We start from the raw sequence: 72,089 nt of genomic DNA, 5'->3' as shown, positions 1-72,089 counted from the left end.
TTCATCAAACACTTGGAAGGCATAAAAGAAAAGCAAAGTAAATTGATAACAAAAATAGAATCTAACAACAATTATGGCAATGAATTAATAACAACAATCAAAAGGAACACAATTATTATGAATTACCTCTAATTGAATTGAAAGAAAATAGAATGAGCAAAAGTAGATCTACAACAAAACATAAGAATAACATAAAGGAAATTACAACAAAAGAATAGAAGAAGAATGAATGTAACAACAAGGAATTGAAAGGTAGAAGGAGATGAAAGCATGAATTAAAATCTAGATCTAAGGTTATTGAACTAAACCTAATCCTAATTCTAGAGAGAAGTGAGAGCTTCTCTCTCTAGAACTAATTCTCAAAACTAAACTAAACTAAAACTAAACTAATGGTAACTAACTTCTAAAGTATGAAAGTATGTAAAAGTATGTTGATTCCCTTTCAATCCTTGGCTTAAATAGCATCAGAAATGAGTTGGATTGCTTCATACCAACAATCTCTGTGGATTCGACCCTTACTCACGTAAGGTTTATTACTTGGACGACCCAGTACACTTGCTGGTTAGTTGAACGGAGTTGTGATCACACGTGCCATTACCAGGGATTATTAAGATCCCAATTCATTACACCATGATCTCTTTGGGGTATTTTTGATTTCATACAAATACAAAGAGACTAACTTTGAGGATCCCAATTTCGTCCACCAAGTTTTTGGCGCCGTTGCCGGGGATTGTTTGTGTATGGACAACTAACGGTTCATCTTGTTGCTCAGATTAGGTAATTTTCTTTTTATTTTATTTTCAAAAATCTTTCAAAAATCTTTCAAAAATTCTTCTTTGTTTTCGAAAAAAAAAAAGGTTTTCAAAAAAAAGAAAAAAAAAATTTTTTTTTTCAAAAATAAATTATTCTGTGGCTTCAAAATTTTTTAAGAATGAATTCTAGTGTTTCATAAAGCATGTTGAAGCATGGCTGGCTGTAAAGCCATGTCTATTCCTTTGGTAATGAGTATGTTAGGCTTGTTATGTCTGAATTACACTCATATTTTGATTAAAGCTTGGCTGGCTATTAAGCCATGCCTGACCCTTTGATTGGAGCTTTAAGACTAACATGGCAAGATTCCTGGAATTCATATTAAAAATTTTGGAATCCTTATTTTTATTTTTTCACAATAATTTTCGAAAAAATTAAAAGAAAATACAAAAAAATTAGAAAATCATAAAAATCAAAAATATTTTGTGTTTCTTGTTTGAGTCTTGAGTCATATCATAAGTTTGGTGTCACTTGCATATGCATCTAGCATTTTTTCGAAAATTCATGCATTCATAGTGTTCTTCATGATCTTCAAGTTGTTCTTGGTAAGTCTTCTTGTTTGATCTTGATGATTTTTTGTTTTGTGTCTTTTCATGTTTCTCATATGCATTCTTGAATTCTTGATGTCTAAGCATTAAAGAATTCTAAGTTTGGTGTCTTGCATGTTTTCTTTGCATTAAAAATTTTTCAAAAATATGTTCTTGATGTTCATCATGACATTCATAGTGTTCTTGGTGTTCATCTTGACATTCATAGCATTCTTGCATGCATTCATTGTTTTGATCTAAAAATTTCATGCATTGCATAATTTTCATGTTTTTCATAAAAATTTCAAAAAAAAATCAAAAAATATCTTTCCCTTTTTCTCTCATCAAATTCGAAAATTGAGTTGACTTTTTCAAAAAATTTTAAAATCAAGTTATTTCTTATGAGTCAAATCAAATTTTCAAATTTGAAAATCTTATCTTTTTCAAAATCTTTTTCAAAAATCAAATCTTTTTCGAAATTCTTAGTTACTTTCGAAAATTCCAAAAATATTTTTCAAAAAGCTTTTTCTCATTTTAAATCATAATTTTCGAAAATAACTTAAACAATTAATGTTTTGATTCAAAAATTTGAAGTTTGTTACTTGCTTGTTAAGAAAGATTCAAACTTTGAGTTCTGGAATCATATCTTGTGATTTCTTATGAATCAAGTCATTAATTGAGATTTTAAAAATCAAATCTTTTTCAAAACTAATTTCAATCATATCTTTTAAAAAATATCTTCTTATCTTATCTTTTTCAAAAATATCTTTTCAAAATATCTTTTCTAACTTCCTAACTTCTTATCTTTTCAAAATTTGTTTCAACTAACTAACTAACTTTTTGTTTGTTTCTTAACTTTTTCAAAACCACCTAACTAACTCTTTCTCTCTCATTTTTCGAAAATATCTCCCCCCTTTTTCAAAATTTCTTTTTAATTTATTAATTATTTTAATTTTTAAATCTTAATTTTCGAAAATTACTAACTAATTTTCAAAAACCAATTTTCAAAAATCACTAACTCTTTTTCAAAATAATTTTCGAAAATTATTCCTCCCCCATCTCATTCTATTTATTCATTCATATCCTAACATGTCATCTCACATCTCTTCCATTGGTACAATTGTGTTTCTTCCTTTACATCACATCCTTTATCTCCCCCTCTTCTTCTACTTACAAAGGGATCCCTATACTGTGGTATAAAGGATCTCTATTATTATTATCATTTTTCTGGCCATTCTTCCTTGTATATGAGCAGGAGCAAGGATAAGAACATTCTTGTGGAAGCAGATCCAGAACCTGAAAGGACTCTGAAGAGAAAATTAAGAGAAGCTAAAATACAACAATCCAGAGATAACCTTTCAGAAATTTTCGAACAGGCAGAGGAGATGGCAGCCGAAAATAATAATAATGAAAGGAGGATGCTTGGTGACTTTACTGCACCTAATTCCAATTTACATGGAAGAAGCATCTCCATTCCTGCCATTGGAGCAAACAACTTTGAGCTGAAACCTCAATTAGTTTCTCTGATGCAGCAGAACTGCAAGTTTCATGGACTTCCATCTGAAGATCCTTTTCAGTTCTTAACTGAATTCTTGCAGATATGTGATACTGTTAAGACTAATGGAATAGATCCTGAAGTCTACAGGCTCATGCTTTTCCCTTTTGCTGTAAGAGACAGAGCTAGATTATGGTTGGATTCTCAACCCAAAGACAGCCTGAACTCTTGGGATAAGCTGGTCACGGCTTTCTTAGCCAAGTACTTTCCTCCTCAAAAGCTGAGCAAGCTTAGAGCTGATGTTCAAACCTTTAGACAGAAAGAAGGTGAATCCCTCTATGAAGCTTGGGAAAGATACAAACAGTTGACCAAAAAGTGTCCTTCTGACATGCTTTCAGAATGGACCATCCTGGATATATTCTATGATGGTTTATCTGAGCTATCAAAGATGTCACTGGACACTTCTGCAGGTGGATCCATTCACCTAAAGAAAACGCCTGCAGAAGCTCAAGAACTCATTGACATGGTTGCTAATAACCAGTTCATGTACACTTCTGAAAGGAATCCTGTAATCAATGGGACGCCTATGAAGAAGGGAGTTCTTGAAGTTGATACTCTGAATGCCATATTGGCTCAGAATAAAATATTGACTCAGCAAGTCAATATGATCTCTCAGAGTCTGCATGGAATGCAAGCTGCATCCAACAGTACTCAAGAGGCATCTTCTGAAGAAGAAGCCTATGATCCTGAGAACCCTGCAATAGCAGAGGTAAATTACTTAGGTGAACCTTATGGAAACACCTATAACTCAACATGGAGAAATCATCCAAATTTCTCATGGAAGGATCAAAAAAGCCCCAACAAGGCTTTAATAATGGTGGAAGAAACAGGTTTAGCAATAGCAAACCTTTTCCATCATCAACTCAGCAACAGACAGAGAACTCTGAACAAAATGCTTCTAATTTAGCAAATCTAGTCTCTGATCTATCTAAGGCCACTGTAAGTTTCATGAATGAAACAAGGTCTTCCATTAGAAATCTGGAAGCACAAGTGGGCCAGCTGAGTAAAAGGATCACTGAAATCCCTCCTAGTACTCTCCCAAGCAATACAGAAGAGAACCCAAAAGGAGAGTGCAAGGCCATTGACATAAGTGCCCTGGCCGAACCTGTGAGGAGAGGAGAGGACGTGAATCCCAAGGAGGAAGACCTCCTGGGACGTCCAGTGACCAATAAGGAGCTTCCCTCTGGGGAACCAAAGGACTCTGAGGCTCATCTAGAGACCATAGAGATTCCATTGAACCTCCTTATGCCCTTCATGAGCTCTGATGAGTATTCTTCTTCTGAAGAGAATGAGGATGTTACTGAAGAGCAAACTGCCAAGTTTTCTTGGTGCAATCATGAAGCTGAATGCCAAATTGTTTGGCATTGATGCTTGGGAAGTTGAACCTCCCTTGTTCATCAATGAACTAAGTGATTTGGATCAACTGACATTGCCTCAGAAGAGACAGGATCCTGGAAAGTTCATATTACCTTGTACCATAGGCACCATGATCTTTAAAGCTCTGTGTGACCTTGGTTCAGGTATAAACCTCATGCCCCTCTCTGTAATAGAGAAACTGGGAATCTATGGGGTGCAAGCTGCTAAAATCTCACTAGAGATGGCAGACAGCTCAAGAAGACAGGCTTATGGACACGTAGAAGATGTATTGGTAAAAGTTGAGGGCCTTTACATCCCTGCTGATTTCATAGTCCTGGATACTGGAAAGGAAGAGGATGAATCCATCATCCTAGGAAGACCTTTCCTGGCCACAGCAAGAGCTGTGATTGATGTTGACAGAGGTGAAATAGTCCTTCAATGGAATAAGAACTCCCTTGTATTCAAAACTCAAGGATCTCCCTCTGCAACCATGGAGAGGAAGCAGGAAAAGCTTCTCTCCCAGCAGAGTCAACTAGAGCCCCCACAGTCAAACTCTAAGTTTGGTGTTGGGAGGCCACAACCAAACTCTAAGTTTGGTGTTGAACTCCCATATCCAAACTCTAAGTTTGGTGTTGGAGAGTATCAACAAAGCTCTGCACATCTGTGAGGCTCCATGAGAGCCCACTGTCAAGCTATTGACATTAAAGAAGCGCTTGTTGGGAGGCAACCCAATGCTTATCTAATTCTTATTTTTCATGTTTTCTTAGGTTCATGATCATGTGGAGTCACAAAATAAAAATAAAAATTGAAAACGGAATCAAAAACAGCAGAACAAAAATCACACCCTGGAGGAGCATCTGTCTGGCGTTCAAACGCCAGAACAGAGCATAGTTTTGGCGCTGAACACCCAGAATGGGAGCATCCTGGCGCTGAACGCCCAGAACAAGCATGGTTCTGGTGTTCAACGCCAGAAATGGCAGCAAAGGGGCGTTGAACGCCCAAAATGGGCACCAACCTGGCGCTGAACGCCCAGAGTTGTGTGCAAGGGCATTTTGCATGCCTAAATTGGTGCAGGGATGTAAATGCCTTGACACCTCAGGATCTGTGGACACCACAGGATCATCTCAGGATCTGTGGACCCCACAGGATCCCCACCTTACCTCCTCATAATCCTAGTTTTTATTTCCACATCTTCTTCTTCATCTATCCCTTCTTCTTTTGCTCGAGGGCGAGCAACATTCTAAGTTTGGTGTGGTAAAACAATTATGTAAAGGATCTATAGCTCAGTGGTAGAACATTTGACTGCAAATCAAGAGATCCCTGAGATACCTCAGGGGATACATTTTTCTCCACACAATTATTGGAAGCAACTAAGGGTGGAACATCAAGAGCACTCCATCATCCTTCATGAAATCAGAGAAGATCTAAAAGCAATGAAGGAGGAGCAGCAAAGACAAGGAAGAGACATAGAAGAGCTCAAGGACATCACTAAGGTGGACTCATTCCTTGTTCTTACTTTCTCTGTTTTTTTGTTTTATATGTTATGTGCTTATCTGTGTTTGTGTCTTCATTACATGATCATTAGTAGTTAGTAACTTTGTCTTAAAGTTATAAATGTCCTATGAATCCATCACTTCTCTTAAATGAAAAATGTTTTAAATTCAAAAGAACAAGAAGTACATGAGTTTCGAATTTATCCTTGAACTTAGCTTAATTATATTGATGTGGTGACAATGCTTCTTGTTTTCTGAATGAATGCTTGAACAGTGCATATGTCTTTTGAAGTTGTTGTTTAAGAATGTTAAATATGTTGGCTCTTGAAAGAATGATGACTAGGAGACATGTTATTTGATAATCTGAAAAATCATAAAAATGATTCTTGAAGCAAGAAAAAGCAGCAAAGAACAAAGCTTGCAGAAAAAAAAAAAATAGGCGAAAAAAAATAGAAAGAAAAAGAAAAAGCAAGCAGAAAAAGCCAATAACCCTTAAAACCAAAAGGCAAGGGCAACTAAAAAGGATCCCAAGGCTTTGAGCATCAGTGGATAGGAGGGCCTAAAGGAATAAAATCCTGGTCTAAGCGGCTAAACCAAGCTGTCCCTAACCATGTGCTTGTGGCGTGTAGGTGTCAAGTGAAAACTTGAGACTGAGCGGTTAAAGTCAAGGTCCAAAGCAAAAACAAAGAGTGTGCTTAAGAACCCTGGACACCTCTAATTGGGGACTCTAAGCAAAGCTGAGTCACAATCTGAAAAGGTTCACCCAATTATGTGTCTGTGGCATTTATGTATCCGGTGGTAATACTGGAAAACAAAGTGCTTAGGGCCACGGCCAAGACTCATAAAGAAGCTGTGTTCAATAATCATCATACTGAACTAGGAGAGTCAATAACACTATCTGAAATCTGAGTTCCTATAGATGCCAATCATTCTGAACCTCAATGGATAAAGTGAGATGCCAAAACTATTCAAGAGGCAAAAAGCTATAAGTCCCGCTCATATGATTGAAGCTCTGTTTCATTGATAGTTTGGAATTTATAGTATATTCTATTCTTTTTATCCTATTTTGATTTTTAGTTGCTTGAGGACAAGCAACAATTTAAGTTTGGTGTTGTGATGAGCGGATAATTTATACGCTTTTTGACATTGTTTTTAGTATGTTTTTAGTAGGATCTAGTTACTTTTAGGGATGTTTTTAATAGATTTTGTGTTAAATTCACATTTCTGGACTTTACTATGAGTTTGTGTGTTTTTCTGTGATTTCAGGTATTTTCTGGCTGAAATTGAGGGACTTGAGCAGAAATCAGATTCAGAGGTTGAAAAAGGACTGCTGATGCTGTTGGATTCTGACCTCCCTGCACTCAAAGTGGATTTTCTGGAGCTACAGAACTCGAAATGGCGCGCTTCTAATTACGTTGGAAAGTAGACATCCAGGGCTTTCCAGCAATATATAATAGTCCATACTTTGGCCAAGAATTGACGATGTAAACTGGCGTTCAACGCCAGCCTTCTGCCCAAATCTGGCGTCCAGCGCCAGAAAAGGATCCAAAACCAGAGTTGAACGCCCAAACTGGCACAGAAACTGGCGTTCAACTCCACAAATGGCCTCTGCACGTGTAACACTCAAGCCCAAGCCCAAGCACGCACCAAGTGGGCCCCGGAAGTGGATTTGTACATCAATTACTTACTCATGTAAACCCTAGTAGCTAGTTTATTATAAATAGGACCTCTTACTATTGTATTTGACATCTTTGAACGCATTGTTCTTAGACCATGGGGGCTGGCCACACGGCCATGCTCGGACCTTTCACTTGTGTATTTTCAACGGTAGAGTTTCTACACTCCATAGATTAAGGTGTGGAGCTCTGCTGTTCCTCAAAAATTAATGCAAGTACTACTGTTTTCTATTCAATTCTTCTTATTTCGCTTCTAAGATATCCATTCGCACCCAAGAACGTGATGAAGGTGATGATTATGTGTGACGCTCATCATCCTTCCCCCTTATGAATACGTGCCTGACAAACACTTCTGTTCTACATGAATTAAGCTAGAATGAGTATCTCTTAGATCTCCTAACCAGAATCTTCGTGGCGAAAGCTAGAATGATGGCGGCATTCAAGAGAATCCGGAAGGTCTAAACCTTGTCTGTGGTATTCTGAGTAGGATTCAATGATTGAATGACTGTGACGAGCTTCAAACTCGCGAGTGCTGGGCGTTAGTGACAGACGCAAAAGGAGGGTGAATCCTATTCCAGCATGATCGAGAACCGACAGATGAATAACCGTGCCGTGACAGGGTGCGTGAGCATATGATTCACTGAGAGGAGGGGATGTAGCCACTGACAACGGTGATGCCCTTGCATACAGCCAGCCATGGAAAGGAGTAAGACTGATTGGATGAAGATAGCAGGAAAGCAGAGGTTCAGAGGAACGAAAAGCATCTCCATTCGCTTATCTGAAATCCCTGCCAATGAATCTACATAAGTATCTCTATCCCTATTCTTTTATTGTTTATTTTAATCTAATCAAGTATCATGTTTAAATCCGCCTGACTGAGATTTACAAGGTGACCATAGCTTGCTTCATACCAACAATCTCTGTGGATTCGACCCTTACTCACGTAAGGTTTATTACTTGGACGACCCAGTACACTTGCTGGTTAGTTGAACGGAGTTGTGATCACACGTGCCATTACCAGGGATTATTAAGATCCCAATTCATTACACCATGATCTCTTTGGGGTATTTTTGATTTCATACAAATACAAAGAGACTAACTTTGAGGATCACAATTTCGTCCACCAGTAAACAAAGGCAATACTCCAACACTTATGATGAAACGAGAGAAAATAAAATGAAAACTAAACTAAAACTAACTAATCAACTAACTAACTAACTAATTTGTTAACTAAAATAAATGGTTGTCAATGGTGTTTGGAAGTGTTGGATGAGGGGTAGGAGGAGGGAAGAAGAAAGGAAAAAAGGGGAAATGGAAGGAGGAGAAGAAAAGAAATGGATGGAAGAAAGGGCATCCACGCGCACGCACGCATGGCGCGCGCGTGTCGTTGGCTTATTTCGAGAGTGGCGCGTACGCGTCATGTGCGCGTACGCGCGAGTTGGTTTGTGCGAAAGGCACAACGTTGGCGCGGCGCAGGCACAACTCTCTGGAAAATGTATGGAGGTTGGAACTTCTCAATCCATGCGTACGCACGCATGGCGCGCGCGCGTGGATGGTCGGAAATGCTGTAAGTGCGCGTACGCGCCATGTACGCGTACGCGTGGATGGTGCTCTGTTTTTCAAAAAAAATTTTCTATGTTTTTGCACCAATCCAAGCATTCCAAACCTCCAAACAACTACCAAAACACCATAAAACCTTATTTAACATACTTAATACTACCAAACATACTCAACTAACTAAACAAAACATGAAATTAAGCTAATTCTACCAATATATACAAAAGAGAAAATGAAAGGATTTTACCATGGTGGGTTGTCTCCCACCTAGCACTTTTGTTTATTGTCCTTAAGTTGGACTTATGGGGAGCTCCTCATCAAGGTGGCTTGTGCTTGTATTCATCTTGGAACTCCCACCAATGCTTGGTTCTCCATTGTGCCCCAAGATTCTTCATGGATTGAGCCAAGTCTTGATGGAGTTCTTCACAAGCTTGGGGCTCCCAAAGTTGATCCTCTTCTTGTAATCCGGGATCCCACACTTTGTTTTCATACCCGTCTTGAGGTTGATCATCATTATTAGTCCAACCGGGTGGTGAGTAAGGTGAATTCTCTATATAGTGGCCAACAATCCTCCTAGACCCATCTATTTGAGCACTACTCCAACCTTTATATCTCATGTTTGATGCATCAACCATAATGAGCCTTGATTTGCAACGCCAACCACAAAACCTTTTTCGTTTACGCTTCATCCCACAAAGCTCCCTAAGTTGGCCATCCGTTTCAAGCAAACCATATTCAAGTGGGATAATAAAGCTAATAGAAATAAATTTCACCCACTCAAATGAAGGAGTAGATGGCAACCTAGGCAAAGACAACTCCAAGAGTTTTGATAAAGCGTATTCAATTCCCATCCTCCTTTTTCTAAGGATTTCCACCTCTTCACAAGACTTCTCAATTATAATCCTTTGTTCAACAATTTTATATAAACCTTTTCTCCTACTCAAGTCATGAATGGGAGGGTAAGAAAAATTTACCTCCACATTGCTTTCCATCTTGTTGGGAGAAGGTTCTTCATGCTCAAAGGATTCTTCACCACTAAGGTTGGATGCTTGATCTTCATCACCAAGGGAACTCACTTCTTGCTCTATCCCATCCAAATCTTCATATGGAATATGTCTTGGAAGGTGTGCACTTTCCTTCCTAGCATCAATTTCAATCATCTTGGAGGGGTTTTCTTCAATTCTAGATTCCCATGGAGGCTCCGCATCTCCTAAGTCTTCAACCAATTCTTCCCTTTCTTCAATAATCATAGCTTCCTCCAATTGTTCCAATACAAAGCAACTTCCCTCATTCTCCACCAATCTCTCTTTTATGTTATGCTCTTCATTTGATTCCCCACATGTAGCCATGGGAGTTCCTTGAGAGTTCAAGCATTGGGATGCTAACCGGTTTACCACCTCATCCAAGGCGGCCGTGAATTGTTGCACATCCCTTTTCATTTCCTCTTGTCCTTGAACAAGAACATCAAGGATGTCATCCATTGGAGGTTGGGGTGGATGGAAGGGTTCATCAATTTGGGGGAAGGGTTCATAGTAGGAAGGTGGTTCTTCTTGGTAGAGTTGTGGTGGTTCAATAATTTCCACTCTTTCCACTTGTTGCACAACACGCTCCATGGTTGCTTGAAGTTGATCCAATGTTTCCTTGAGATGATCCCTTGACTCTTGTTCCTCTTGGATAATATGATTAGGATCATATGGCTCTTGGATTGATGGACATGAATATTCTTCCATGGGAGGTTGTGGTGGAAAGTGGTATTCATCTTGTGGTTGAAAATTTTCATACATTTGTGGTTGAAAATTTTCATACAATTGAGGTGGTTCATCTTGGTAATAACATGGAGGGGGTGGCTCTTGGAAGTGGTGATGTTGAGATGGTGGTGGCTCTATATGTGGTTCATATGGCTCATACGGTTGTTGTAATGGTGGATATGGATGGGGGTCATATGAAGGTGGTTGGTGAAAAGTGGCTTTTGAGTATGGTTGAGGGTTATGTTGAGGGTATGGCTCATAGGCATATGGTGGTGGTTCTTGAAAGTCACAAGGGAGTTCACCATAGCCATTAGATTGATATGCATCAAAGAATGGCTCTTCTTCATAGTGTATTAGTGGAGGTTGTTGCCATGAAGATTGATCATGTGCATGTGGCTCTTCCCACCTTTGGTTATCCCATTCTTGATACACATCTTCATTGTAGCCCCCATTACCTACAACATAGTTGTAATCACACTCATAGCCAAAGTGAGAATTCATGATAGCAAGAGAAAATAAAAATAAAATCAAATAAGAAGCAAGAAAATTAAATCCTAAAAACTAGTAAGAACTAACAAAGAAGCAAAAGGCAAACATATTCACAATATTCACATATATACAATAACCAATAACATAACACCATTGCAAATCCCCGGCAACGGCGCCATTTTGATGATTGGATTTTTGACGGTTTAGAAATTCACTAATAAAATCTCGTTGTAAAGTATAGCTTCTAAACCAACAATAATCCTTTCATACAAAAATTTGTTTGTCACAAGTAACAAACCCCTAAATTCTATAAACCGAAGTATTTAAACCTCGGGTCGTTCTCCCTAGGAATTACAATGAAGTGTCTTGTTATTGGTTATGGATTGTATTTTGGGGTTTTGGGATAAGAGACATGAAATGTAAATGACAATGAAAATAAACTAACAACTAAAAAGCACTTGGCAAGGTTGTGAGAATTAGAAGTCCTATCCTAGTTATCCTCCTCAATTGTGACCACAATTGTCCATTGCTACCACTTAGTTAACCTCTAATAATGGAGAAAAGTCAAGTGGATGAATCAACTTGATTCCACAAGTCCTAGCCAACTCCCAAGGGAAAGACTAGCTTTAGTGGTATCTAAATCAATTAGCAACTTCTAATTATCAATCAACAAAGACATTAGATAACTCAAGCGTCACTAATTACTCTACCATAGCCAAGAGGAACAAAATCTATACTAAAATCCAACCAAGCATTTCATCAAACACTTGGAAGGCATAAAAGAAAAGCAAAGTAAATTGATAACAAAAATAGAATCTAACAACAATTATGGCAATGAATTAATAACAACAATCAAAAGGAACACAATTATTATGAATTACCTCTAATTAAATTGAAAGAAAATAGAAGGAGCAAAAGTAGATCTACAACAAAACATAAGAATAACATAAAGGAAATTACAACAAAAGAATAGAAGAAGAATGAATGTAACAACAAGGAATTGAAAGGTAGAAGGAGATGAAAGCATGAATTAAAATCTAGATCTAAGGTTATTGAACTAAACCTAATCCTAATTCTAGAGAGAAGTGAGAGCTTCTCTCTCTAGAACTAATTCTCAAAACTAAACTAAACTAAAACTAAACTAATGGTAACTAACTTCTAAAGTATGAAAGTATGTAAAAGTATGTTGATTCCCTTTCAATCCTTGGCTTAAATAGCATCAGAAATGAGTTGGATTGGGCCCACAAGGCTTCTAAAATCGCTGGCCACGTTTGCATTAAGTGGGTCATGTGCCACCATCGGCGCGTCCGCGTACCGTGCGCGTGCGCGCCCCTATACGCGATGCAACTATGGCAAATCTTATATCGTTTCGAAGCCCCGGATGTTAGCTTTCCAACCCAACTGGAACCGCATCAATTGGACCTCTGTAGCTCAAGTTATGGTCGTTTAAGTGCAAAGAGGTCGGCTTGACAGCTTTCCGGTTCTTTCATTTCTTCATGAGTTCTCCAACTTTTCATGCTTTCTTTCTTCATTCCCTTGATCCAATCTTTGCCTCCTAAACCTTAAATCACTTAACAAACATATCAAGGCATCTAATAGAATCAAGGTGAATTAAATTTAGCTATTTTGAGTCCTAAAAAGCATGTTTTCACATTCAAGCACAATTAAAGGAGAATATACAAAACCATGCTATTTCTTGAATAAATATGGGTAAAAGGTGATAAAATCCCCAAAAATCAATACAAGATAAATCCTACAAATGGGGTTTGTCAGTGATATTTTCTGACTGTATGTGTGATTTAGGAGCGTGCGTGAGTATTATGCCCTTGTCTATATATAATGCTTTAAGGCTCCCTCCCTTAAAAAGGTCGGCAGCTCGTTTTGTGTTAGCAGATAAAAGCATTATTACAGTGGCTGGAATTACTGAAGATGTGTTAGTGAGCATTAAGGGGCTCACGTTTCCCATTGACTTCTATATCTTGGAGATGCCCCAAAATGACTCAGGAAAGCCTTTGTCAATCCTGCTTGGAAGACCATTTTTGAAGACTTCGAAGTTCAAGCTGGATGCCTTTTCGGGAACCTATTCTTTTGAGGTAGATGGCAGAACAATGAGCTTCAACCTGGATGAAGCTATGAAGCATCCTCCAGAAGATCACTCCATATTCCAGTGCGACATTATTGATGAAACTGTAGCTGAAGTTCACCAGGAAGAATTAGAAGAGAAGTATATAGGGTAAGGTCCAAGTGTGGGGACACTTTCTGAAGACAATGAGAGCACTTTGCCATTATCACCAGCTCCGGATGATCCAGAGCCTGGCTATGAGCAGAAATTAGAATTAAAGCCCCCCCTCCACACCTCAAGTATGTTCACCTTGAAGACAAGCAGAAGTTTTCAGTTATCATTGCAAGGGAACTCACTTCTCAGCGAGAAGAACAGCTACTCAGTATGCTGAGAAAACACAAGAAAGCAATTGGATGGAGCCTAGCAGATATAGTAGGCATCAACCCTCAGGTTTGTGAGCACAGAATATTCTTAGAAGAGGGAGCAAAGCCTGTCCGTCAACCTCAAAGAAGATTGAATCCCACCATCTTAGAAGTTGTCAAGAAAGAAGTGACCAGGCTACTTGAAGTAGATATAATTTACCCCATCTCAGATAGCGAATAGGTCAGTCCAGTACAAGTGGTGCCCAAGAAGTCTGGAATCACAACAGTGAGAAATGAGCATGGAGAGCTTCTGACAACTAGAGTACAGAATTCATGGAGAGTTTGCATTGACTATAGGCATCTCAACCAAGCCACTCGCAAGGATCATTACCCCTTGCCATTCATTGATCAGATGCTTGATCGCCTGTCAGGTAAATCCCATTATTGCTTTTTAGATGGTTATACAGGCTATTTTCAAATTCATATAGCTCCTGAAGATCAGGAAAAGACTACTTTTACATGTCCTTTTGGAACTTATGCTTATAAGAGAATGCCCTTTGGCTTATGCAATGCACCAGCTACTTTCCAAAGGTGCATGATGAGTCTTTTCTCTGACCTTATTGAGAACTGTATGGAGGTTTTTATGGATGATTTTAGCATTTATGGTGATTCATTTAGCCTTTGCTTGGATAGTTTATCTAGAGTGTTAGATAGATGTGTTAGTACGAACCTTGTATTAAATTTTGAAAAATGTCACTTTATGGTCAAACAAGGGACTGTACTACGACATGTTGTGTCTAATACTGGCATTTCTGTAGACCCAGCAAAGGTGGATGTTATTTCTAGTTTACCTTACCCCTCCTCCGTGAGGAAAGTTCGTTCGTTCCTTGGCCATGCAGGTTTTTACAGGAGATTTATTAAGGACTTCAGTAAGGTCGCATTGCCTTTATCCAGATTACTGCAGAAAGATATTGAGTTCGAGTTCAGTGAGGATTACACGCAAGCGTTTGATAAGTTGAAGACCGCCCTGACTCAAGCTCCAATTGTGAGAGGACCAGATTGGAGCCAGCCTTTTAAGATTATGTGTGAGGCCTCCAACCATGCAGTAGGAGCGGCGCTGGCTCAGCGTGAAGGTAAGGATCCTTTTGTAATTGCTTATGCGTCTAAGACTTTAGACGCTGCTCAGTCTAATTACACTACTACTGAAAAAGAGCTTCTTGCTATTGTTTTTGCTTTGGATAAATTCCGAGCCTATTTACTTGGTGCTAAAGTAGTAGTGTACTCAGACCATGCAGCTCTAAAATATTTATTGGCTAAAAAGGAATCCAAACCAAGGCTAATACGTTGGATACTGCTACTACAAGAATTTGATTTAGAAATAAAAGATAGGAGTGGTAACCAGAATCTAGTGACAGACCACTTGAGTCGCCTTGAGCACATTAGGGATGACTCCACTCCTATAGATGATAATTTCCCATTTGATAACCTGGAAGCAGTATCTGAAGTAGTCCCTTGGTATGCACCTGTAGCTAATTATCTAGTTAGCCACACTTTTTCTCCAAATTTTACCAAGCATCAACGAGACAAGCTGAAAAGCGAGTCCAAATATTATATATGGGATGATCCGTATTTATGGAGGTGTGGCGCTAACCAGGTAATTAGACGGTGTGTGCCTCAATCAGAATTCCAGTCGATTTTAGAGGCTTGCCACTCATCTGAGAGTGGAGGACATTTTGGCCCTCAAAGAACAGCTAGAAAAATTCTAGACTGTGGATTCTGGTGACCTACTCTTTTTAAAGACGCTGCTGAATTTTGTAAATCCTGTTCCCCTTGCCAAAGGTTTGGTAATATATCCAAGAGGGATGAGATGCCTCAACAGATTATGCTTTTCTGTGAAATTTTGTATGTTTGGGCATTGACTTCATGGGTCCATTTCCAAATTCTAATGGTTATTTTTATATATTGTTAGCTGTAGATTATGTTTCTAAATGGGTAGAAGCAATTCCTACCCGCACTGATGATGCTAACACTATTGTTTCCTTTGTTAGAAACCATATTATTTGTCGCTTTGGATCACCACGAGCAATCGTGAGCGATCAAGGCACCCACTTTTATAACAGGAGACTAACAGGATTACTGAAAAAGCATGGGATAATTCATAAAGTAGCAACAGCCTACCATCCCCAGACTAATGGGCAAGCTAAGGTGTCTAACAGAGAAATAAAGCGTATATTACAAAAGATAGTCAAACCTTATAGAAGAGACTGGAGTACCAGGCTACAAGATGCACTCTGAGCATACAGAACAGCATTCAAGACTCCCATTGGGATGAGTCCCTTCCGCTTAGTTTATGGAAAGGCCTATCACCTCCCAGTTGAGGTAGAGCACAAAGCCTTTTGGGCAGTGAAGGAGTGCAACATGGGATTTGAGAAGGCCGGAGCTGAAAGGAAGTTGCAACTGCAAGAATTAGAAAGCCTTTGCCTAGAAGCTTATGAGAACTCAAGGCTGTACAAGGAAAAGATGAAGGTTGTGCATGATTGATGAACGGATAATTTATACGCTCTTTGGCATTATTTTTAGTATGTTTTTAGTAGGATCTAGTTACTTTTAGGGATGTTTTCATTAGTTTTTATGTTAAATTCACATTTCTGGACTTTACTATGAGTTTGTGTGTTTTTCTGTGATTTCAGGTATTTTCTGGCTGAAATTGAGGGACTTGAGCAGAAATCAGATTCAGAGGTTGAAAAAGGACTGCTGATGCTGTTGGATTCTGACCTCTCTGCACTCAAAGTGGATTTTCTGGAGCTACAGAACTCGAAATGGCGCGCTTCTAATTGCGTTGGAAAGTAGACATCCAGGGCTTTCCAGAAATATATAATAGTCCATACTTTGGCCAAGAATTGACGACGTAAACTGGCGTTCAACGCCAGCCTTCTACCCAAATCTGGCGTCCAGCGCCAGAAAAGGATCCAAAGCCAGAGTTGAACGCCCAAACTGGCACAGAAACTGGCGTTCAACTCCACAAATGGCCTCTGCACGTGCAACACTCAGGATCAGCCCAAACATACACCAAGTGGGCCCCGGAAGTGGATTTATGCATCAATTACTTACTCATGTAAACCCTAGTGACTAGTTTATTATAAATAGGACCTTTTACTAGTCTTTTTGACCATCTTTGGACGTCTGGTTCTTAGATCAGAGGGGCTGGCCATCTCGGCCATGCCTGGACATTCACTTATGTATTTTCACGGTAGAGTTTCTACACTCCATAGATTAAGGTGTGGAGCTCTGCTGTTCCTCAAAGATTAATGAAAGTACTTCTGTTTTCTATTCAATTCTTCTTATTTCTCTTCTAAGATATCCATTCGCACCCAAGAACGTGATGAAGGTGATGATTATGTGTGACGCTCATCATCCTTCTCCCTTATGAACGCGTGCCTGACAAACACTTCCGTTCTACATGAAATAAGCTAGAATGAGTGTCTCTTAGATCTCCTAACCGGAATCTTCGTGGCGTAAGCTAGAATGATGGCGGCATTCAAGAGAATCCGGAAGGTCTAAACCTTGTCTGTGGTATTCCGAGTAGGATTCAATGATTGAATGACTGTGACGAGCTCCTAACTCGCGATTGCAGGGCGTTAGTGACAGACGCAAAAGGATAGTAAATCTTATTCCAGCATGATCGAGAACCGACAGATGAATAGCCGTGCCGTGACAGGGTGCGTGAGCATATTATTCACTGAGAGGATAAGATGAAGCCATTGACAAGGGTGATGCCTCCAGACGATTAGCCGTGCCGTGACAGGGCATTGGATCATTTTCCCGTGAGATGACCGAAAGTAGCCATTGACAGTGGTGATGTATCACATAAAGCCAGCCATGGAAAGGAATGAGACTGATTGGATGAAGATAGCAGGAAAGCAGAGGTTCAGAGGAACGAAAAGCATCTCCATTCGCTTATCTGAAATTCCTGCCAAGGAATCTACATAAGTATCTCTATCCCTTTTGTTGTTTATTTTAATCTAATAAAGTATCATGTTTAAATCCGCCTGACTGAGATTTGCAAGGTGACCATAGCTTGCTTCATACCAACAATCTCCGTGGGATTCGACCCTTACTCACGTAAGGTATTACTTGGACGACCCAGTGCACTTGCTGGTTAGTTGTATCGAAGTTGTGACAATTATGAATTAAGATCAGAGCACCAAGCTTTGGAGCCATTACCAGGGATTATTTGAACCTGGAGATCACAATTTTGTGCACCAAGTTTTTGGCGCCGTTGCCGGGGATTGTTCGAGTTTGGACAACTGACGGTTCATCTTGTTGCTCAGATTAGGTAATTTTCTTTTTATTTTATTTTCAAAAATTTTTCAAAAAAATATTTCTAAAATTTTCTCACATGTTTTCGAAAAAAAAAATGTTTTCAAAAATTTTTATTCAAAATTTTTAAGAATGAATTCTAGTGTTTCATGAAGCATGTTGAAGCCTGGCTGGCTGTAAAGCCATGTCCTATTCCTTTGGGAATGAGTATGTCAGGCGTGTCATGTCTGAATTACATGTGAAGCCTGGCTGGCTGTAAAGCCATGTCTAATTTTTGGACTGGGGTTTCAACTTACCATCACAAATGAAGAGATTCTCACACACTTAGTTGTTCTATACATGAAAAGTATCCATATCTGCTGAAGCTTGGCTGGCCATTGGCCATGTCTAGTGTTTTGGACTGGAGCTTTCTTTGAAAGCTTGGCTGGCTAGTGAGCCATGTCTAATTCCTGGACTGAAGCTTTAGACTAACATGGCAAGATTCCTGGAATTCATATTAAAAATTTTGGAATCCTTATTTTTCCTTTTAATTTTCGAAAAAATTAAAATAAAAATCCAAAAAAAATTTGAAAATCAAAAAAATCAAAAATATTTTCTGTTTCTTGTTTGAGTCTTGAGTCATATTATAAGTTTGGTGTCACATGCATATGCATCTAGCATTTTTCGAAAATATCATGCATTCATAGTGTTCTTCATGATCTTCAAGTTGTTCTTGGTAAGTCTTCTTGTTTGATCTTGATGATTTTTTGTTTTGTGTCTTTTCATGTTTATCATATGCATTCTTGAATTCTTAATGTCTAAGCATTAAAGAATTCTAAGTTTGGTGTCCTGCATGTTTTCTTTGCATTAAAAATTTTTCAAAAATATGTTCTTGATGTTCATCATGTTCTTCATAGCGTTCTTGGTGTTCATCTTGACATTCATAGCATTCTTGCATGCATCACATGTTTTGATCTAAAAATTTCATGCATTGCATCTTTTTAGTGTTTTTCTCTCTTGCATCATAAAAATTCAAAAATCAAAAAAATATCTTTCCTTTTTTCTCTCATCAAATTCGAAAATTTGAGTTGACTTTTTCAAAAAATTTTAAAATCAAATTGTTTCTCATGAGTCAAATCAAATTTTCAATTTGAGAATCTTATCTTTTTCAAAATCTTTTTCAAAAATCAAATCTTTTTCAAAATTATTAGTTATTTTCGAAAATTTCAAAAATATTTTTCAAAAATATTTTTCTTATTTTTATCACAAATTTTCGAAAATAACATAATCAATTAATGTTTTGATTCAAAAATTTGAAGTTTGTTACTTGCTTGTTAAGAAAGATTCAAACTTTAAGTTCTAGAATCATATCTTGTGATTTCTTATGAATCAAGTCATTAATTGAAATTTTAAAAATCAAATCTTTTTCAAAAACTAATTTCTATCATATCTTTTCAAAAATATCTTCTTATCTTATCTTTTTCAAAAATATCTTTTCAAAATATCTTTTCTAACTTCCTAACTTCTTATCTTTTCAAAATTTGTTTCAACTAACTAACTAACTTTTTGTTTGTTTCTTAACTTTTTCAAAACTAACTCTCTCTCTCTCATTTTTCGAAAATATTTCCCCCCTTTTTTCAAAATTTCTTTTTAATTTATTAATTATTTTAATTTTTAAATCTTAATTTTCGAAAATTACTAACACATTTTCAAAAACCAATTTTCAAAAATCACTAACTCCTTTTCAAAAATAATTTTCGAAAATTCCCTCTCTCTCTCTCATCCTATTCTATTTATTCATTCATATCCTAACATCTCATCTCACATCTCTTCCATTCGTACAGTTGCACTTCTTCCTTTACATCACATTCTTTGTCTCCCCCTTCTCTTCCACTCACAAAGGGATCCCTATACTGTGGTATAAAGGATCTCTATTATTATTATCATTTTTCTGGCCATTCTTCCTTGTCATATGAGCAGGAGCAAGGATAAGAACATTCTTGTGGAAGCAGATCCAGAACCTGAAAGGACTCTGAAGAAAAAATTAAGAGAAGCTAAAATACAACAATCCAGAGATAACCTTTCAGAAATTTTTGAACAGGCAGAGGAGATGGCAGCCGAAAATAATAATAATGTAAGGAAGATGCTTGGTGACTTTACTGCACCTAATTCCAATTTACATGGAAGAAGCATCTCCATTCCTGCCATTGGAGCAAACAACTTTGAGCTTAAACCTCAATTAGTTTCTCTAATGCAGCAGAACTGCAAGTTTCATGGACTTCCATCTGAAGATCCTTTTCAGTTCTTAACTGAATTCTTGCAGATATGTGATACTGTTAAGACTAATGGAATAGATCCTGAAGTCTACAGGCTCATGCTTTTCCCTTTTGCTGTAAGAGACAGAGCTAGATTATGGTTGGATTCTCAACCTAAAGACAGCCTGAACTGTTGGGATAAGCTGGTCACGGCTTTCTTAGCCAAGTACTTTCCTCCTCAAAAGCTGAGCAAGCTTAGAGCTGATGTTCAAACCTTCAGACAGAAAGAAGGTGAATCCCTCTATGAAGCTTGGGAAAGATACAAACAGTTGACCAAAAAGTGTCCTTCTGACATGCTTTCAGAATGGACCATCCTGGATATATTCTATGATGGTCTGTCTGAGTTATCTAAGATGTCATTGGATACTTCTGCAGGTGGATCCATTCACCTAAAGAAAACGCCTGCAGAAGCTCAAGAACTCATTGACATGGTTGCTAATAACCAGTTCATGTACACTTCTGAAAGGAATCCTGTGAGTAATGGGACGCCTATGAAGAAGGGAGTTCTTGAGGTTGATACTCTGAATGCCATATTGGCTCAGAATAAAATATTGACTCAACAAGTCAATATGATTTCTCAGAGTCTGTATGGAATGCAAGCTGCATCCAACAGTACTCAAGAGGCATCTTCTGAAGAAGAAGCTTATGATCCTGAGAACCCTGCAATAGCAGAGGTAAATTACTTAGGTGAACCTTATGGAAACACCTATAACTCAACATGGAGAAATCATCCAAATTTCTCATGGAAGGATCAAAAGCCTCAACAAGGCTTTAATAATGGTGGAAGAAACAGGTTTAGCAATAGCAAGCCTTTTCCATCATCAACTCAGCAACAGACAGAGAACTCTGAACAAAATGCTTCTAATTTAGCAAATCTAGTCTCTGATCTATCTAAGGCCACTGTAAGTTTCATGAATGAAATAAGGTCTTCCATTAGAAATCTGGAAGCACAAGTGGGCCAGCTGAGTAAAAGGATCACTGAAATCCCTCCTAGTACTCTCCCAAGTAATACAGAAGAGAACCCAAAAGGAGAGTGCAAGGCCATTGACATAAGTGCCCTGGCCGAACCTGTGAGGAGAGGAGAGGACGTGAATCCCAAGGAGGAAGACCTCCAGGGACATCCAGTGATCAATAAGGAGCTTCCCTCTGGAGAACCAAAGGACTCTGAGGCTCATCTAGAGACCATAGAGATCCCATTGAACCTCCTTATTGCCCTTCATGAGCTCTGATGAGTATTCCTCTTCTGAAGAGAATGAGGATGTCACTGAAGAGCAAACTGCCAAGTTTCTTGGTGCAATCATGAAGCTGAATGCCAAATTATTTGGCATTGATGCTTGGGAAGTTGAACTTCCCTTGTTCATCAATGAACTAAGTGATCTGGATCAACTGATATTACCTCAGAAGAGACAGGATCCTGGAAAGTTCATAATACCCTGTACCATAGGCACCATGGTCTTTAAGGCTCTGTGTGACCTTGGTTCAGGAATAAACCTCATGCCCCTCTCTGTAATAGAGAAACTGGGAATCTATGGGGTGCAAGCTGCTAAAATCTCACTGGAGATGGCAGACAGCTCAAGAAGACAGGCTTATGGACAAGTAGAAGATGTATTAGTAAAGGTTGAAGGCCTTTACATACCTACTGATTTCATAGTCCGGGATACTGGAAAGGAAGAGGATGAACCATCATCCTAGGAAGACCTTTCCTGGCCACAGCAAGAGCTGTGATTGATGTTGACAGAGGTGAAATATTCCTTCAATGGAATGAGAACTCCCTTGTGTTTAAAACTCAAGGATCTCCCTCTGCAACCATGGAGAGGAAGCAGAAAAAGCTTCTCTCCAAGCAGAGTCAACCAGAGCCCCCACAATCAAACTTTAAGTTTGGTGTTGGGAGGCCACAACCAAACTCTAAGTTTGGTGTTGAACTCCCATATCCAAACTCTAAGTTTGGTGTTGGAGAGTATCAACAAAGCTCTGCACATCTGTGAGGCTCCATGAGAGCCCACTGTCAAGCTATTGACATTAAAGAAGCGCTTGTTGGGAGGCAACCCAATGCTTATCTAATTCTTATTTTTCATGTTTTCTTAGGTTCATGATCATGTGGAGTCACAAAATAAAAATAAAAATTGAAAACGGAATCAAAAACAGCAGAAGAAAAATCACACCCTGGAGGAGCATCTGTCTGGCGTTCAAACGCCAGAACAGAGCATAGTTCTGGCGCTGAACGCCCAGAATGGGAGCATCCTGGCGCTGAACGCCCAGAACAAGCATGGTTCTGGCGTTCAACGCCAGAAATGGCAGCAAATGGGCGTTGAACGCCCAAAATGGGCACCAACCTGGCGCTGAACGCCCAGAGTTGTGTGCAAGGGCATTTTGCATGCCTAAATTGGTGCAGGGATGTAAATGCCTTGACACCTCAAGATCTGTGGACCTCATAGGATCACCTCAGGATCTGTGGACCCCACAGGATCCCCACCTACCTCCACTCACTCTCTTCTCTCTTCTCAATCATCCTCTATTCCCAATAAACACTCTTCCCTATTAACTCTTTACCACTCACATCCAAACACCCACTTTCCTTCAAAATTCAACATCTCTTTCCCACCCAATCCCACCCATATGGCCGAATACACATCTCCCTCCATCTCCTCCATATCTTCTTCTTATTCTTCTATTCTTTCTTCTTTTGCTCGAGGGCGAGCAACATTCTAAGTTTGGCGTGGTAAAAAGCATAGCTTTTTTGTTTTTTCCATAACCATTGATGGCACCTAAGGCCAGAGAAGCCTCTAGAAAGAGGAAAGGGAAGACAAAAGCTTCCATCAAGGGTCTATAGCTCAGCGGTAGAACATTTGACTGCAAATCAAGAGATCCCTGAGATACCTCAGGGGATACATTTTCTTCCACACAATTATTGGAAGCAACTAAGGGTGGAACATCAAGAGCACTCCATCATCCTTCATGAAATCAGAGAAGATCTAAAAGCAATGAAGGAGGAGCAGCAAAGACAAGGAAGAGACATAGAAGAGCTCAAGGACATCACTAAGGTGGACTCATTCCTTGTTCTTATTTCTTCTGTTTTTCGTTTTCTATGTTATGTGCTTATCTATGTTTGTGTCTTCATTACATGATCATTAGTAGTTAGTAACTATGCCTTAAAGTTATGAATATCCTATGAATCCATCACCTCTCTTAAATGAAAAATGTTTTAATTCAAAAGAACAAGAAGTACATGAGTTTCGAATTTATCCTTGAACTTAGTTTAATTATATTGATGTGGTGACAATGTTTCTTGTTTTCTGAATGTATGCTTGAACAGTGCATATGTCTTTTGAAGTTATTGTTTAAGAATGTTAAATATGTTGGCTCTTGAAAGAATGATGACTAGGAGACATGTTATTTGATAATCTGAAAAATCATAAAAATGATTCTTGAAGCAAGAAAAAGCAGCAAAGAACAAAGCTTGCAGAAAAAAAAGAGAAAAAAAAAATAGCGAAAAAAAAAATAGAAAGAAAAAGAAAAAAAAAGCAAGCAGAAAAAGCCAATAACCCTTAAAACCAAAAGGCAAGGGCAAATGAAAAGGATCCCAAGGCTTTGAGCATCAGTGGATAGGAGGGCCTAAAGGAATAAAAATCCTGGTCTAAGCGGCTAAACCAAGCTGTCCCTAACCATGTGCTTGTGGCGTGTAGGTGTCAAGTGAAAACTTGAGACTGAGCGGTTAAAGTCAAGGTCCAAAGCAAAAAAAAGAGTGTGCTTAAGAACCCTGGACACCTCTAATTGGGGACTTTAGCAAAGCTGAGTCACAATCTGAAAAGGTTCACCCAATTATGTGTCTGTGGCATTTATGTATCCGGTGGTAATACTGGAAAACAAAGTGCTTAGGGCCACGGCCAAGACTCATAAAGAAGCTGTGTTCAAGAATCATCATACTGAACTAGGAGAATCAATAACACTATTCGAAATCTGAAGTTCCTATAGATGCCAATCATTCTGAACTTCAATGGATAAAGTGAGATGCCAAAACTATTCAAGAGGCAAAAAGCTATAAGTCCCGCTCATATGATTGAAGCTCTGTTTTATTGATAGTTTGGAATTTATAGTATATTCTCTTCTTTTTATCCTAATTGATTTTCAGTTGCTTGGGGACAAGCAACAATTTAAGTTTGGTGTTGTGATGAGCGGATAATTTATACGCTCTTTGGCATTATTTTTAGTATGTTTTTAGTAGGATCTAGTTACTTTTAGGGATGTTTTCATTAGTTTTTATGTTAAATTCACATTTCTGGACTTTACTATGAGTTTGTGTGTTTTTCTGTGATTTCAGGTATTTTCTGGCTGAAATTGAGGGACTTGAGCAGAAATCAGATTTAGAGGTTGAAAAAGGACTGCTGATGCTGTTGGATTCTGACCTCCCTGCACTCAAAGTGGATTTTCTGGAGCTACAGAACTCGAAATGGCGCGCTTCCAATTGCGTTGGAAAGTAGACATCCAGGGCTTTCCAGCAATATATAATAGTCCATACTTTGGCCAAGAATTGACGACGTAAACTGGCGTTCAACGCCAGCCTTCTACCCAAATCTGGCATCCAGCGCCAGAAAAGGATCCAAAGCCAGAGTTGAACGCCCAAACTGGCACAGAAACTGGCGTTCAACTCCACAAATGGCCTCTGCACGTGCAACACTCAGGCTCAGCCCAAACATACACCAAGTGGGCCCCGGAAGTGGATTTATGCATCAATTACTTACTCATGTAAACCCTAGTGACTAGTTTATTATAAATAGGACATTTTACTAGTCTTTTTGACCATCTTTGGACGTCTGGTTCTTAGATCAGAGGGGCTGGCCATCTCGGCCATGCCTGGACATTCACTTATGTATTTTCACGGTAGAGTTTCTACACTCCATAGATTAAGGTGTGGAGCTCTGCTGTTCCTCAAAGATTAATGAAAGTACTTCTGTTTTCTATTCAATTCTTCTTATTTCTCTTCTAAGATATCCATTCGCACCCAAGAACGTGATGAAGGTGATGATTATGTGTGACGCTCATCATCCTTCTCCCTTATGAACGCGTGCCTGACAAACACTTCCGTTCTACATGAAATAAGCTAGAATGAGTGTCTCTTAGATCTCCTAACCGGAATCTTCGTGGCGTAAGCTAGAATGATGGCGGCATTCAAGAGAATCCGGAAGGTCTAAACCTTGTCTGTGGTATTCCGAGTAGAATTCAATGATTGAATGACTGTGACGAGCTCCTAACTCGCGATTGCAGGGCGTTAGTGACAGACGCAAAAGGATAGTAAATCCTATTCCAGCATGATCGAGAACCGACAGATGAATAGCCGTGCCGTGACAGGGTGCGTGAGCATATTATTCACTGAGAGGATAAGATGAAGCCATTGACAAGGGTGATGCCTCCAGACGATTAGCCGTGCCGTGACAGGGCATTGGATCATTTTCCCGTGAGATGACCGAAAGTAGCCATTGACAGTGGTGATGTATCACATAAAGCCAGCCATGGAAAGGAATGAGACTGATTGGATGAAGATAGCAGGAAAGCAGAGGTTCAAAGGAACGAAAAGCATCTCCATTCGCTTATCTGAAATTCCTGCCAAGGAATCTACATAAGTATCTCTATCCCTTTTGTTGTTTATTTTAATCTAATAAAGTATCATGTTTAAATCCGCCTGACTGAGATTTGCAAGGTGACCATAGCTTGCTTCATACCAACAATCTCCATGGGATTCGACCCTTACTCACGTAAGGTATTACTTGGACGACCCAGTGCACTTGCTGGTTAGTTGTATCGAAGTTGTGACAATTATGAATTAAGATCAGAGCACCAAGCTTTGGAGCCATTACCAGGGATTATTTGAACCTGGAGATCACAATTTTGTGCACCAATGATAAGCACATCAAGAGGAGAGAGTTCCAACCTGGCGACTTAGTCTTCCTTTACAACTCTAGACTGAGGCTCATGCCAGGCAAGTTGAGATCAAGATGGGAAGGTCCATATAGAGTAGAGAAGGCTGAGCCATACGGAGTTTTCCACCTAAGTCATCCTTCAAGCTCTGATTTCCTCAAAGTTAATGGACATCGCTTAAAGCTATATCATGGTGAGAAGATGAAGAAAAACAAAGAGCTAGAGATCTTCTTCTTGGAGGATCCACCAACAGCAGAGGACTGAGCTAGTGGAGCGTCCAACTTAAGGACGTTAAAGCAAAGTGCTGGGTGGGAGACAACCCACCATGGTATGATCGTTCCTTTCTTTTTTCTTAGTTTTCTTTTTCAATAACTCTTCTCATTATTAGCACATATAGTTTGCATCTTCATTTTCATATTGCATTAAAAAAATAAATAAATAAAAATAAAAAATAAAAAAATATTTAGCACGCGACGCGACAGCGTCGACGACGCGTCCACGTCATATGTGCCTCAAGGAAGAAAAGAGATTTTACAGAGAGTCACGCGAAAGCGTGGCTAGAGGCGTGCCTTTGGCACAGGTTGAGCCACGCGTCCGAGTCACCCACGCGAACACGTGACCTGAAAATCGACGTAAAAAAGGGTGTCAGGCAGTAAGTTGGGCTGGAATGAGGCTGGACCCGTGCTGAAAGCACAAGCCCACTTACGCGAACGCGTGCCCCACGCGTACGCGTCATTTTTCAAAATATAGCCTTTCATGTGATCGCGTCGGGCACGCGAGCGCGTCACCCTAAATTTTGGCAAAAAGAGTTTCGAACAGAGAGTTGCGCAAACGCGAGGCTGTTCTCGCGCCAATCGCACCAATCAACTCACGCGATCGCGTAACCCACGCGTCCGCGTCCTTTAGCAATCGCGCAATCCGTGCGAACGCGTGACCTACGCATCCGCGTCGCATACGGCGCACAGCTTATCCAGCTCAGCCAAATATCATATCTTTTCTTCCCCAGATCCTAATTTTTCTTTTTCCCTTCTTCTTTCTTTCTTCTTCCTTCATTCCTTCTTCATCCTTCTTCACTTTTTACTTACTCTTCCCCCTCTTCCTTCTTCTTCCCAATCATCATCCAGGTTATTTTCTTTTCTTCTTCCCTCCTTACTTTTCTATTCTTCTTCTTATTCTTTTATTTTCTTCTTCTTTTCTTATCCATGTTTTCTTTTTCTTTCCTTTTCTTTTTATTGGTGTTGGAAATTTATTTGGGTCATTGTTTCTTATGATTTGCTTGTGGATTGTTAAGGAATTGTTTGACAATTATATCTTACTTTTTTAAGGGTGCTTGCATGTTCAATCCAATACTTTTAATACCTTAGTTAACATGCATGCTATGTGTTTGTGAAAACGCCCGTATGGCATTGTACACTATTTTTAGATTTCTTTTAATCTACTACTCTAAATACCTGCTTTTCATAAAACCCCTTTTTCATATTTTATTCATTGATTATAATTGTCAATACAAACAGATTGTTAGTTTAAGAGACTTGATAATCAAATTGGGCATTTAATGCTTGATCTATGCTACTCATGCCCTTGCCGGCATGCCAATAAACATCTTGCATTTAATTGCCATCACATGCACTTGCTATATTTCCATTGATGAACTTTTCACATGTAGTCATGACCATGTGTTAACGACATCCTTCCTTACCGTGCATTGATTATCACCTATACCATCCTCTTCCTTGCTCTATCCCTATGAATTCAAGTTACTTTCTTTTTCCCTTTTCAGGATGGCCACCAAGAAAGGAAAAGAGAAAGCTACTCCCAAACCACCAGCAAGGAGAAGAACAAAAAGAGCATTAGTGGCAGAGCCATCTTCAACTGCAGTTAAGCCCTCAACAAAAAGAATTAAGAGGATTATAAAGGTCGATGAAAAAGAGAAAGCCTTCCCAGCAAAGGACACTGCGCGATTTTCCAACCGCTACTATGAGCAGATGTTCCCCATCCTGGCAGAAAGGACTTACAACAACGAGTACCTTCTTATCCTCCCAACCCGTATTGCTGAATTTGTTGAGCCGCGAATTGAGCGATGACAATGGGGATTCCTACAGAGACAGCCACGGCAGGTTAATCTTTCATGGGTAGTCGAGTTCTACTCTAATTTTCACTTGCCAACCCTGCAGTCTCTCTATGTCCGTCAGAAGCAAGTCCCCATTACAGAAGAGGTCATTCAACGAGCTCTAGATCTTCCCCCTGCCCCAGAAGGACTGGACGCATTCGAAGAAGCTTCACTCAAGCGCCAGAAGTACCAATTTGACTGGGATGTTGTTCTCAGAGTTATCGCACAACCTGACAGCAGATGGATTTATGGATACCATCGTTCCCGACCTAAGGGAATATTGGCTTTCGCACTTACCTTGGAAGCTCGAGTATGGGCACAGATCATGTCCCATTATGTCTTTTTGAGCACCCACGAGTCCTCTTTCACTGCAGACATGGCTGTTTTACTCTAGTGTATCCTTACAGACCAGCACCTAAACTTACCAAGACACATCCGGAATGCAATGGGACACGTACAAATTGCGGGAAACTTACTTTTTCCCGCCTTAGTTTCAGATCTCGTCTCAGCAGCTGGAGTCTCCTACAGAGCTGGGGACACCAAAGCCATGCTTCCACGGGATGATCAATACATCCCTAACGGAAAATATATCAGACCTCCAGCAGCCACTACAAGCCAGCCTACTGAACCGGCTGAAGACATTCCTCCTTCAACACCACAAGCACCTACAACAACCCAACTGCTCCATCAGATACTTGAAAGGTTGGACCGGCAGGTACACAAAGCAAAGCTAAGAGAGCGCCGTAACCAACGCCATTTCACATTCCTCAAGGAGCTGCTTATAGGAAACCACAGACCTGAGAAGGACCCAAACACCCCGGACTCCACTTCATTTACTAGCACAGGGAGCCATGACGGTCCCGATGGTGGAGATACTGCTACCAGCCCCCCTCTGTTCCTGACAGATGGCACCGAGGACGGTGCAAAACCTTAAATGTGGGGAGGTCGGTCAGTACCTGACTTCCGGAGGTAATTTCTCTTCCTTAACACCAATAAAATAGGATATTTAGTTAGTTTTTCTTTTGTAGAATAGGATAAATTGCATAATAATAGGTTAGTTGCATGCATGTTCTACTTGATTGAAAAGATAATAAGTTTCTTCTAAGACCTTATTTTTTTTTTGAACAAAATTTCACTAATTTTAATCAAAACTTTTATGTTAAATTTGCTTGAAGTTGTATTTGGAATATAGTTTAAAAAGCTAAGAACACACAACCCGTAAGATTTGAGCTTAATTACATGGTTACATTATTTAACCATAAATATTTTATTCTTATGTGTTTACTTCTCTATGATTGTAATCTATATTTTGTTTCATCCTATATGTCCAATGTTTAATATATTTATATGCTTGCATATGATTGAGGCCATTATTTGTTTAGCTCACTTATCCCAATTAAGCCTACCCCCTAAGTTACCTTTGTTAGCCACTTTGAGCCTTTAAATCCCATTTGTTCTGTATTTTACCACATTACTAGCCTTAAACGGAAAAATAATTATATATCCTAATTGAATCTTTGGTTAGCTCAAGATAGAATTGTGTGTTAATTGAGTATGGGAAGATTGTGGGAACAAAAGATAATAAGGGAATGTGTCATCATAATATAATGGGAATTTGGGTACCTACTCATGTGAAACTACAAAAATTAAAAATCCATGTGTATTGATAAGCTATGTTTATTGTCATGTTAAAAAAAATCCAAAAATATTCAATAAATAAATAAGGGGACAAAATCACCCCAATGCTAAGTTAAAATTCAAATATCAATGCATATATGATAAAATTAAAATAAAGGTTGATGCATGAGTATGGGATGTGAAAGGAAAATTTTGGGTAGCTAGATATGAAATTTAAAGTTATATAGAATATATATGTGTTAGGTGAAAGCTTAGGTTAATAAAAGATTCAATTTATAAGCTTACTTAGCCATATATGTACCCTTACCCTTACCTTAGCCCCATTACAACCTTGAAAAGACCTCGTGATGTTTGCATTGGTACATTAAATGTTGTTGATTGGTTAGGTGTAGAACAAATTTTAGAAAGCATGATTAGAAAGGAGTAGAGTGATTACCCTATACACTTGAGAGACTAGAGTGTACATACATCATCAGTGAGGGTTCAATGCTTAAATTCTATGTTTCCTACTTTCATGAGCTACCTTCTTGCATTTTTATCTGTTCTTACTGTATCAAAATTGAATTAGTAGAATTTGATTTGTGATTGTCTTGAAGAGCTAATTTACTTTTAACCAAGTGGACAAGAATCATGTAGTTGCATTCATATGTATAGGTTGCATTGCATTGCATGAGTTTTACATGTTCCTACTCATTTATTTTACCTCCTTCAACTAAGCATGAGGACATGCTAATGTTTAAGTGTGGGGAGGTTGATAAACCATTATTTTATGGTTTATATTGTGTTTAATTGTGTGGTTTTATCAAATCTTTACCCACTTATTCATATGATTAGCATGTATTTACAATTCCTTCCCAAAATTACTCCATAGTTGAAAACTTGCTTCCTAAAGACCTTTTAATTATATATTTTTATTCTCCTTTATACCATTCGATGCCGTGATCTGTGTGTTAAGTGTTTCAGGCTTCATAGGGCAGAAATGGCTTAGAGAATGGAGAGGAAGCTGACAAAAATGGAACGAACACAAGAAATTGAGGAGATGACCAGCGAGAAGCGACGCGGACGCATGGCTCACGCGACCGCGCGAAATGGAGGAAATTGCAGTGACGCGCTCGCGTGCCTAACGCGAACGCGTGGATTAGAAGCTGCACAAGTGACCCGAATGCGTGGACGACGTGCACGTGTGGCAAGGAAAAACGCTGGATGTCGCGAACGCGTGGATGACGCGATCGCGTGACGTGCGCGATCTGCAGAATTTGCAGAATTCGCTGGGGGCGATTTTGGGCCATGTTTTAACCCAGTTTTCAGCCCAGAAACGCAAATTAGAGCCAGGGAACATGCAGAGACCAAGGAGAGATTCATTCGGCATAATTTTTAGTTTTCAGATCTGATTTTACTCCTCCTCTAGGTTTTCTCTCTACACATTCATAGTTCTTAGAATTTTGTTTTATTGCTTTTTTGGATTGGGATATTGAGAAGAGTTATTACCTCCACCAAGACTTCATCATTCTAGTTTGTTTTCCTTACTTGTCACTTACTCTTTCATATCCTTAATCTGTCCAGAGTTACGATTGGATTATTTTTAGAATTTATTAATACAAGAACAATTTTTATTTTTCATTGATCTTTTTTATTATTGTTTATCATGTCTTTCTTTATTTCCCTTTTTAATCTTGTTAAGTTTACGTTCATGATAATGGAGTAGTTCTCTAACTTGATTGGGGGTGGATTAAAAGGAGAACCTTGAGTTGGAATACTCAAGAGCTAAATTGTAATTGGGTTTATCGTTGGCTGGCTCTCTAGTCACTAACGCTAATCCTTCCCAAGGGAGAGGATTAGAACTTGTGAATAGAAGTAGACTTCCAACTTACTTGACTTTCCTCTACCTAGTAAAGGATAACTAAGTAGAACAACCTTCAATTATCAATTGATCTTGGGAGAACTCCAACAAGGATAGAACTTTCGATTAATCTACTCCCGGTCAAGATCTTTATTTAAGTTACATAAATTCTCTGATTTAGTTTCCTGTTTATCAAACTCAAAACCATTTTGGAAAACCTCTGATTAATAGAATAGCACATCTTTCTGCAACTCGTTGGGAGACGACCTAGTATTTTAATTCTAATTTTGTGACAACCCTTCTAAATTGATAAGCGGATTTTTGTTGGTTAAGAAATGTACTTGCAATGTATCTCTTACATTAATTTCTTAATCCGCCAATTTTCGCCACGTCAGGCAAGCCGAAGAGTCGAGCAAGTTGAAGGAAGAATTGGCTCTGAAGAAAAGTTTAATTTCGGATTTAGAGGGTAAGCTTCTGAAAAAAGAGAAAGAGTTGAAGGTGATGAAATGTAATTATGAGAAAGAAGCTGAATTATTAAAAAAGAAAGAAGGTGATTTATCTAGCATAAAGGATCAAGTAATCGATGTTACTGTAAAGTTAAAGGATTTGGTGAAAAATAAGCAAACAGAGATTTTGGATGCTTTTGTAGAGGGGTTCGAGCATGCTGTTATGCAAGCAAAGCTTTTAGTCTCAGACCAAGATTTTTCTCAGATGGAGCCAGAAAAAATTGTACGTGATGGAGCTTTAGTGGATGATGATGAAGGAGCTGAAGAGGGCGACGATAATCTGGGATAGTTATTCTGTGTTTTGAGATATGTTGCTTTCTTAGCTTCTATTTTGTGTTGAACTTGTATGTTTTAATTGGACTTGTTTAGTGTTGGTTACATGATGGTAAAAAACCATATGTATTTTGAGTATGTGTGCTCTTGAAGAGCTATGACTTTGTTGTTTGTGGTTATATTTGGCATTCAGTTTATATAAGAAATACTGCTCAAGAATTTGATCGGTCCTGATTGATTAGCAGTTATAGTATTTGATTGATTTGTTGATAGCTATCAGTTATGATAGTAGGAGTTTGAGTCCAAAAATATTGGATGAGATTTGAAATGCGCGTTTAGCATTGGTTTGTGATAAGATTGGTATGACGTAAGTCATTATTTGTTGTTTGGTGGTTATATCTCAGAGAGATACAGATCGGAATAGAAGGAAAAAAATCAATTGATAACACAAATATGAGGAATAGACAAATGTATAATATTGCCAACCTTTGTGTACAAAGGTGCATGTAGGTTTGCCTCGTTAAAACCTCTCCAAGCAAAATTCTTTTTGGGAAAAATCTTGTGAATAGGAAAAAGAGTACAAGCCTCGCCCTAACTTTTAACTATAGTGAAGTTTTAAAGAGGATATATTCCAAGTGTTGGGTAAAGTGATACCATTTAAAGATTGCAAACGATATGCACTATTTTCTAGTGTTTCAATAACTCGGAAAGGTCCTTTCCAATTTATGGATAACTTTCTATGTGCTGGAGGTTTTCTTGCTTGTTCAGTTTTCCTGAGTACCAAATTGTTGACTTGAAAAGATCGGGGGTTGACTTTTTAATTGTATTGTTGGGCTATATATTGCTGCATAGCGTGATGATGCAGGGCTGCTATACCTCGGACTTCTTCAATAGTGTCTAAATCAATCTTCTGAGCTGTATCTTGTAGTTAAGAGTCGGTGAATTGAGCTCAGCATGATGATTGAGAGACCTCCAGAGGAATCATGGCTTCAGATCCATATAGTAATCGAAAAGGTGTTTCTTTTGTTGTTGAATGGATGGTAGTGTTGTATCCCCATATATTTCAGGTATGAGCTCGATCCAGAGTCCTTCGGCATCATCGAGTTTTTATCATAGGGCATGTAAAATGACTTTATTGGCTGCTTCTGCTAAACCGTTTGTTTGTGGGTGCTCCAATGAGGAAAAGTATTGTGTTATTTTTAAGTTCTGCAAAAAAGAGGTGAACTTTTGATCGGCAAACTGGGGACCATTGTCAGTGATAATGTACCAAGGTATACCAAATATACAGATGATATATTTCCAGACAAAGAAAATCATTTGTTGAGAAGTTATTTTAGCTAAGGGTTAAGCCTCAATCCATTTTGAAAAATAATCAATAGCAACTATTAGAAATTTTACCTGGCCTGGTGCTAAAAGGAAAGGGCCGAGGATATCAAGTCCCCATTGATTAAAAGGCCAACTTACTTCAGAATAATGTAATACCTCGGCTGGAATGTGTGTAATCGAAAAGTGCTTTTAACAATTAGGGCAAGCTTTTACTTTGGCATTACAATCTTGCTGTAAGGTCAGCCAGAAGAATCTGGCCCGAAGTATTTTGGAAGATAGGCTCCGAGCCCCGACGTATATTCCACAAATACCTTCATGAGCTTCTATATAGCTAGTTCGGCCTCCGATCTGGAAAGACATTTTAATAAAGGACGAGAAAAACTTTGTCTATATAGAAAATTATTGAATAGAGTAAAGAAAGATGCCTGACGTCGGAATTTTCGAACATTATTAACATTTACGGTATATTCCCAGTCTTGAGATACTGGATATAAGGCTATCACCAATCTTCTTCCTGAGTGACACTTAGAACTTTGGTTAGATTGATACTTTGTGTGAGTAAGGTAGATTGATAAAGAGAAGAAGTATGTGATTGTGTGCTTACGAGTTCGGATAAAATGTCAGCCCAGTGATTGTGCTCCATAGGTATGTGATGGATTTCAAACTTAGAAAAATTAGAAATGAGGGATTTGACAGTAGCCAAGTATTTTGCTAATAAAGGGTCTTTGACTTGAAAGAGATTGTTTACCTATTGTACGACTAGTAGAGAGTCACAATATACCTTTAATTCTGATATATGAGATCAATTGCTAACCTTAGGCCTGTAATTAGAGCTTCATACTCTGTTTGGTTGTTACTTGCTTTGAAAGAAAGATGTAAAGAATGTTCAAGGACAAATCTCTTACCATCTTCAAGTAGGACTCCAGCTCTGCATCCTTGAGGATTAGATGCTCCATCCACATAAAAGTTCCACTCCATTGAATGTTCATCCAAACTAGGAGCGGTGAACTCGGCGACAAAGTCTGCTATGTAATGTGATTTGATCGGACCTCTGCTTTGATATCTGATGTCAAATTCGGAGAGCTCAACCGACCATTTTATAAGTTGGCCAGCTAGTTTCGGTTTGTTGAGAACTTGCCGTAGTGGTTGATCAGTTCGGATATTGATGACATGACTTTGAAAGTATGGTCGGAGGTGCCTGGCTGAGAATACCAAAGCAAGAGCTAGCTTCTCTATCTTTGGGTAACGTAGCTCGGCGTGCTGTAATAACTTGCTTACAAAGTAAATAGGTCGTTGCACTTTTTCTCTTTCTATAACAAGAACAGAGCTTATAGCCCAGTCAGTGACGGATAAGTAAAGATAGAGTTCTTCCCCTTGAATAGGCTTTTGTAAAATTAGATGTTTTGAAAGGGTAACCTTTAGATTGAAAAAAACATTTTCACATTCATCATTTCAGTTGAAATTGTTTTTCTTTTTCAATGTTTGGAAAAAACAAAAAGATTTAGAAGCTAAACATGGTAAAAATCTAGATAGGACAGCAAGTCTCCCTGTTAGACGTTGTACTTCCTTGACTGTTTGTGGGATTTTCATTTCCAGTATAGCTCAGCATTTGTTAGGATTCGCTTCTATACCTCAGGTTGTAAGCAAAAATCCTAGAAATTTTCCTCCTTATACACCAAAGGCACATTTCTTCGGATTTAGTCGCATTTTATAGTGTCTAATTTGATTGAAAATTTCAATGAGGTCATCAACATGCTTGTTGCCGAGCTGTTTTTTTGCAACCATATCATCAACATAAACTTTCATGTTCCTCCTGATTTGGTTTACAAACACCTTATCCATAAGATACTGATAGATTGCTCCTGCATTCTTGAGTCCAAAAGGCATAACCTTATAGCAATAATTACCATATTCATTAATAAAGGCAGTTTTATTTTGATCAGAAGGATGTATTAGAATCTGGTTATTTCCAGAATATGCGTCTATAAAGCTTAATGTTGCATAACCTGAAGCATTATCAACTAAAGAATCAATAGATGGTAAAGGATAAGCATGTTTTAGGCATTATTTGTTGAGATAAGTGAAATCAACACACATGCGCCATTTATCATTGTGTTTTTGTTACCATTACAACATTGGCTAACCAAGTTGTGAACTTTATTTCTTGTATGAAGCCGGCATTGATGAGTTTTTCAGTTTCCTCCAAGGAAGCTTGTTTTTCTCAACGCCAAGGTTACGTTTCTTCTGAGCTATAGGTCAGACAGATGGATTGAGTGCTAGCTTGTGAGAAATTATTGAGGGATCAATCCCAAACATATTAGCAGGAGTCTAGGCAAATAGGTCGGCATGTTGCTGTAAGAAGCGTTGTAGTGTGTCCTTCTCTTCTGCGCTCAGAGTTGCACCTACATAGGTAAATTTGTTTGGATCGTTAGTGAAGTAAACTTTTTGTAACTCTTCCATTGGCATTGGTCGTTCGAGGAACTCAGTCCTTGGATCAAGGTCTGATCTGCTAGTGCTGGGAGCTCGCTAGAATTCTGGATAGCGTTTACTTGTACGCCTATAGCTCAGTTTGGATTTGGCAATTTGAGGCTGATATTGTAGCACTGACGAGCTTCGCGATGGTCACTGTGGATAGTTGTAATGAGGTCATCCTGCATAGAAAATTTGATACAGAGATGAATTGTAGATACTATAACGCCGAACTTATTTAAAAAAGGTTGGCCAAGTATTAAATTGTAAGGACTGAAACAATCCACAACAAGATATTGAACATAAGAAGTTTTGGCTAAAGGTTGCTCCCCTAGTGTGGTTTGTAACCACACAGATCCCAATACCGGGACACGTTCACCTGAAAACCCCATCAGATCTTCAGTAGAAGGTTGGAGTATGTTATCGCTTATATTAATTTTCTGGAATGTAGAGTAAAATAAGACGTCTGCACCGCTTCCAGGGTCAAGCAATACTTTTCGTACTAATAGATCGCCCAATTGGGTAGAAATGACAACCGGATCATCTATATTGGTGGTGTTTATGTTGAAGTCGGATGGTTGGAATTTCATTTATGGGAAATGAGGAGGTGACTGGGTGTTATTGGAAGCACCCTCTATCGAGAGCATAGCTCGGTATTTGCGTTTTCGGGCGGAGTTTGACGTTCCCCCACCTGCAAAACCTCCAGATATACAGTTAATAACCTGGCCGAAGTCCGCTTTTGATTACGTGTAAATGTACCTCAGGATGAAGATTTGGGATAGTAATTGTCACCTTCGTAAAATGAGTAATATAGTCTTTTAAACTTACGTTTTGTCCCTGTTTGATTGTGTTCAAGTAGTCGAAATCATGTAGGTAAATGGAAGATGCAACGAATTCATCTTAAAAAGCTTTGCTAATTTTTGAAAATGAGAAATAGAATCTGTAGATAAAGAACAAAACCAATCAAATGCAGGACAATTTAAAAAGATAAAAAAAAAAGGACATAAAATAGGGTCAAAAACATTGTTTACTATCATTATAGATCGAAATTTCTTTATGAGTTTCTTTGGGTTGCCCAATCCGTCATTGGGAGTTAAAATCGTCCGCTTTTTAAACATTTGAAAATTCATGACACATAACTAGTTTTTAACTCAATAATAATGTTTAATCATTATCTTAAAATGTTGTTAGTTCTTCAAACTCAATAATCTTATAAACACAGAGTGCTGACATTTTCTCCCCTTACAGATCGAGAATTTCACCAACGATACAAAAGAAAAAAAACATTCACGAAGTTAAAGTTAATATCAACATTATAAAATAAATTAAAGATGATATTATTTAAATGTTGTAAGGGAAGATGTACATTTCAAGAATACTGAGGATAAGGATAGAACTTTTAATATTTGTCTGAAAGTTATTTCAGTGTGTTTTATTTTCACATCTTTTAAAATTTATGCAACCTAAACTGGGACGCAATTCTATACTCCTTGAAAATTTGGAGTATTAAAATTTCTTTTAAAGAGTTAGAAAAAAAAAATTAGCATTTATGATTATTTTATAATTTTTTATTTAAAATTTGTTTGGGTTAAAATTATTATTTTATTTTTGGTCAGTTTGAGCTTATTATATTTTTTTATTAATATTACTCATATTAGATTATTATAATATTTAAAAAATTACCAAAAAAACATTAAAAAAAACTATTATAACATTATTATAATTGAAAAAAATAAAAAGTTTAAAAAATAAAAAAATCAAAACATATTTTTAGTACTAATTTTAAAAGACTAAAAAATACCCTTTAAGATTAAAATTATTTAATTTTAATTTAAAATTTATTTAATTAAAAAGACAAAAATATTCTTTTAGTATTAATATTATTTAAATATATTAAAATAAAAAGATGAAAATACCATTTAGTTTGTGTAAGCATATTAAAAGGGAAAAAATTCTATACCATTAATTACTTAAAAATATTTATGAATTTAACTTTAATTTTAAAAATTTAAATATACAATTTATATATTAAAAATATATCATTTATATAATTTTCATTTAACCTTAATTAAACTTCAACCATCATTTACATTTTTTTCTTTTTATTTTTATTTTTTTCGTTGTATTTTTTTTAGAAATCTAATTATAATTCAATATTCAAATCAATGCAAACTGATATGATCGGTTCGTGTTTAGTCACAAAAACATATTTACCCGATCTATTTCAAAGCGATAAAATTTAATCAGTTCGGTTCTTAATTTCTTCCAAATCCAACCCAAGCCAATCCGATTACATCCTAACTTCATGAATTAAACATTAGAAACAACAACTCTAGTTACCAATCTGACGATAATGTAACACTATTCTACTCCTTGATTTGTGGCTATTTACTTAAAATTATTTTTAAATTTAGTTTTAACTATAAAAATCTAAAATTACATTCAACTAATAGCCTAAAATAAAAATTTCCAATAAAATCTTAAAAAAAAAAAATTATGCAATACCTCAATGCATCTAAATTTATTTTCAATATCTCCTTTTTCTTTTGAAGTATCTTTTGACAAATTAATTTAAAATAACACTTTAAAAAATATTAATTCTGTTCCTAATATATATATATATATAATATATATCATAATTAAGAATTTAGATCTTCTAAATTTTGAATGTTTACTTTAGAGGGTAAAGTATGATCTCTCACCCTTGAATAGTTTCTCTCTCATATTTTTTCTTGGTCCTATCTATAAAATAAATGGTGAGAGATCATACTTTATCCTCTAAAGTGAAATTCAAAATTTAGAGAATCTAAATATTCTAATTAAATGGTACATTATAATATAGTTAATTTTTAAAATCATGATGTTATAGATGAAAAAAAAAAGTAATATATAAACAAGTTTTATGAGAAAAATTATAATATCAAATAAATAATTAAAATAAATAAAATTTAAAATTATTAATTAATTAGAATTTATAAACGAATTTAATAATTTTAATAACTTATATACCAATAGAACATGTTAAATTTTTAATAGTAAGTCATAAAAAAAAATCTCAATAATAATCATAATTGCCATCTTATTGAAAATATATTTTAGAAGTTATAATTAATGTGTTTGTAGTTTTATAAGAAGAATACATTAATTATTTAATGATCTTATCAATATATATTAAAAATTTCATTAATAAAATACCCTTTAGAATGCTGTACCAACGCACATTATAATATTAATAAAGTAAAGGAGTTTCAAAATTCCAAACAATACATAAGTATTGTAACATCCACCACCTAAACTTCATCCAAACGGTTGCTTACTTGAACATGTAAATTCGGCAGTATCTTAATATTAAATTTAGGGTAAAGTATTAAATTGGTCTTCTATGTTTAGATTTATTCCTGTTTTGGTTCTTAAGGTTTAAAGTATCTTATTTGAATTTTAAAAAGTTTTATTTAGTTTCAATGTAGTTCTACCGTGAAATCAATGTTAAATAATTTACGAAACTCAATTTTCAGATATAGAAAACTTATATAACCAAACTCTTCGGTTGTCAAAGGAGTCTCCTGTGATAGAGGTGATAATGGCCTTATCCTTGTCATTACCGGCGAATTTTCCCGCAAAAAGCGAGTTTTCAAAAATGTTCTCTACGTGCTTGAACCAAGGCCAGTGGCTCACGGTGATACATCCGTTGCTGATCTTGTGCCTCTCAAGTTTGCACTTCTTCTTTAGAGAAGGATATTAAGATTTGGTAGAACATTAATTTTAATTATTTAATATTGATTTCACGACAGGACTACATTAAAATTAAAAACTTTAAAAATTAAATCAGGATTAAGCCTAAACAAAGAACCAATTTAGTAGTTTGCCCTAAATTTAAATCTGATATTCATACGATTATTTATTATCAGTTGTTTAAATAACTATCAATATTTTTTCCTTTTAAAACCTAATATACTATCAAATTGTGCGTTTGAAACATATTGTATTGATTAGTGTTAGTAACTAGTTTTCTTGTGTGTTTCAGCAAAGGCCATGTGATGTATTCTTGAGCTTTCGAGACAAAGAAACTCGTTCAAAGTTCATCTCACATCTTCAGGCATCTCTTGAAAATGCGGGTATCTATGTTTTCAAGGATGAAAATGGGCTAGCAAGAGGAAAAAATCTCTCAGTCTTGCTTCTGAAAGCAATTGGAGAGTCTAGAACCTCTAATTATTTTGTCACCAAATTATGCATTTTTAAGATGGTGTTTACAAGAGTTGGAAGACATCGTGATATGTTGTAAAAATAGAACTCAAAAGGTGCTGCCAGTATTCTATCATATAGATCCCTCAGAAGTGCGAAATCAAACTGAAAAGTTTGGACAAGCTTTTGAAAATCTTATGAAAAAATCACAGAAAATAAAACAGAAGGAGCAGTTGGAGGAAAGCACTCTGCAAAGTTGGATGCCTTGCAAGTTTTGTCCTCCGAAAATCCAGGTAAAGTAATATCTTCTTCATATATATAGTTTAAATAAAAATGTTATCTATAATCTATCCACCAAAAATCAGCTACCAAATTAGCCATTATGTATTCGTGTATAAATACATATGTTGATTAATTTATTTTAAATGTGTATTTTGTATTCCAACCTATATTTTATACTTTTAGTGTAATATGGTTGTTTTTTAAATGTTTGATCTTTTTAAGCATGTTTGTTTAGATTTTTAAATTTTGTAAATGCATACTAAAATTCATATTCTTTTCTTCTCTATATAAAAGCATATGAAATTTTTATACATATGAAGTAATTCAAGTTAATTTTGTCTAATTTCCATTGAGCAGCTTCATAATTACAAAGAAACTGCGATGCAGTAACACAATTCGAGAAAATTATAACTCTTTTCTTAGTATGTGTCTAATCTCTATTCTTACGGTGCAGGAATGAAAGTGAAGATATTAGGAACATTGTTGAACATGTTACTCATATGCTAGACATGAAAGAATTGTTTGTTGCTAATCATTCAGTAGGAGTCGAATCTCGTGTTGAAGAGGTGATTGAACTATTAAGAGACCGGCAACAAGAAAATCCTGTACTAGGTATATGGGACATGGCAACCACAATGGTTTAGGAACCCACCAACTAAATGGTGACTAAGGATTTGAAGCTAGGGTGCCCATGATAGCACAACCAAACCTTTCCAAAAATCCACTTGGTAAGAATTTCAAAGGATCCTTGTTCCTTTCATAGCCTAAGCAAGCAGCATTGGATAAATCACTGCCCAACTAAATAATAATAATAATAATAATTTTCTCTTGCATACATCTAAATGAAAAATTGTCCACTTGTCTTGTTAGTTGTTACCTCTCGTTTTTCCCGCCTTTAGACGTTGGTTTGTTCAATGGGACTCAACATAGAAGGTGTAAGCTCTCTGGGTACTTCTCTAAGTTTTGAAACCTCCTACACCCTCACTCGCTTGATCATTCAAGTCGTTGCTATGTCTTCCGAAAACCAGGAACCCCAATCCACATTCAATCCTTACAGAACAACGATGTGTGATGTGTACATTAGTGGCGAACCCCAAAACCCTCCTCATCCTTTTATTTCACATCTCTATGTTGCACTCAAAGGTTCTGGAGTATATGTTTTGGGGAATCACACAGAGCCCAACATTAATGACCTTTTCTTATCTGGCGCAATTGAAGGGTGCAGAGTTTCTATCATAGTTTTCACAACAGATTATGCTAAATCAACCGTGTGTTTGCAAGAGCTCGTGAAAATAATGGAGTGCCATCGGAGAAGCAAAGTTCAGAAGGTTGTGCCTGTGTTCTATTGCTTATATCCTTCAGAAGTAAGCAATCAGAGCGGTTATTTTGGAGAAGTTTTGTTAGATACTCTGGAAAGAAACTCAACAGATGAAAGCAAGGTGTTGAGTTATAGGACCGCACTTCGAGAAGCTTCGGCCATTTCACCCACGTTTCTGCCGGATATCTGGTAATTGAATTCTCCCATATTTTGAACAATATTTGTATCACTAACTGTGGTGTATGAACCTTCTATGATTTATATTTTGTAGGAATGAAAGAAAAGTTATAGAGAATATTGTTGGACATGTTACTTCTTTGCTAGATGCAACAGATTTATTCGTTGCACAGAATCCTGTGGGAGTACACTCTCATGTGCAAGATTTGATTCAATTGTTAAATAATCAGAATGAAGATGGTGTTCTGATAATGGCGATATGGGGAATGGCGGGTATAGGTAAAACAACTATCGCTAAAGCCCTCTACAACCAAATTAGCCACAACTTTGAGGTGAAGAAATTTGTCCCAAACATCAAGGATAGAATAATGAAAAATTCATCAAGAACGTCTAGTTTAGAAGAGGAGCTTCTATTATTTTTCCAAGAACGAGTTACAACAAAAACGCATAACGCTGACTCAACAAGAGATAAATGGTGGGGACTTCCTCACATAAAGGTACTTCTTATACTTGACGATGTAAGAAGTGAAAGAGAACTGGAGGTTTTGCCAGTAACTCGTGAATGCTTTGGTCCAGGGAGTATAATAATCATCACGACAAGAACTAAACAAGATCGGCTTCATGAGATTGGAGTTAATCATATATATAGAGTGAAAGAAATGGACTACAACGAATGTGTTGAGCTTTTTAGTTGGAGCGCATTCAACAAAGCCACTCCTGAAAGAAGTTATTCTGGTCTTATTAATTATGCAATTGAATATTCTGATGGACTGCCACTGGCTCTTGTGTGTGTTGGCTCTGCTGTATCTGAAAAAAGTATACAAGAGTGGGAGAATGTATTGGACAGCTTCAAAAGATTCCCCTTTCAAGATGTATGGCAGGTTTTAAAAGAAAACATAGATTCTGTTGGATCTGAAGAAAAGAAAATATTCCTTGAACTAGCTTATTTGAGACATCTCTTTATTGGAATGAATCGAAATGATATAAGTCAGATATTACAAGAAGCTGTACGTAATGCCGCACCAAGAGCAATTAAAGGGCTTGAAGAGCATAGTCTTGTGTGGTTTGACGAGGACAAGCTTTGCATGAATCGTTTGCTACAAGACATCGGAAGAGAAATGTATATGAAGAAATCCTCGATTGAGCCTCAGGTTTGTAGGTTGTTATGGTTTATGAGCACATAAATTGACTTATAGTTGCCATTTGTTTTTGAAACTCTTTTTGGAACATAACAAAGAAAGAAAAAAAATTGCAACTCAATAAATTTATTAATAATAAAAATAAATTTTTTAATATAATAAATTGTTAAAAAAACTTTTAATTAAGGTGAATGTATCCTACTACGGAATAAAAAACTTTTAATTCAGTTTATAGTGTATGCTGCATAGATTTAATACTTGTCTGAAAGTTAGTTCAGTGTGTTTTATTTTCACATTTAAAAACTTATGCAGCAAAGGCCATATGATGTATTCTTGAGCTTTCGAGGCAAAGAAACTCGCTCAAAGTTCATCTCACATCTTTATGCATCTCTTGAAAATGCTGGTATCTATGTTTTCAAGGATGAAAACGGGCTAGCAAGAGGGGAAAAACTCTCAATCTCGCTTCTGAAAGCAATTGGAGAGTCTAAAACTTCTATCATTATTCTGTCACCAAATTATGCATTTTCAAGATGGTGTTTGCAAGAGTTGGAAGACATCATGATATGTTGTAAAAACAAAACTCAAAAGGTGCTGCCAGTATTCTACCATATAGATCCCTCGGAAGTGCGAAATCAGACTGGTAAGTTTGGACAAGCTTTTGATAATCTTATGAGAAGATACCCGGATAAAATAAAAGGCAAGGAGCAGAGTTGGAGGAAAGCACTCCGTGAAGTTGGGTGCATTGCAGGGTTTGTCATCCGAAAATCCAAGTAAATTAATTAATATCCTTCATATTTTGCAGGAATCTCTCTATTCTATCTACAGGTGTTTAAATATATAAAGTTTGGACAAATTCTAAATTTAGGAATTGCATACTAAGATTCTTTTTCTTTAAAATTTCTTCTGATATAAAAGCATATGAAATTCTTACTGCTATAATTCAACTTAATTTTGTCTAACTTGCGTGTGTTTATTTTCTTTAAGCAACACTATACTTACAATGAAACTAAAACACCTTGAGAAAGTTGTAAATCTTCTCTTACTGTGTGTATAATCTCTAGTGCCTATGGTGCAGGAATGAAAATGAGGATATTAAGAACATTGTTGAACAAGTTACTCATATGCTGGAAATGAAGGAATTGTTCGTTGCTAATCATCCCGTAGGAGTTGAATCTCGTGTTGAAGAGGTGATTCAACTATTAAAAGACCAGCAACAAGAAAATCCTCTACTACTTGGTATATGGGGCATGGGAGGGTGTGGTAAAACAACCATTGCCAAAGCGGTTTATAATAAAATTTTCCGTGAGTTTGAAGGTAGGTGTTTCCTCCTAAATATAAGAGAAGTTTGGGAACAAGATAATGGAATTCTTCATTTACAACAACAACTTCTTTCTGCTATCTACAAGACAACGAAAATAAAGATTGAAAACACTGAATCTGGAAAATCAATATTAGAGAGAAGACTTGGCCAGAAAAGGATACTTCTTGTACTTGATGTTGTGGACAAATTGGAGCAGCTAAATTCTTTAGCTGCAAGCCGTAAATGGTTCTGTCCCGGTAGCATAATAATCATCACAACAAGAGACGAGCATCTTCTATGTTGTCTTAGAATTGACAAGTTATATAGTATGAAAGAGTTAAATGACAAAGAATCCATTGAACTTTTTAGCTGGCATGCATTCAAAGAACCATGTCCAAAAGAAGAGTTTGCTTCACTTGCTAATGAAGTTGTTTCATATTGTGAGAGATTGCCACTGGCTCTTGAGGTAATTGGGTCACATCTGTTTAATAGGAACGTATATGAATGGAGGAGTGTTTTGAATAAACTCAAAACCATTCCAAACAATGATGTACAGAAGAAGCTTAAAATAAGTTTTGATGGTCTAAGTGATGATAGGGATAGAGAAATATTTCTTGATGTAGCATTTTTCTTTATTGGAATGGACAAAAATGATGTGATTGATATATTAAATGGCTGCGGGCATTCAGCTGAAATTGGAATAAATGTTCTTATGGAACGATGCCTTATTACTGTGGACACTAAGGGAAAACTTGGCATGCATGGTTTGCTGCGAGACATGGGAAGAGAAATTATTCGCGAGAGTTTGCCAATGAAACCTGAGGAACGTAGTAGGTTGTGGAATCCAGAGGAAGTGCTTAATGTATTATCAAAAGACATGGTAAGAATTTCAAGTATGTTTTCAAACTCATATAACAAAAATGATATATTGTGAAAACTTTTGTTTCATCCTTTTCAATTATATTTTCAAACAAGGGAGTGGAACTTCAATTATATTCTATTCTCTTGAATTTTTATCATTCCACCTTATTGGAGTTTTAGTTATTTGACTTTTCTTCCAATTTTTTGGTGCTCTTTTAGCTACCCTTAATCCAATTTTACTTTTTGGTTCCTATAATTTATAGGGAACAAAAGCTATTGAGGGACTTGCTTTGAACCTGCCAAAGTCACTGAATCCAACCCACTTAAAGACAGAAGCATTTAAGGAGATGAAGAGACTCAGATTGCTTCAGTTTGCGAATGTGCAACTTGTTGGAGACTTTAAATACCTTTCAACAGATCTTCGATGGTTGTGCTGGCATGAATGTCCTCCAGAATATACAACTGCAAACTTTGATCAAGGAAATTTAGTTGCCATTGACTTCAAATATAGCAAACTCGACCTAGTATGGAAGAAGGGTCAGGTATAAATTCTGAGTTTTATTTACTTTTGTGGTTGGACATAGCAAACCTCAAACAAAGAGAACTTCAAGAACAAGTGTGAAAAGCAAAGCTCATGATCTTTTTAGACATGTTGAAAGACTGGAGAGCTTTGCATTTTTATAGGTGTTTGTTTTGTGTTGTGTGTTTTTTATATGGGAACCCTATTCTGTATTTCTGTTTTCTCATATTAATGAAATTCTTATAAAAAAAGTATATACCTATTAACAAATTTCTAAAAACAATTCAAGTGAATTTTCATATATTCAAATCTAGTTTTTTTTAGTTCTTGAATTCATCTCCTTAAAATTCTTGCAGATGATGGAGAATCTAAAATTTCTCAAGCTTAGTCATTCTCAACACTTGACACAAACTCCTGACTTTTCAAATATGCCCAATCTTGAAAAGTTAATACTCAAATATTGCCCAAAGTTGACTTCAGTTTCTCATACCATTGAACATCTCAAACAAGTTCTTCTAATCAATTTGAAAGGGTGTTCAGAGCTTCGTGTACTTCCAAGAAGCATCTACAAGTTGAAATCTCTCAAAACTCTCATTCTATCAGGATGTTCTTTGATTGATAAGTTAGAGGAGGACATAGAACAGATGGAATCATTGGCAACTTTGATGGCAGATAAAACTGCCATAACACAAGTGCCTCATGCACTACTAAGATTAAAGAGCATTGTGTATATATCTTTGTGCGACTTTGAAGGATTATCGCGCAATGTGTTTCCTTCAATCATTTGGTCATGGACCTCTCCAACAAATAATTTCTCACCCCAAGTGCAAACACTTTTGGACTTGTCAAATCTTGTTTCCTTAATAGTCCCAAATAGAAATTCTCAAGGCCTATCATCCATTATCAGAGACCTTCCACAGGTTCAGAATGTTAGGATGGAGTGTGGCTCACAACTTCAAATAACAGGAGATGTAGCTTCAGATACTTGTAATGTCACAAACTGCAATGAAATGATAGTATCATCATGTGCATCATCAGTTGGTTGTTGCAGTGAAGGTGATGTTACTGAATCAGAAAATTCCTTGAATTCAATTTTAATCCAAATGGGAATGAATTGTTCTGTCACAAAGGCACTCAGAGAGAATATTTTGCAGGTTTGTCTATATCTGTGGTCTATCATTTTATTCTTTGTTTTTATAACTCTTGAGATAGAAATATGCTAAAATGGTTGTTGTATATCATCAAAATAGTTTATAATTTCTTTCCTTTTTTATAATTTTTTTAGGTATTTCAAAATATTGTTGGAAATGCTGACCATTGAAATTCATACATGCTAAAGCTCAGCCATATATTAAATTATTTTCCATAACCATTGGATCACCTTCTAAGATCCATGAATTTATGGGTCTTTAATTATAATGAGTAAACCACCACCAGAATTGTATCTCAAAGATTTTCGCCACAAGAAACTTTTTCTTTTGTTATTTGTAGCCTATTTTGTCAACATCAAAATCCTTAGGATACTATTTTGATGTTTTGCTCATACAAATATATATTATTCACTTATTCAAATTTAACTCGTGAGAGTTACAACTAATACTTAAACTTCGAATGCTAAAGTATGTTTTGATTATGCAGAAATTTAATGCCAGAGTACCTGGAGAATGTTTGCTTCCTGGCAATAAGAATCCTGATTGGTTAACATTCAGCGGAGAAGGTTCTTCTGTAAATTTCGATGTCCCTCGTGTGAATGGATTCAAGTTAAAAACAATGATGATGTGTGTCTCCTACTCTTCATCTCCAAACATCAAAGCATCTGAAGGCCATATTATTAAAAATCTGTTTATCATAAATCTCACAAAGACCACTCATTATCTCTACGATGGAGATACGTTGGCTTCACTTAGAGAAGAGGAATGGCATAAAGTGATTTCAAACCTTGAAGCTGGAGACAAAGTACAGATTGTTGTTGCTAGGTTAGGAATCATAGTGAAGAAGATAGTAGTTTATCTCATATATGGTGAACCAATTGATATTGTTTGTGGTGATGATATGGTAGCAGATGGAAATGTCACTGTTCATGGTGGAGATGAAAAAGTAAGTGCTAATTCTCTAGGTATCTAGAAACGTTATTTTAAAATATGAAATTTATGTCCATATTATGTTGCAGGCTGATTTTGATAGAGCTTTTAATATCCGTTTTATATTTGACTCCTATACTTTATGTTACTATCTTTAAGTTTATCAGGAGTGGTTCTACTATTTTGAACTTCAAATTAAGTGCTATGAAATTATCAACTTTTAGAAAGTTTTTCTTGTTTAGAAATGTAAAAGCACATTTCTTCCTTTTGCCACCTTATATAGTGTGCTATTACTCATCTATACTATAAAGCAAGTATGCAATTATTGAAACTTCATATTCAATCACACATTAGTTCTCTCCTCTTTTACTTTCTCTCCATTTGTATGCTTACTTTTTGTTCATTTTCTCTGCTGATCTGTCTATAAAACTAATGTTTATATATATTTTTTCAGAAAAATTCGAAGTCACTTGGAAAACGAAAACTCCAGAGAGTGTGATCACCAAAGAGTATTGTGTGACTTGTCAATTTGAGTTGAAATTGTGGGTAAGTGTAGTAGGCTAAGAAAAGTAAAATTTAATTTGTTGCCTAGATCTAATTATAAGTTTTCCTTCTAACCTCAGATATCATTTTTTAAAAAACTTCTGCACATACTTATCCCCGAACAATGTTTCAATGCACGACACTCTTAAAGGTTTTAGAAAATTTTATGCTTATTGATTTCTATTAAATCTTTATCATTAAATGGTTTTAATTTATCAGGCACCAAGTTAATAATTCATGTAAGTCATTCACTTTTTCTGGTACCCAACTTTACAAAAACTGTTTATGTAATGTGAAATTGATGACAGGGATGTAAGTATTGGCTCCAGAGAGGATGCAACAAGAGGTGCACATGACTTTTAGGATGCTATTAAGTAGTAGAATACATTTTAATGATAGAATCAAAAGATCTTATTCAAGTCATGTCTGATTAATAATCTAAACTTTTTCACCCAAGAAGATTGAGTTCTACATACTAATGAGTATAAAGGAGATTGTTTATATCTATGTATAGCATTTTACTATTCATGTTTAGATTATGATCCGAGGCTCTATAAATAAGGTATATAGTTCAAAAACCCTTGCAAAAAAGAAAAAAAAAACTTTTCTTCTTGGTTGAAAGCTCTAAGTAGTCCCTGTAAACTTATAATATATGAATGAATCATTTTAGTTGACAAATTGTGAATCTTGAGCCAAATTAGTTCTCACTAAAGGTAATATGATGGAAAACATTTGAACCTTTGAAGTACTAATAATATAACCTATAGTTGACAATGTCACCTGCTTAAAATTAAAATTACATTAATCAGCTCTTTCTGTTGGTATTTCTTTTTTTAGGTGTACAACAAATTAAAAAAAAAAAATTGATAGATATATAATCTATCTTAAGTCTTGTGATAACAAATATGTTGCACTTGATGCTCAGGCTCTAACCATCTTATATAACCTCTCTGCTGTTTTAAAGCATCATATCCAGCTAGTTACATAGTTACCTGATATCTGAATTGTACTTAGCTGAATCTCCCAGTTCCTCTGATTAATCTCATGATGGAACCCATCTGGCTCTATCTGATGCCTTGAAAGATCCCATTTTCATAATAGTTGTTCTCACCTTATTTTTAGAAACATTTTTAAGAAGATTTCTACAACCAATTAGGGGAGTTGCTGCTCTGCCAAGACTTGTAAATCAATCGGTTCAATTGATGAGAATAATTGTTGGAAGAAAAGATTGGCTTCTCTCCCTAAATCTTCAGATTCGGTAGACCAGGATCCATCTTAAACAGACCACCTCTAACCTCATGAGGGTATAAGACACCATTAAAAATTTAAAATCACCAATTGCCAGACAAGGAGGCATAACCTGTAATGATAAGGGAAGAAAAGGAGAGTAAGATGTTGCCATAAATGCTCTCTTACTTGAGGGATTGGATTTCCATTACTGGTTGGACATAACTACTTCAATGTAACGGAATCAAATTCAACAATAATTGCTTGAAAAAAAGAATCAATGAAGTGGACAGAGAGCTTAGTTGCAGTTGTCAGAAACCAAATTCCACACTTTTTGGAACAAACTATGGGTTTCTAAAACCATAAATATAGACTGTTTATATCTCCTAATTAGCTCTTTATTAGAATGAGAGATAAATTCATCAAACTTCTACCTTTTTTGTTCCAAAATGGTTTGCTCCATTGTCTCCTTGTTGACCTTGTTATCCTGATGTCCATGTTCTCATTGTTGCTATGTTTGGCTTCATCAAATTGGTCGCTTTTAGCATTGTCGACGCTTCCATTTGCATAAATAGCCAGGTCAACAAATTCATCACCTTCCTCAATTGTGTCACAGTCCAAAATGAGCTATGACCGACACTCTAGGAAAATAATTTCATAGCAACATAGACTCAAATATAAGTTGAATAAAAAAATTACAAATATTTTACAAGTTCTAAAATAAATAATTATACATTTCTAACAAAAATTAAGATAATTAAGAATAGTTAGATCCTGCTTGTAACATATAGAAGGTTTAATATTATTTTAATGTAGGTTTAATACTAATTGAAATTTTTCTATTACGTATTTTTAGAAATTGATAATTGATTGTTGTCATGTATTTTATATTAATTTAGGTTTAATACTTGTTAATAGATTCTTTTATATAAAATAGAGAAAATTTCACTCCCTTCTCCTGCAAGATGCTAAAATGACACTTTTTTCTCCTCTATTTATAAAATATACATTCTCCTCCCTTATAACTTTTAAAAAACTTTCTCTTTAATCCAATTTAAATTTTTTATGTTAACTAATGTTAACTTTATCCATTTTTTAAGAAAAAATAAATTATTTTTTTAAAAAATACCCTTTAACAAAAATTATAATTTTTTCTCATTAAATTTTGCTTACTAAAATATCTTTTAATAAATTATTTTTTTATTGATTAAATTATATTTTTATCAAAATATTTTTAAAAAAATTTAATAATTAAATTATTTTTTTCTAAGCTATCCTTCAATAATTTTTTAATTATTAAATTATGATTTTACCAAAATTTTTGTTAACAATTTTTTTATATTTTTCTATTAATTTTTTTATATCAATATATATTATTTTAAGATTATTTTTCAATATCAATATATATTAATTGTTATACATATTAACAATGGTAAGATTTTTTTATTTAATGTTAAAATAATATATATTGATATGAAAAAATTAATAGTAAAATATAAAAAATTATTAACAAAAATTTTGGTAAAAAATCATAATTTAATTATTAAATTTTTTTAAAAAATAATTATTAAATAGTATTTTGGTAAGTAATATTTAATAATAAAAAAAATTAAATTTTTGTTAAAGAATATTTTTGTAAAAAATAATTTTTTTTAAAAAAATAGATAAAGTTAACATTAATTAACACGAAAAAATTTAAAATAGATTAAAGATGAGATTTTTTAAAAGTTATAAAAGAGGATAATGTACATTTTATAAATAGAGGAGAAAAAAAATATTATTTTAACATTTTACAGGAGAAGGGAGTGAAATTTTCTCTTTTATTTATGTAGGATCGATTTTATTGATTCAATAAATAATTTATCAATTGAACTAATAAACTAAGAATCTGACCGATTTTTAAACACCGATTTAATTCTGACAACTATAGTAATTAGTTCATTACAACATGAACATGGTACAATCTTGGATCTAACACTTTAGGCCATTGCCTAAATGGGATTTTCATGGACCAAGTTAAAAGTTAAAACCATTATAATCAAATCAAAGTTACTATCTTTACATAACCCATTTCCAGAAACAGATTCATTTACTTGAAAGGTAAAACCTTTTGTGAATTTTGTTGGCCCTTTCAAATAATGCCGCCCCCAAAGCTCTACAACGCATTGCAAAACTCTATATTATCCAAATCTTTCACTCTCATGCGTTTTCTCACCTTCCAAATTCGTTCACTTTCATCAACTTCTTCTGCTTCTGCTCCTGCTACCCCATCACAGGACCATGTCTGCCACCTAATTCTTGAACAGAAATCCACTTCCAAGGCCATTGAAACTTTCAGATGGGCCTCCTCGCTACCCAACTTCACCCACTCTCAATCCACATACCGTGCCTTGATCCATAAGCTATGTACTTTCCGCCATTTTGACAACGTTAAGCAACTGCTCGACGAAATGCCTGACTCAATCGGCATCCCTCCTGGCGATGAAATCTTCGTCACAATTGTCCGGGGGTTCGGCCGTGCCAGCATGACTCGTGCAGTCATCAAGGTCCTGGACTTGGTGTACAAGTTTCATAGCAGCCCTTCCTTGAAGATATACAACTCCATTCTTGATGTCCTTGTGAAGGAGGACATTGACATAGCTAGGGAGTTTTATAGGAAGAGTATGATGGAGTCGGGGGTAGTCGGGGATGATTATACTTTTGGGATCTTGATGAAAGGGCTCTGCTTGACCAATAGGATTGGTGAGGGCTTTAAGCTCTTGCAGATGATAAAGTCTAGCAGAGGGGTCACACCAAACACTCTGATTTACAACACCTTGCTTCATGCACTTTGTAGAAATGGAAAAGTTGGGAGGGCTAGAAGCTTGATATATGAGATGGTGGAACCGAATGATGTCACGTTTAACATTTTTATATCCGGGTATTGCAAAGAGGAGAATTTAGTTCAGGCTTTAGTGATGCTGGAGAAGAGCTTTGCCATGGATTTTGTTCCTGATATTGTCTCCGTGACTAAGGTTGTGGAAGGTCTTTGCAAGGCCGGCCGTGTAACGGAGGCTGCTGAGGTTTTGGACAGAGTTGAGTGTATGGGGGCTTCACTTGATGTTGTGGCTTATAACACCTTGATAAAGGGGTTTTGTGGAGTAGGAAAAGTAAAAGTTGGGATTCATTTCCTGAAGCAAATGGAGAGTAGAGGCTGTCTTGAGTGTCTTCCAAATGTAGACACCTATAACATACTCATATCTGGTTTTTGTTATTCTGGGATGTTAGATTTGGCCTTGGATCTTTTTAATGACATGAAAACAGATGGGATCAAATGGAACTTTGCTACATTCGACACGATAATTAGAGGGTTGTGTTCAAAAGGAAGAATCGATGAAGGTTTTTCAATTTTGGAGTTGATGGAGGAAAGCAAAGAAGGCTCTAGAGGGCACATTAGTCCTTATAATAGCATAATATATGGTCTATTCAAGCAGAACCGTTTTGATGAAGCAGTTGAATTTCTAACAAACTTAGGAAAGATGTTTCCAAGAGCTGTTGACAGAAGCATGACGATTTTCGAACATTGTAAGCAGGGGAGTATTGAGGATGCAAAGAGGGTCTATGATCAGATGATTGATGAAGGTGGAGTTCCAAGTATTCTAGTTTATGATTGCCTAGTTCGCAGATTATCTGAAAACAGTTGCGTCCGAGAAGCAGTTGAGCTGATGAATGAAATGATTGCCAATAACAGCTTTCCAGTTCCATCTACATTTAATGCAATCATTGCAGGTTTTTGCAGACAAGAAAAAATTGAAAGTGCATTGAAGTTCATGGAAGATATCACTGCAAGAGAGTGTGAAACCAATGCAGAAACTTATGGTCCTTTGATTAATGTTACATGTAAGAAGGGTGATCTTCAGAAAGCCTTGCAACTCTTCCTAGAAATGGTAGAAAAAGGCATCATTCCTAACTATTTTATTTGGAATTCACTGCTATTGAATCTAAGCCAAGAAAATTATTTCAAAAATAAGAATATGATCAACATACATGACCTACTATAGTACTATTTGTTTTGTTTCCTCTAGTGGTTTAAAATTATTGCATCATTTTTTATGCAATCAATAGCATTTTTGTTTACTGGTTTTGATGTTATCGAGATGCATTTTTATCTAGATCCGTAATACTTTTAATGTCACAAAATGCAATGAAATTGTAGTAACATCAGGTGCATCAAATATCTCAAGAGGGAGTACCTCATCAATACATGGTTGTTTTAGTGAAGGTGACATTATTGAATCAGAAAATTCCTTGAATTCAATTTTAATCCAAAAGGGAATGAATTGTTCAGTCACAGAGGTACTTAGAGAGAATATTTGCAGGTTTGTCTCTCTATTTATTATATCAACTTGTTCACCTGATTAAAACTAAACTGTATGAGATTTAGGCATAACACTTAAAATTCCAAAACTAAAGAATGTTTCCATTATGCAGAAATTTAGTGCCAGTGTAACTCGAGATTGTTTTCTTCCTGCCAATAGGAATCCTGATTGGTTAACATTCGTTGGTGAAGATTCTTTTGTAACTTTCCATGTCCCTCAAGTGAATGGGCGGAAGTTAAAGACAATGTTGTTGTGTATAGTCTATTCTTCTTCCCCAAACAATGTACCATCACAAGGCCCTATTGTCGAAAATCTGTTTATCATAAATCACACGAAGACCATCCCTTATGTCTACGATGGAGATACACTGGCTTCACTTAGAGATGAGGAATGGCAGAAAGTAATATCAAACCTTGAAGCTGGTGACAAAGTGCAGATTGTTGTTGCTGGGTTAGGAGTCAAAATGAAGAAGACCAGTTTATCTCATATATGCTGAACAAGTTGACCAAACCAGAGGGCAACAAGGTGAAGGTATTGTTTCTGGTGATAATATGGTAGCAGATGCAAATTTCACTGTTCATGGTGGAGATGAAAAAGTAAGTGCTAATAGTCTAAGTATCTATAAACATTATTTTGAAATATAAAATTTATTTATGTCCATGTTATCTTGCAGGCTGAATTTGATAGAGCTTTTAAAGCAAAATTGCACTTCATGGACCTGATTAATATATGTTTTCTATTTGACTGCTATACTCTATGTATGCTATCAGTTACTACCTTTAAGTTTATCTTGGAGTGTTGCTACTATTTTGCACCAAATTAACTGCAACTATTTTAGGATGCTATTAAGTAGTGCTTTAATGGGAGAATAAAATAAATCTTGCTCAAGCCATCTCTGATTAATAGTCCAAACTTTTCCACCCAATGAAGATTAAATTCTGCATAATAAGGACTATAAAGGAGACACTGCAGATCTCTGATCTTTATAGCATTTTACTATTCTGCGTTTAAATTATGTTTGATGCTTTCTATATAATGAGAATGAGACCCGCGGACTCAAATAAATAACAGTAGCGATTAATAAATATTATAAAATAAATTAAAATACATAATTATGAATATGAATAGAAAAATATTTTTTGAAATAATAAAAATTTAATCACAAAAATATACATCGTAAATTTATAATTATTTATATAGTGTCTAAGATTATCTTTCCCAGTCACCAAAAAAAAAAGATTATCTTTCCCAAAATGCTGTATATACATAAATAATTAGTCATTAAATTTACATATAAATATTTGTATAAAGATGTGATTGATCTTGGTTATAGCTAACGGATCACTTGGTATTTTGAGCATTTTTCTATTCCTCTCCTATCTTCAGAAGGTGCTTAAAGATGTAAATTTTTTGTGCATGTTTGTTTAAAATCTAAATTTAGCAAATGCATACTAAAATTCATTTTCTTTAATTCATTCCTATGTAAAAGCATACGAAATTCTTACTTGTATATAATTCAACTTAATTTTATCTAATTTGCATGTATTTATTTACTTTAAGCAACATTATACCTACAAAGTAACTAGAAACTATAACAATTTGAGAAAGTTGTAAATCTTATTTACTGTGTATAATCTCTAGTGCCTTCCGTGCAGGAATGAAAGTGACGATATCAAGAACATTGTTCAACATGTTACTCATATGCTAGACATGAAGGAACTGTTTGTTGAATGACAAAGAATTTGATGCAGGAGCATGTATTTTTATGTTTGTGTCGTTAATTAAAGTAGTCTAGTTTAGCATATATTATTATTTTGTGTTATGAGTTAGTGCCACATCGCCCGAGTCATGAAAGTTCCCCCTTCTCTACTAGTATAAATATGCGTACGTACCTCTTTTGTTTATGAGTTGAATTGATTGAGTTATATATTGAAATAAGCTGTGTGCTTATTTTCCTCTAGGCTCTTTGAGAGTAAGAGGTGCATCCTTGGCTTAGCCAACCAAGATGGGTTCTTGGCTACTTTCACTATAGTGGGGTTGTTAACCTCGCCAAGATTAGTGGCCCAAGCAACGTCCCGGCATCAGAATCCATTGAAATTTTTAGCTGGCATGCATTCAAAGAACCATGTCTGAAAGAAGAGTTTGCTTTACTTGCTAAAGAAGTTGTTTCATATTGTGAGAGATTGCCACTGGCTCTTGAGGTGATTGGGTCCCATTTGTTTATTAGGAAAGTATATGAATGGAGGAGTGTTTTAAAGAAACTCAAAACTATTCCAAACAACGATGTACAGAAGAAGCTTAATTAAGATAAGTTTTCATGGTCTAAGTGATGATAGGTATAGAGAAATATTTCTTGATGTAACATTTTTCTTTATTGGAATGGACACAAATGATGTAATTAATATATTAAATGGTTGTGGGCATTTTGCTGAAATTGAAATAAATGTTCTTATGAAAAGATGCCTTATTACTGTGAACAATAAGAAGAAACTTGGCATGCCTGGTTTGCTGCGAGACATGGGAAGAGAAATTCTTCGCAAGAGTTTGCCAACAAAAGCTAAGAAACGGAGTAGATTGTGGAATCCAGAGGAAGTGCTTAATGTATTATCAAAAGACATGGTAAGAATTTCAAGTATGTTTTTAAATTCATATAACAGTGATATATGGTGAAAATTTCTGTTTCACCCTTTTCAAATATATTTACAAACAAGGTCCTGAATCTTGATCAGTCCACCTGTTTGTAGTTTCTGTTATTTGACTTTTATAAATTGTTTAATGCTCTTTAAGCCACCGTTAATTTAATTTTACTTTTTGGTTCCTATAATCTATAGGGAACAAAAGCTATTGAGGGACTTGCTTTGAACCTGCCAAAGTCATTGAATCCAACTCAGTTAAAGACTGAAGCATTTAAGGAGATGAAGAGACTCAAATTGCTTCAGTTTGCGAATATGCAACTTGTTGGAGACTTTAAATACCTTTCAACAGATCTTCGATGGTTGTTCTTGCATGAATGTCCTTCAGAATATACAACTGCAAACTTTGATCAAGGAAGTTTAGTTGGTATTGACTTCAAATATAGCAAACTTGAACTAGTATGCAAGAAGGGTCAGGTATAAATTTGAGTTTTATTTACATTTTGTAGTTGAACAGAGCAAACATCAATAAAAAAACTTCAAGAACAAGAGAGAAAAACAATGCTTAGCATTTATTTGGAGTAAAACTCATGATCATTTTGGACATGTTGAGAGATTGGACAGCTTTCCTTTCTTTTTTATAAAGCTCTTTGTTTTGTGTTTTGCTTTTCTACAGGAGAAATCTAATCCACCACCAATTTTTTTTTTGTTTTGCTCTTTTTTCTCACCTTAATGGAATTCTTATTTTATCTAAAAAGAAAAGAAAAGCACACCTGTTAACAACTTTGTAAGAACAATTTAAATGAACTATCACATGTTTACATCTATATTTTTCACTTTCTTTAATTTTTTCACCTTTAAATTCTTGCAGATGATGAAGCAGCTAAAAATACTCAATCTTAGTCATTCTCAACACTTGACACAAACTCCTGACTTTTCAAATATGCCCAATCTTAAAAAGTTAATACTCAAATATTATGCTCTATATATAATGTATATAGTTGAAAACCGTCGCCTTGCAAATTTGTCTTTGTTTTCTCGGTTTAAATAAAGCTCTATCTAGACCCTGTAAATCTAATTATATGGATGAGTCATTTTAGTTGACAAAATTGTCAACCATGAACTAAGTTGGTTTATCTTATGGTCTGACAATTTAACATTTTCGGATTTCATTTCCTCTAACACAAACCAAGCTCCAACCCAACTCTCCACCAGATCCCCCTGCCTCACCGTCCTCAATTTTGAAAATGCACTTTACAAAAGTCAAATATGTTATTGAATTCTAGTATATGTTAGTAAAATATGAGGAGCTAAAAGATAGCCCATAGCTAAGTTAAAACCATAGTATGGCAGATTAAGAATCACTAGATGTGTTAAAGTACTAAAAGGATCCACCTGATTGTACCAAGAAAATTATGAAAGCTGACCTCAAACTTGCTTCAACACCCAAAAAGGGAAAAAGGTATATACAATGCATCGCATATTTGATATTTTCCCGAAGAATCAGCCAAGAGCATATGTTTCAGAGGATAAAACTCATTTACGTTTATCTATGGGGACAAGGACAAAAAATGAAGGAACACCTGTTAACTACCACTTTCAAATCTAGATTGGATACAAAATTCCTTATACAAATCAAAATGTTGTTCTCATTTTGACATATGTTTCTTCAGTAGATTATATGCTTTTAAACCTTGAGGTTCAGAGATTTCCAATGGAGCATGAAGACTCAACTCAACAGGGCAATGATTATCAAATACCTCTTGTCCAAGAGCTTTGTCTGCTCCCTGGACTTCCGGACATGGAATATAAATGTATCATAAGTTTCATCACTATAAACAGAGTCCCCTGTAACAAAATCTTTGGCAGAGCAATTGAATGCCATTGGCCGATACGAAAAAAAAAGATTTTTGTTTCAAGGAACCATCCCAAGCTTCCTCTTGATCATCAGAAAGAGATATCTCCGTAGAGCAATCAGTTGAAACAGTTATGTTACTAGCCACCTTCATTACTTCATTGTACTTGAGGCCAAGCTCTGCTTCTATGGAAAACTCATCATCTTCCAAATTTGAGCACCCGTTGTAAAATTCATTTAGCACAAGTAGAAATGGAAATGGCCTAACTGGACCCACAATGTCATCATTATTGTGGTGTGAAGATTTCCGTAAGAAGAATGGAGGCAACTGAGGAAGCTCGGGTAAAACTAAGAAATCTAAAGCTATCTTATGTTTGTTTACAACTTGCGGACATTGAGAATAATTCAAAAATGCCAATTGTAACACCTCCATAGGCAAGTCAGCCCAAAGTCTCCTTAAAGCAACTTCATGAAGGCTTGTTGGTGGTTTTATATCTTTAAAGACAGCAGCAGTTGCAGCAGATGATCTTAACCGACCAAACCCACAAGCATTTAATTTCTCACACAAAAACTCATGCACTTTACTCGCAGAAGATTCCTTCTGTCGAGTTTGCATGTGACTCTTTTCTAGTTTCCTGTGTAGCAATTTAGAAAGACTATCACTAATATATGCCTGAAGGTAAGCCAATTTTAGGTAATGAAATCTTTTTTGAAATTTGTATTCCTCCTCACTGAAGGGATGCAAGTGTTTGTCCAGCCATAATTCTTCTTTGTGGCAATGATCTAAGTTCCTAGTTGAAGCCCGACAAGCATGATATCTTTGCAATTCAAACTTTCCAGATGACAACAGCCTTATCAGTGTAAATCCACCATTTTCATCTGGTTCACAAAGTAGGGCAGCCAGGTCACTGCTTAAAATTCCAAAACCCAAGACAATCTCTTTCTTCAGCTGCCAATCAATCCATTCAGGAAGAGCGTCCTTTGACAGCTCTTCCCTTAAGAGACAATCTCCACAATGACACTTGCAGCCAGATAAATCAATATCAGACGGAAGCTCCCAGGCACAGAATGCTTTGTTAATATTTGAAAGCTTCGAAGCAATATATCCTTTTCGGAATGGCAATTCAGGTCCATAACAGAAGAGATTAAACACACAATTCCAAAATGATCCCAGTATAATGCAATATCCAGACTCAGAAGCCAACTTGAAAGCATCTTCCCTTGAGTTGGACCTCAAGGTAGACAAGCTTAGCACAGTTACGTAACAAGGCTCATCAATATTATGCATCCATTGTAACACTGGCATCATAGGCTTCCTCACATCAATGAGAAGTAAAAGACTGCTAGAAGCCACTGCGCAGAAGAAATGGTTAGGACCTGCCTTTGACAAGGCAAGAAACTACTCGATTTCGCTTGGAGCATACATACGCAACATATCAATCTTCATTAGGCAACTCACGTTACATTCCTTGGATCTCTAGTCAACTAAGAAAACAGCATCAGTGCGAGCAACCACCAAAATCCGAGGATGCCAACTAAATTCACAGCTCACCCATACACAATCACTACAATAACCCGAATCATTCCACAGAACTTTCAACCTAGTCCCCTTAAAAGAAGTACTCGAACCATGATAATGAGACTCCAAATCAAACAAGAACAATTGACCACTTTCTAACAACACCACACTCTCTTCCAATATATGAGGGCTCCAACAAGCATGACCAACGGAAGAACTATTGAAAACTTTACCGCCCAATATATAACAATACTACACTCGCAAGGTTTATCGTTAAACGGATATGTGAGATCAAAAGAATGATAAAAATATAATATACAGATCCAAGAAATATAGATATCAAGCTCTAGACTCGAGCTGCAAAACTAAGGCCGACAAGAGTATGTAATTATATATATTTATACAACCCAAAATATAACTCGAACTATAGAATAGACATCTGTCTCTCAAGTAAAAAAAAAATCAGAAACTCAAAAAAAAATAAAATCCAACTTCGTTTGCATCGGAAATTCTAAACAATCAGCGAGGTGTATGGAATGAAAACCGAAAGTTCTCAACATGGTAAAGATGTCTGGATAGTTAATATAAAAAGTATCGAAAAAGACAGAGGTATAAAATCCCTCAATACCCTTATTCCCCCTTTTTTTCCAAACCAAACCCTAACCATCTTCTAACACACTCACTCACCTCTCACTGCCGCACACACCCTCACTCCCCTCACCCTCTTCCTCACAGCACACACCCACGAGTTGAGGAAAGAAAGAAAAGAAAGATGGAGATCGAGAGAGTGAGGGAGAGGAGGAGAGAAGGAAGAAGAGGAGGGAGAGGGCTTCCGCACCGGGGCCGCGCCTCACCGTCATCTAACTTGCCGTTGTTGTCGCCAACGATGAACAAGAGAGAGAGGCAAACGCGAGGAGAGAGAGGGAAGCTGTTTGGGCGTGCTGGAGGGTCGCCATTGTCGTCCTCATTGCGACTGGTCATCATCGCTGGAGCCAGCCACCTTCATCGCCATTTGTGCCGCCGCCGAAGCCTGGATCATCGCCGTTTGGGTTGCGCGGAGGAAGGAGAAGCCGCTGGATGTCGCTGCGCCTTGTCTCCATCGTCGCTGAGCTTCAACCGCCGCCATGCCAAGTCGTCGTCGCCATTGTTGAGAGAGAAGAGAGAGCTTGACGAGAGAGAGAGAAATAGGATGTGCGAGAGGAGCCGCCGTGAATAGAGGGCTGTTCCGTCACCGCTGTTGTGTTGCCGTTCGGGTGAACCTTGGTTTCTACTGGAGCAGGAGCTGTTGGTGCCACTGGTGGAGCTGAACAGTTCCTGTCACTAACCCAAACTATCGCCAGCTCCACCTTGTCGCTGCCCCAATCCAAATTCTGCGCTTTGGGACCAAATTGTGAGTATGCTTTACATTTATAATTGTTTGATTGTGTATCTATAATTATTTTGACATATATCTATTATGATCTTTGAATTATACTCACTATATTTGCCTTAAACGGTTTTAAATTGATTAGAATAATTGATTAATTAAAATTAAATAATTTGTTTTTATGAAGTTTATACTTTCAGAACTATACATGAGACCATATATATTTTTTATGAAGTTTTGCATTATTCTAAGATGTTTGAATTTACTTGTATATATGTTTTTGAAGCATTGAAGTATTTGTTGGTATTAACTTAGTTTAAAGATTGTGAAATATGTTTGGAATGTCGTATGATTGAAAAAGTATGATTGGAAAAGATTCTGATGAAAAAGTATAATATGATTTGATTTGATTCGATACCTTATATATTTGAAAGATTAAAGATTTTTGTATTTGAAATTATATGTTTGAATTGGTTTGGGAGGCTCGTATTAGAAAATCGTAGTTAACGGTGACTATAACTTAATTTAGATACATCTAACTCAAACCCCAGCTAGCAGGGATGTTGCTAGCCTAATGTGTAGGCCACACGTTAGATCTGTTATTCTGTTAGGACACACGAGAGGAAAGGGTTATCCATTGAGGTAGAGCCACCCAAGTGTGGACTTTTTATTTGATTTCTGTATGAGAACTCCCTTATTGATTCACTTATTATTATCAACTATTGTTTTCTAATTAAAAATTACTTAAATAATGATGTTTATATGGTCTCATGTCGATTATAGATGTATTGTTTAGTCATTGAGTTACAAAACTCACCCTATTTTTCTAAAAATATTTTTCAGGAATAAATATTTGGTGATGTGAGCCTTTCTGTTCAAGAGCAATGATCTGCAATGAGTATCTATTCTTTGTTGAATTCTTACACGTCATCTACTCCATATGTCCCAGGTAGGATCCAACTATTCTTAATTATTTTAATTTTTGTTAAAAAATGTATAACTATTTATTTTAAAACTTGTAAAATATTTGAAATTTTCTTATTCAGCTTATATTTGAGTTTGTTAGACTTGTTAGGGGATTATTTTCCTTGAGCGCCAGTCATGGCTCATTTTGGGCCGTGACAAGAGGCATTCATAGAATTTCGACACTTAGATTTCAACTTAAAAATCCAACTAAACCAGAAATTAAGTAAGGTATCTAAGGTATTTCAAGTTCTAAATTTAACTTTAACCTAAAACTTTACTTTCTGTCTCCTCCAATCCTTCGAATCACCGGTGGAACAACCCCCTGTAACATCCTACTACACAGAATTTTATGCTTAAGTAATAAAGCTGAGGTGGCAAGGTATTACGACCTTTAAAAATAAAATATATACATAATAATATTGAAGAGGATACGGTATACAAGGAGCCTTAAAAAATGAGTAAAGCAAAATCGCAAAATAAAAAGCGCATCGCTCAGGAAACGAGATTACTTGCATGTGAAGAAAACTACAGTTCATAAGCTTAACTAAGCAAAAAGTGGGAATAGAGGAACAAGAATACAAAATAACAAACTCCTAACTCAATCTGCGAAACTAAGGTTGGTCGGAGAATATTTACATACATATATACATAGCCCAAAGCCCAAAATACATACATAAAATCCTAGTTCTCCATAAACCTCTAAGAGGTACAAAATTAAGGTGAACATAAACATATGAGGAGAGTCTATACACATATATAAATCAAATTATCAAAAGTAAAACCTAAAATGAAACCACTTCACTGCAGAAGCTCCAAATGCCTAGCGAAGTGACTCTTGACTTGTATCTGAAAAACAACAATACAGTATGAAATGAGAATCGGAGGTTCTCAGCATGGTAAAGGTGTCACGCACATAAGATATAAGGTCTTGAAAATGGCAGAGGCAATCGTAGAACATCGACACTCATATATGAAACTTAAGGAACTAAAAACAAAAGTCATAAATAGGTGGTTGTCTAAAGGTTCTCAACCTAACTAAACCTAACCTATACACTAAACTTTTTTACCTTCCCTCCGTTCCTCCGTCTCCTATGAGTTCACAGACAAACAAGCAAAACAAGGCAAACACAAGTAGTTCACAAGTAATACAGTTAACAATTATCACAAATAACAGATTATAATCACGTAGGCAATCTCATATAGTTCACAAGCAAGCAAATCAGACAATATGTACATGATGTATGCCTATCATATGGCTGTTGATATCAACTGTCGGTTACGTAGCCAGCCCGACATATCCTGATAACTAACTGTAGAAATTAACCATGGAAAGAATTCCAAACTGACATGGGGGAGACACACCCCAAGCTCAATGATAACCATGGGCAGGATCCCAAGCTGACAAGGGAAGACATTACCCCCAAGCTCAAAATTATCCATGGGACGATTCCCAAACTGACATAGGGAGATAACACCCCATGCTGACATGGGGGAGACAACACCCCAAGTTGAATGTATCCAATCATTTCTCATAAATATCATTTTCATTCTCAATAATAATTCATAGCTCATCACATCTTTCTCAACATTATTTTACTCTCTCTTAATTGCCTTATATGCCATTTTCATCATCCTTAATAATCAAGTACCATCTCCCTTAACCCCCTATTACCTTTTAAAAGTCTTTATTCATTTCCAAGTTATCTCTATTTCCTAACTTCAACTAATTACTAGGCTTACTATTAGGTTCTATTACTAAAAGAATGAAAATAGAGGTTTAGAAGTTTGAAATTAGGTTTAAAATTTAAAAACCTAGATTTGCTAAAATAGGGGCCACGCATACACGTGGGAATGAAAATCCTTACTCGCAACCCGAAAGGGTTAGTCGCGTTGCGAGCAGCTGGACGCGTACGCAAATCTCAGGTCATGCGTATGCGTGGACCATACGTACGCGTGGGAGTAGGTTTTTTCAAAAATTTTGCTGAATCTGAAAAAGCTGCAGAATTTTATTTTTGGACCCTAAACTTCCGACGCGCATAACTTTTTCGTTTTAAATCTTTTTTCTTCCGTTCTTTGAACGTCGTAAACTTCACGGACCCAATTTCATATAAAATAAATGTAAAATTATTTAGGGATCCGGAAACCAAGTTATACTTTGGCGAAGTTCGGCCAAAAATCAGTTTTACTCAAAAAACTTCAAACCTCAATTTTCATTAAACCAAACACAAGTCATACTTCCATTACATATATTTAATGTAGCCACATGCCATTTATTTTACCAAAGTCTAATCAGTTATACATCAATATGCTCATAATCTCATACCTAAATTTTATGATCTTAGTCACAACATACACCAATATACCACCACAAACTCATATCCATTCTTTTTCCCACTTTACAAGCACCAATAAGTCATCAGTTAGCAGTCCAATTCCATCATCAACAATTAAGCTAAAATTCAACATTTATCATTAAGTACTAATCAATTTACATGCTCATATATTTATTCCTATCTTATAGTCAACTAGCCTAGGTATTGACAGAACATTATATATTTTATTACATACGTGAAACCTAAACCATATCTTGGCCGATTTCCACGTATTTTTCAAGGCAGCCCACTTAGACAAAAAAGGGCAAGGCTTCAATCACCAAAATTCAACTCTAACACCCACCAAGTTCTCAAATCAAGCTTCCAATGGTTTCAAGGACTCCATATCATGCATACATACACACCTAACACATATATACATACAGATACCACAAAACTCAATATCCAACATAATCAAAATAAAAAATAGCTAGGTTTTAGGATTCTTACCATACCCACAAACCAAACGAACTAAAACCAACAAGTTTCATAGGTTAGATTGAACCTGTAACATCAAAGCCAACAAATCCTCAACATGTATGCTCAAGATTTTCGAAAATCAAAGGAGTAGAAAAATTGGAGTGAGAATGAGGCTTACCTATAAAATTATTTCGATAAATTCGTAGAGCTCGACGCAGTGGTCGCGTGGCCACAAACAGTGTGGTGATCGGAGCTCGGAGCAAGAAGTTATGGTGAATTGAGTTGGAGGTTAGGGTTTTGGTTTCTCACCTTCTTCCTCCCTGGCCTTGGAACATGAATAAGGAATGAAGGGAAATGTTATGAGCTGAAGATCATAATTGGTGAGTGGATTTTGGGCCTTGGGCCCATTTTGGGTTCTATTTGATCGGTTCGGCCAGTTCGACCCAATTTTATGCCAAATTCTTTGAAATTAGTATCAAAATTTTCGTTTTAATTAGCTATATCCTATTTTAATATAAAATTTGTATTTCTAATCTCCTTTATTAAAATTAATTTATTGGTTAATTATTTACTAATTTTACAGGATTTACACCCCCTCACACTTCCACCAAGAGGGGTTTCTTAAAAATAATACACATACAATTCAAGTAAGAAAAACACAGATAGAGGTGCAATTACAGCAAGTAGAAAAAGTAGCAGATAAGTAGAGTTAAGCAATTAAGCAAACCAAAATAATGCACACTCAAGCAAAACAAACAAATGCATATGATGTATGCCTATTCTATGGCTGATGAGTCTCATCTGTCGGTTATATAGGTAACCCGACATGTCCTGGTAGCTAATCATTAGACAATCCCTCTGTGCGCGCATCCCTAAACTCAAAAATAATATCTATGGAGTCGAACTCCAAGCTCAAATATAATATTTCATGGAGTCAAACTCCAAACTGAATAATATAATATTCCACGAGGTCAAACTACAAGCTCAATAGTATAATATTCTATGGAATGAAATTTCAAGTTCAATAATATTCCATGGAGTCAAATTCCAAGATCAATAATATTCCATAGAAAAATCTTAAGCTCAATTTATCCATGGGTGAGACAACCCAAGCTCAAATTCATATATATATGCCCATAGAAAAATCTAGGGAGTTGAAGTGTCCAGTCACATCTTGCGACAGAGGGTCAACAATTAGTCTCAATGTCATCATCATTCATCAAAAATTCATACTCAAAATTTAATTCATTCTTTTTAAATAAATCAAACTCAAAATGTAATCGTTTTTTTAATAACTCAAAATCAAATCATAAAATCCTTAAACCCAAATCTTTCTAAATAACCACTTCAAACGAAGCCTCCAATTTTCATAAAAATTTCGACAGCATCTCCTCTAAAACCAGTGACGGACCCAAAAAATTTATGTTGGGGTGGCAAAAATAATATACATTATAATCAAAAGATATATTAATCCAAATTAAAAAAAAATAAAAATGTACATTAATTATTCGAATAAAAAAAACCAAAAATTACATATAATAAAATAGAACGAAAGATATATTTTGAAATATTTTCTATTACTATTTCTAAAAATAAAAAATATATATTCTAAATTAGTAAATTGATCAATTGACTTTAGAAATTTATATGCAACATAGTTACATATAATAAAATAGAACAAAAGATAAACAAATAAATAATAAGGATCACTAAATTGAGAATAAAATCAAACATATAAATTCATGAAGAGAATAAAAAATTAGATTAATACTTAAATTATAATTGCTTGAATTAAAATTTGTAATTGAAAATATCAAAAAGAGGAACAATGAAATTGAAAGATACATAAAGTCATAGAGAGTTATATAAAAAAATAGAGAATTTAAAATTTACCTTTTGATGAAGAGAAGATGACCACTAAAAAGGGAATAGAAAAAGAGAGTTGAAAATATGAAACTTAGAAGAGGGTTTAAGAGAATAAAGAAGTGGTGACGGTTGAGATTTGAGAATGAAAAAAATCTAAATTTGATTAGGTTAACTAATAATCAAAATGATAAAAAGATAAAATGGACTTAAGACTTTAAATAATTGGGTTAAGTTTATTTGTAGTAGAGTCATTTAAAATTTAAAATAGGGAATATTATATATGTATTATATTTAAAAAAAAAAAACTGAAATAAGAGTGGGGAAGTTCCCCTCATAATCCTAGGTAGGTCCGTCCCTATCTAAAACTCGGACTTCTGCCACCTTTCAAGGGTCCCAACCACCAAACCAAACACCTCTCAGTCATTCAAATCATTTTCAATATCAAATTATTTTAAAATCAAACAATTTCCAATATTAAATCTTTTCTAAAAACCTACCAACTTCAATAGCAAATCATTTACAAAATCGAATCACACATCTCTCAACCAATCCATTCAATTCAATTTTTACAAACCCACCATCAACTCTCAACACATCAACAATCATCATTATTTTATACTTAGCAAGGTCACAATTCAACACATACAAATTCATTCATCCTTTGTACACACATCATATACCACACAATTCATCAATAATTCATTTAGGACATTTCTATCTTAAGGTCTTCTAGCGTAAGTTTTTACGTGACATTAAACATTAACTACGAGAAACCAAAACCATACCTTGGCCAATTCCTTCCTAAACTCGGAACTCCTCAAAAACCTCTCCTTTTACAAGTTCCAAGCTTCCAAACGTCAATTCCTCAAATTTAATCACCCGGATTTCATTCCAAACCGCCCAATTAAACTCCAAATCAACAAGAACACAATCCTATTCACACAATATCACTATAATCATCATAGGATTTACTAATTCAATGATTCACAAGGGTTTAACAGTTTGTTACCTTACCCATAGATCCATTGGACAAAACTCAGTAATTATCTGCTGCTAGAGTTCACCTAAACCATCAAAATTATTCATTTCCTTAATACCCAAACTCAAAACCCATGAAATTAAGGAGAGAAAAAACTGGATGAAAAATAAAAATTTCTTACAATTCTGTTCAGATAAAATTGAAGAGAATTGCGAGACGAACTTGTGGCTGCTGACGGCTCGTCAATCAAAACTTTAAATTAAAAGTTACGATGAATTGAAAATTAGAAGTGGGTTATGCACGTTAACTCTCTTTTTCCGTGTACTTCTAATGAAGTAACGAGGAAGAAAATGGCTGAGTCATATTTATATAAGTGAGCTTTGAGCTCGGTTTGGGTTCTGTCAAATCGGTTTGATCCGTTAGTTTAATTTTGGGTTAAAATTTTTAAAATTAATGTCAAAATTTGTATTTTTAATATTTCTACTTCTCTAAATTATAAAATTTAATTTTTTAATTTTTTAATAATAATTAATTTATTAACTAATTATTTATTAATTTTCTAAATTTTATAATTTGTATTGTATGTCTTCAAATATGCACCTAAACTCATTCTCATAAGTCATAATTTGGTTTGTTGATTAATGTAACTAAGCTCCTTCTCCTTCTCTCTTTCTTAGCAAGCATTGTTAGAATAAAAAAGATGTAGTTTTTATATTTGATTTATTATTTTTTATTTTGCTCACAGAAAAATCATTTTAAAGAGGAAAAGAATTTAATTAATGTTATAAAATTTGAAGATTAAATGCCAGAGAGTAAAAGTCATACATGAAGTTGTGGACATAATAATAAGCATATATGCTATTTAATTACTTTAACTTTTTTTGTTATTAAATATTTAACAAAGATGATATAGTTAGAAGTTGTTATGACTTAAACTGGTATTATGGTATTTTGCAATAATAATCTAATGTATGTGAATTTTATAGAATACTTTATGAGTCAAATTTGATGGTAAATATTTTATTAGTTTTTTTTAATAATTTGATTCAAATAGTTAAAATTATTTATTGACATTAAATTTTAAAAAAAAAGTTGGAATACTAATTTCAATGCAATATGAGAAAATTATTGAAAATAAAAAAATACAAAACTACGAAAAATTATTGTCAAAAGTCATAAAAGACAATGGAATTAAAATTGTTGTCAAAAGCAACTACAAAATGTCAATAATATTAAAACCGTTCTTAAAAAAAGCACAAAAACAATCGTTGTCCAAAATAGTAATAAAGTACGGCGTAAAACTGCTGTCTATCCTGTTACAGTTGTAAACCGTTGTTTAAAAATTATTGTAACAATTGTTGTCTATTAGGATAACAAGGGCAACAGTTTATTTTTTTTGTCGTTGTCTTACGTAAAAAATCGTTGTCTATTAATATTATTAACGGTTACATATACCATAAGTTAAAAACTATCGCCAAAACGTTGCCTAAAGTTTTAAGAACGATTTTCTGATCTATGACAACAGTTTTCGACCATTATAAAAACTTTTATTTGTTGTACTATTTTTTATGAAAAATAAACTATAATAAAATGAATCGATGAAAATAACATGAAGAATAAATATGGAATGAATTGTTATATGTGCTACTCCTTTTTAGTTTTTTTTTTAATTGTATTATAATTAAAAATAAAAAAATATGAAATAAAATTAACTAAAAGATAAATATTTTATTAAAAAGACTTTAAAATTAAAATAATTAATTATTTAAATATAATAAAAGTTAACTCTTATTGAAAAATTATGCAGCAGTCCATACTAAAATAAAGACCATTAAAAATAATAAATGTAATTATAAACTAAAAATAGTGGGTTATTTTTATAAGAATGAATTTTCTCTATTTTTTAATTGTTTAATAAAATATAAATTTTTATTATTTAATATTTTTTATACATTTTTTATAGATTTATTTTAAAAAATATAAAATAAAAAATAATATTTTATTAAATAATTGAAAAAAAATAGAAAACATCCATTCACGACTACTTCTAAATTCTAATGTGGTTCCACCACCTAACCCGAACAAAAATTTCCTTTGCATTGATTAGTGATTAGACTACATGATGAGTTTAAAAAACTTTAAATTAATATGACTATCAAACATTGTTAAAAATTATTATTAAGAATTATTAATTTAATTTTGGTTTTAAAATTATTTGATTAATAATTTCTGTTTTGAGTGCAGTATTTTGATCAATGGGCATATACAACAAAAAGCCTAATAAGTTGGGAAAATATTCAGCATGTGGTACAAAAATATTCAAGCATTATGGCTGAATTATTTTTTGTATTGATTGGGATATGAAAACTGATAACAAAGCCCAAGATATAATTGTCCTGACCTAATATCATCATGGGTCCGAAATTGAAAGAAGGAAGAATGAAATGGAGCATAATTGAGTTCGGTTACCTACTTGACAAACCCCAATTTGACGGTTTGTTTTGCCTTGAATTTAGAACATTTTGATAACCTTTTGTCACATTTAGCCTAAGAATTAGCATGGTTTTGTTATCTCTTCCATGATTGTGCTTAAGTGTAAAAACATGCTTTTTAAGCCTTATTTTGGTGAATTCTAGTTTCTGTTTGATTCCATAAGGTGCCTTGATGTGTTTGCTAGTAACCTCAGGTTGAAATAGGCTAGGCATGGATCAAAGGAAGCAAGGAAGGAAGCATATAAGTGGAGAGAAGCATAAAAAGTCAAAGAAGCAAAGTCAGCCATGCACGCGCACGCGCACAAGGCGCTCGCGCGCACATTACAGAATCGACCAGGGACGCGCACGCGTACCATGCGCGCACGCGCCGATGCTGGCACATGACCTCATTAATGCAACACGTGCCTGGCGATTTGAGAGGGTTTCTGAACCCATTTTTGGCGCCAAATTGCTAAAGGAAAGGAATAAAAGGATGAAGGATTAAGGGGAAGGCATCATTATCACTTAGGATTTTTCATACTTTTCATACTTTAGAAGTTAGATATAATTAGCTTAGTTTGAGCTTTGTAGTTAGTTTCTAGAGAGAGAAGCTCTCTCTTCTCTCTAGGATTAGGATTAGGATTAGGTTTAGGTTAATCTCTCTTCTTAGATCTAGGTTTAACTCATGCTTTGATTCACTTTTCATTCACCAATTCCTAATCTTCTCTTCTTCCTCTTTCTAGTTGTGTGCTTTAATAATTGTAATTCTTCATTTTGTTTTGGATATATTGTTGTTCCTTGGTTTTCTTTCAATAATGCAATTTGAGGTAATTCATGATAATTGTGATTTCCTTGATTGTTGTTGTTAATTCTTTACATTCAATTGTAGTTAGAATTCATTCTTGTTGTGATTGACTATACTTTTCTTTTGTGCCTTCCAAGTGTTTGATGAAATGCTTGGTTGGATTTTAGTGTAGATTTTGTTCCTCTTGGCTTAGGTAGAGTAATTAGCGACACTTGAGTTATCTAATTCCTTTGTTGATTGATAATTGGAGAGATTGCTAATTGGTTTGGAGTGCACTAAGGCTAGTCTCTCCTTGGGAGTTGGCTAGGACTTGTGGCTCAAGTCAATTCATCCACTTGACTTTCCTTTCTTTAGTAAGGGTTGACTAAGTGGTAGCAATGAACAATTCTCATCACAATTGAGAAGGATAACTAGGATAGGACTTCTAGTTCTCATATCTTGCCAAGAGCTTTTATAGTAGTTAGTTTATTTCCATTGCCATTTACTTTTCATGCCCCTCATCCAAAACCCCAAAATAACTCATAA

The 72,089-nt window shown here is 35.6% G+C and overlaps 3 protein-coding genes, 2 long non-coding RNA genes and 2 other non-coding genes across 10 annotated transcripts; 3 read left to right on the top strand and 4 right to left on the bottom strand.

Annotated features, from left to right (window-relative positions):
* Window positions 1-3,118: 3,118 nt before the first annotated feature.
* LOC112732138 (small nucleolar RNA R71) lies at window positions 3,119-3,226 on the bottom strand. Its single transcript, XR_003167875.1, has one exon. It is a non-coding gene; the product is annotated as a small nucleolar RNA R71 (small nucleolar RNA).
* A 17,214-nt stretch (window positions 3,227-20,440) lies between these two features.
* On the bottom strand, window positions 20,441-20,548 carry LOC112731002 (small nucleolar RNA R71). Its single transcript, XR_003166798.1, has one exon. It is a non-coding gene; the product is annotated as a small nucleolar RNA R71 (small nucleolar RNA).
* Window positions 20,549-41,636: 21,088 nt separating this feature from the next.
* On the top strand, window positions 41,637-49,405 carry LOC112727927 (disease resistance protein RPP2A). Its single transcript, XM_029290806.2, has 9 exons — window positions 41,637-42,295; window positions 42,378-43,434; window positions 43,735-44,192; window positions 44,498-45,602; window positions 45,847-46,125; window positions 46,460-47,257; window positions 47,742-48,200; window positions 48,639-48,730; window positions 49,036-49,405. Exons 1-8 carry the CDS (start codon window positions 41,703-41,705, stop codon window positions 48,681-48,683), a joined length of 4,794 nt encoding a protein of 1,597 aa, XP_029146639.2. The 5' UTR covers window positions 41,637-41,702; the 3' UTR covers window positions 48,684-48,730; window positions 49,036-49,405.
* Window positions 49,406-49,458: 53 nt separating this feature from the next.
* LOC112727928 (uncharacterized) lies at window positions 49,459-50,592 on the bottom strand. Its single transcript, XR_003166048.3, has 2 exons — window positions 50,389-50,592; window positions 49,459-50,087 (listed from the first exon to the last, which is right to left on the bottom strand). It is a non-coding gene; the product is annotated as an uncharacterized lncRNA (long non-coding RNA).
* Window positions 50,593-51,972: 1,380 nt separating this feature from the next.
* Window positions 51,973-56,746, top strand: LOC112727925 (pentatricopeptide repeat-containing protein At2g17525, mitochondrial-like). 4 transcript variants are annotated; one of them, XM_072209579.1, is made up of 3 exons: window positions 51,973-53,880; window positions 54,150-54,908; window positions 55,968-56,746. In XM_072209579.1, exons 1-2 carry the CDS (start codon window positions 52,093-52,095, stop codon window positions 54,150-54,152), a joined length of 1,791 nt encoding a protein of 596 aa, XP_072065680.1. In that variant the 5' UTR covers window positions 51,973-52,092; the 3' UTR covers window positions 54,153-54,908; window positions 55,968-56,746. The 4 variants fall into 4 exon arrangements, with proteins under 4 accessions (XP_072065680.1, XP_025633658.1, XP_025633657.1 ...); XM_025777873.3 differs by having other exon boundaries at window positions 51,973-54,312; window positions 54,472-54,908; XM_025777872.3 differs by having other exon boundaries at window positions 51,973-54,312; window positions 54,425-54,908.
* Window positions 56,747-58,594: 1,848 nt separating this feature from the next.
* LOC112730373 (uncharacterized) lies at window positions 58,595-60,106 on the bottom strand. Its single transcript, XM_025780460.1, has 2 exons — window positions 58,870-60,106; window positions 58,595-58,737 (listed from the first exon to the last, which is right to left on the bottom strand). The coding sequence occupies exons 1-2, from the start codon at window positions 60,104-60,106 to the stop codon at window positions 58,595-58,597; spliced, it is 1,380 nt and encodes a 459-aa protein (XP_025636245.1).
* An 862-nt stretch (window positions 60,107-60,968) lies between these two features.
* On the top strand, window positions 60,969-71,600 carry LOC140177092 (uncharacterized). Its single transcript, XR_011868801.1, has 3 exons — window positions 60,969-61,709; window positions 62,529-62,634; window positions 70,533-71,600. It is a non-coding gene; the product is annotated as an uncharacterized lncRNA (long non-coding RNA).
* Window positions 71,601-72,089: the final 489 nt, after the last annotated feature.

The sequence above is a fragment of the Arachis hypogaea genome, chromosome 12 (genome assembly GCF_003086295.3).
Source record: "Arachis hypogaea cultivar Tifrunner chromosome 12, arahy.Tifrunner.gnm2.J5K5, whole genome shotgun sequence".
NCBI classification, from domain to species: domain Eukaryota; kingdom Viridiplantae; phylum Streptophyta; class Magnoliopsida; order Fabales; family Fabaceae; genus Arachis; species Arachis hypogaea.
Note: the sequence above shows the minus strand (reverse complement) of the source record. Positions and strands in the feature narration are given on the sequence as shown.

What these genes read in the sequence shown, in the direction of transcription:
- LOC112727925 (XM_025777873.3), top strand. Translation starts at nt 52,093, where the DNA reads ATGCCGCCCCCAAAGCTCTACAACGCATTGCAAAACTCTATATTATCC.
- LOC112730373 (XM_025780460.1), bottom strand. Translation starts at nt 60,106, where the DNA reads ATGCCAGTGTTACAATGGATGCATAATATTGATGAGCCTTGTTACGTA. An exon ending in TCAAGAGGAAGCTTGGGATG is followed by an intron (nt 58,738 to 58,869) that starts GTTCCTTGAAAC and finishes CATGTCCGGAAG; the next exon opens with TCCAGGGAGCAGACAAAGCT.
- LOC112727927 (XM_029290806.2), top strand. Translation starts at nt 41,703, where the DNA reads ATGGGACTCAACATAGAAGGTGTAAGCTCTCTGGGTACTTCTCTAAGT. An exon ending in AATCCTCGATTGAGCCTCAG is followed by an intron (nt 43,435 to 43,734) that starts GTTTGTAGGTTG and finishes AAACTTATGCAG; the next exon opens with CAAAGGCCATATGATGTATT. An exon ending in TTCATGGTGGAGATGAAAAA is followed by an intron (nt 48,201 to 48,638) that starts GTAAGTGCTAAT and finishes ATATTTTTTCAG; the next exon opens with AAAAATTCGAAGTCACTTGG.